The sequence below is a fragment of the Neolamprologus brichardi genome, chromosome 11, assembly GCF_056152115.1.
Source record: "Neolamprologus brichardi isolate AB-2024 chromosome 11, ASM5615211v1, whole genome shotgun sequence".
NCBI lineage: Eukaryota > Metazoa > Chordata > Actinopteri > Cichliformes > Cichlidae > Neolamprologus > Neolamprologus brichardi.
The window spans coordinates 4,541,058-4,602,338 of NC_142114.1; the positions used below are offsets into that span (position 1 = coordinate 4,541,058).

The 61,281-nt window shown below is 39.5% G+C and overlaps 3 protein-coding genes across 3 annotated transcripts; 2 read left to right on the forward strand and 1 right to left on the reverse strand.

The window, feature by feature from the left end:
- The first annotated feature begins 29,467 nt into the window (after window positions 1–29,467).
- Window positions 29,468–40,700, forward strand: colec10 (collectin sub-family member 10 (C-type lectin)). The gene is made up of 8 exons (XM_006795875.3): window positions 29,468–29,494; window positions 29,631–29,841; window positions 31,713–31,784; window positions 35,275–35,346; window positions 37,163–37,216; window positions 39,066–39,161; window positions 39,470–39,681; window positions 39,906–40,700. Exons 2-8 carry the CDS (start codon window positions 29,742–29,744, stop codon window positions 40,131–40,133), a joined length of 834 nt encoding a protein of 277 aa, XP_006795938.2. The 5' UTR covers window positions 29,468–29,494; window positions 29,631–29,741; the 3' UTR covers window positions 40,134–40,700.
- Window positions 40,701–46,251: 5,551 nt separating this feature from the next.
- Window positions 46,252–59,925, forward strand: mal2 (mal, T cell differentiation protein 2). The gene is made up of 4 exons (XM_006795873.3): window positions 46,252–46,564; window positions 47,600–47,770; window positions 49,486–49,665; window positions 58,508–59,925. The coding sequence occupies exons 1-4, from the start codon at window positions 46,424–46,426 to the stop codon at window positions 58,577–58,579; spliced, it is 564 nt and encodes a 187-aa protein (XP_006795936.1). The 5' UTR covers window positions 46,252–46,423; the 3' UTR covers window positions 58,580–59,925.
- Window positions 51,998–54,848, reverse strand: LOC148100441 (uncharacterized). The gene has a single exon (XM_087847687.1). It carries the CDS (start codon window positions 54,721–54,723, stop codon window positions 52,402–52,404), a length of 2,322 nt encoding a protein of 773 aa, XP_087703813.1. The 5' UTR covers window positions 54,724–54,848; the 3' UTR covers window positions 51,998–52,401.
- Window positions 59,926–61,281: the final 1,356 nt, after the last annotated feature.

A 61,281-nucleotide genomic window follows, 5' to 3' on the forward strand; every position in this document is an offset into this window, starting at 1 on the left:
TTCTTATCGCTTTAGAAATATAGTAAAATGTATTATGTCACATTTTGAACTGAAATGTTTGGATTACTGTAATTCATTGTTCACTTGTCAAAGCAAAAACTTCTTAGAACATCTTTAGGTTGTACAGAAGTCTTCCAAGTACTCACATGTTACACCATTGCTGACCCAACCGCAATGGCTCTCTGTTGAATACAGAGTCCATTTTAATATTCCAGTTTTGACTTTGAGCTCTTCATGGACAAGCCCCAGCTTACATCAGTGCACTTTTACATCCATGCCCTAGCAGATCTGTGAGCTACTGGCCGAGCATCGTACAAGGCTGAACAATTAAGGAGACAGAGATTTTGCAACAGTGTCCCCCAGACTCTGGAAGTTTCTCACTCTGAGCTTGAGATCTGTGGACGATCTCTTTCAGAAAAAACAACTAAAAATGTATCTTTTTGGACTTGCATTTGGTCAATGCTTTTTAACACTCTGGTATTTTGTTCTGAAGCACTTGTAGATGTTTATCTTGAAAGGTGCAATAGAAATAACATTTATAAAATAATTTACTTGCTTTACTTAATGAAGTTACAAATCCTACTTCTAATTTCTGTCCCTGATGACCTTGTTGGCTTGTTGGGGGCATTTCTTGGTCACAATTTTTGTAATAATGAAATCAAAAGGATCATGTGTTTGCCACAAAAACAATGTGTTAGGTTTTGTTTATCTTTAGTATAAATATCTGTATCATCCCATTGTAATTTACCTATAAGGGTGTAAAATATACAGCTGTGGCCAAAAGTTGACATACACTCATCAGTCTTAATGACTTAAAAGAACAAGAATTGGCCAAACGAGTTTCAATTTATTTGAAAAGCTTTTGTTCTTGGCAGAATTGGTAGAATTAATTTAAACTCTTTGTATTTCCTAAAATAAATTTTAAGCATAGTCCACAAAGTTTTAAGGTTGAGGTTGGGGCTTTGGGAAAGATATTCCATAATATTAATGTTAGCTTGCTTTATTCATTCCCAAACAAGTTTTGATATGTGTTTGAGATCATTGTCCCATTGAAATACCCAATTGTGTCCAAGTTTCAACTGTTTATCTACTGATTTGAGGTGAGGTTGAAAAATTTGGAGATGGTCCCTCTTCTTCATTATTACATCCACTTTGTGCAATGTCCAGGTATTGCTTCCAGCAAAACAGCCCCAGTGCATGATGCTACCACCACCATACTTGTTTTAAGGTTTTAAAACCTTACCTTTACTTCTCCAAACAGCAGTTGCAAATTTCAGTTAAAGCTGAAGGTGTCTATTTTGGGGATGGGACTGATCTGCACCCTCTCAGTCCATGGTGATATAAAGCTACAGTCATGTAGGTGTTGATCCAGATAATGTCAGGCTTGTGCCATGGTGGTTCATGTATTGTTCCTGAACTTCTTAACCAATTTGCTCTCATCTAAGAGTGACAGTTTAGTCTTTCTCTTTACAAATGGTGATGCATCTAAACAACTTAAATTGATATCAGTGGAACCTGCAGGTTTTTTTTAGAAATGGCAAATTAAGCTTCTGGTATACCCTGATGAAAATTGACCAAAGCCTTAATGAAAACTTGTGGACTATCCTTAAAAGCTGGTTTACTGTCAACAAATCAGTTAATTTAAATTAACTACCAAATCTGCCAGGTCGAGTGGTCAAGTATCCAACTAGGATTATGCCAGAAACTTGCTGATATATAAATAATAAAAATTGATTACATCATAAGTATTCATGTTCATGAATAATATTATTTATTATTCATTATTATTAATATATTTGAGCCTGTATGTATACTTTTGACGCTGTGTGGATAGGTCAAAACTTTTTAACTTGTGTGTCCAACTCTTGTTTTAAAAGTTAATAAAGATTTATACCGTGCAAAAGTAACAGTTAAAACTAAACTTACCATGACATTCATGCCCACAATGAGTGCATGTAAACTTTAGACCACAACTATCAGGTAATTAAGCTGCAATTTGTAGTTTAGTTAAACCTCCCAATTAAAGCTGCCCCAAAGAACATCCAGTAACAGGATAATTGTTGTTTGCCATCTCACAGCTGTTGTGAAATTGTGTGAGTGAGTCTAAATGATTAAAAGGTACAAAATGTGACTGTTTCATGTAATCAAACCACGGTTTTATGCCGTGACATGCTTTGACACACCTTGAACTGACTGTCTCGTGTTACACCCGAGCCTATTATCCTTTCCAGCTAGTGCTACATCATCTGAGTCAGTGTTGTTCTCTGAAGACACAGTTGTTGTCATATTTACAGTCAGCATTAAAGACTGAAAATAAGTAGAAAATAGTTTTCTCATCACATTTTCCCAGTAGCTTTTTGTAAAGAGTGCATTTATCTAATTGTGTTGATAGGCAAAGTGAGTTTTTTGATGCCAATTCAGGCAGGCAAAGGCACTCTTTTACCTAAATTCAATGGAATTAATGGATGCTGACTCAGAGCACTCGTGCCTGAATTCTCAAGCAGACATCATGCACTCTTGCCAGCTTGTCCTCAAAGTGAAAGCTAATACATAAATACATTCTGGTAAATACAGAGAATGTAAACACTTTGATCTGAAAGGCCATGGTCTAAATGTAATTTAACTGTAGCAATAACAATTACAACTTGACGTAATAGCTTATATAATAGCAGATAAACAGAATTATAACCACAGGAAAGCTAATTATTGCACTGTTAAAATAGCTTTACTTAAAAAGATACATAATAAGTCAAAGAGAGGGACAGTTCAATGTTAGGGCAACAAGAAGACTCTTCTCATAGCTGTCAAAGTGATATGGCAACTAAACTTCCATAAGGAAAATAACTACCTTGTCACGGTCTGAGTGGGGTGAGTGAGGTGGACCCAAGAGCAGACACAAGTGAGGAGACGGTACTCGATCTCAAACTGAAGACAAGCCTTTATTTGACTGACAACCAGAGTGCAAACAAAAGACACAACAAGAACAGAGGCGAGTGCTAAACCAAAACCTAAACTGGAAAATATTAGATATGTCTATGAGAAACGACTATGGAAAAATAACTACGACGACTATGAACAAGACTTTGTGCAGGTGCATGAAGAAACTATGAAAAACATGAATTAGCAAACATGAACATGACCTGCACAAAATCCTGAAAAAACACTTAAGCTGACATGAAGGATGGAACACAGGAAGACAGAGGACTTAATATACACATGAGGTGATCAGGGGAAGTGAAACCAAAGCAATGAACATTGAACACAAGACCCCATCAAAGTAAAACAGGAACCCTAAATAAGACGCACACATTACGCGAGCTAGACAACATGAGCTACGCAGAGAGGACACATGACAGATAAGTCTCATTAACCTCAAAGGGTGAATTAACACAGCGATGAGACACAAGGGGAACCCGATAAACCATGAAATATAACTGCAAACTAGGTATGACAGAATGAAACTAGATAAGCTGAAAAGGAACTAGAGTACAGATGAATAACAAAACATCATGAAACTCAGAAACACTGGGTGACCCGTGTATGTATTTTCATGGTAGCTGCATGAATAAAAAATAAACACACTGCATACAACCATGTGGTTAACTCACCTTGCGTTAAAACTTTCACACTACTTAAACATGTGTCTTCAGGCACATGTAGTTCACAAAGTGATTCACAGCAGTATAATTTATGTTACTGTCCTCTCAATAGTTAAAAGTTTGGGTGGCACCAAAGCTGTATCCATCCTTCCATTTATCTTCAACCTGCATTGTTTTGGTTGCCCATCAAGCTCATGGATACCCACAGACCCAACTTTAGCCACAGCAGATAGACAGTGAGCTGCAGCAGCATGCTTTCACTAAAGTGGGAGAACTCTCAGTCTACTGTAGCCTGACAGAGAGCATCAGCATGTGAAATCTCTAATAAGCATATTTATATATCCTGCCAGGCTTTAACGGGGCCATTGCTGCTTTGACAAACACACGAGTCACCAGTGAAACATCTCATGGAGTTTATGAAGTGAAAGGGAGTGGTAAGCCTTCCTACTGAAACCAAAATGATCAAAGCGATGCAGTTTAACACAGCCTACAGTGTCTATGTTAGGGTGTGGTTTTTCAGTGTGTGAAAACCCAAAGTGACCAGGTGCAATGATTCACTGGTAAAAACACGCTGATGTGTGAGTGTCTTATCCACTTCTTCTATGAACCAAACCAGGCAGGATATCCATGGTGTATGACTAGACTGAGACACCACATATTTACTACGTGAATCATGAGTTTCTCTGTGGCTGAGCGTTTTCACACTGTGATGTTAACAGATGCCTGTTCTTGTTGTATTTCACAGATGTCCTTAAATTAGTAGCAGACCCAACAGATCTTGAGTAAGTTCTGTTTAGTTTTTCTAATGCACTTTGCCAAGCATCTACATTTACCTGCTCATGTCCTGAAAGGAAGCATTTGTTGACATTTAGGGAAATACACTTGTTTGTTCTCTTTCTGATGTAAACCAGAAAACCGACATCAGTATCTTATCTCTGTGCAGCATTGTACAGAGATAGAGACGGGCAAAGATGAGTCAGTCGAGCTGAGCGTAAGGGCTGAAAGTTGAGTGAGTTGGCCTCGTTCTGTCAGAAACACCACTAATTGAATCTCAATGAATCTTAATGGCATCATTTTGTGCCATTAAATAAACAGCATAAATATGCCTTAAAACTTGTGGTTTTAAGTTGAGTTACAGGATTTTTCTTTATTTTTTGGCGCGCAACACTCGGGTGCATCAACTTCCAGGAACCCGGCTTCCTCTGTGATGCCAGGACATAGCGTAGGCACTGCACAGAAGGGCTGGGTGGACAGAGAAACTCTTATTTGTCGAGAAATTGTTATACCATGTAACCCACAAATATATATATAGATACAGAAATATAGATATACAGATTTTTTTGTGTTGTTTCCGTACAGTCTTTAAGCAAAATGCTATTTGGCTCAAGCTTAGTGTTTATTAGAAAGAGGGCCGTGCACTTGTTACATCATCTGACTTTCTAAAGAGAAGGAAATAAATGTTAAACTATTCAGTTAAAGTTGGATAGGCTTGAATTGCTAGAACAATCCCACCCATATCAGCACATTTTACAGTGAAAAAAAGGTTTTCTAAAACTGCCTGTTGATAAATTGTACAGGGCACCACAGCTGCTCCAACAAAGTCTGACCCTTCTTTCTCTAGTATGGCAGCTTTTGACTCAGCGGTTAAGGATGCGTCAAGGACCGCAACTGTAATTTGATTTAATTGCTGGTCAGAGAAGAGACTGCTGCATGTTTCAGGCAACGGTCAGCACAGATTCACAGACTTTCACTACACTTGCAGGGAAATGCATGAATAATTATTTAAACGGTAAATCTGATCTTTTAAAAATAGAAAATAAAACCCTACACTAACATAAGGGAAATGGCATGTATGTTTGTTGGATGATCTAACTTGAGTGGTGCTCTTTACCATCTCGTGTCAACAGTGGAAGCCAAACATATGTATGCAAATGAATAAAATTATACAAAATAGAAGTGCAAGGACGCCTGGAAACATGCAAAAGGTTTCTACTTATCAAGAAGTCAGTGGGCTGACAATGACAGACTGCAAGCCAGCTCTCTAGAGTTGGTTGTACAGCTCATCAATGTGCCTTTGTAGTTTCGCTGCAGTTTGAATGTGGAAGTTTCCCTTTTTCTTGCAAAGTTATTTTTTATTGTGAGAGAATCTGATAAAGTTTTGAGTGATTTAAATGGAAAGAAGCCTAAAAATAGACACCTTTATAGAAAGGCTTGTTCCTTCGCTTTGATCACTTTAATGAATTTTTAATCAACATTTGACACACCACATGCTCCTAATCTGAAATGACTGAAGTTATTTTGTCTAAAGTGGCCATTGTTTCCTTTTCTTGATAAGAAATAAGCTTTGTGGGGGGGCGTAAATACAAACAGGGGACATTCCCTGCTTTTTTGCAACCTGCCACACTACAAAGAGTTGTGTTGAGCCAAACCTCGACCATCAGCCAGCTGCACCGAGCCTCTGAAGGCAACATCAGAGAGCAAAATGTGGTCGCTGGTGGCTAACCAGTAACCATATTATGAGCTGAGCTCCTAAGTCTCTTTCTAAACCTTCTGGAGGTTCAAAGCAACAGTGAGGTTTGGGGAGAAGGCCACTTCGTCATGCTCCCATTCAGATTGGTGAGTATTGTGGTCCGGCATGAGTGGATCGGTCAAATCAGCTCCATAGTTTATCAATGAACATCTGGAAAGTGGATCTGCGTGTGGACGAAGGTTCAAATGGGCAATGATGGTCTTAAATCACCTATCAGCGCTTGTGTTTTGCGGCACGAATCGGTGAATAACTGCCTTTGATCTGAACTTCTGAGCTCTGTCTGACAAGCAGTGGTCAGAATGATGTAAAGATATACAAGCGTTGAGGAAGTATGCAAGGCTATTCCCAGAGCAACCAAAAACAATCATGTAACACCTACGGTTCAAAGCACCTATTTGACAGATTGCGTGCTCGGTTAGAAAGCTACACTGGGGGAAGTGAGAGAAAGGTGTTTATTGTGTGCGATAAGAGCTGTCAGCTATGTACTCATGCGCTGTCACTTTCAAGCAAAAGAAAAAAACAACCCAGTGCAAAGACATGACTACTATCCTCCTCTCCTTGTGACTCTTATTTAATGTAAGGCTGGTCTTTAAAGATCAGGAATTCTTTGAAACTCCTCCCTGAGCCTTTCATGTGAGTTTCCATCTGACCGCCACTGCCCTTTCTTTAATTTAAACTCTTCTTCTCAAGCCAACGCTGTAATAATCATATAATCATCTTGTTAGACTTCTCATTGTTAATGCAGTTTCTGGTAAATGTAGGACCCACACATCCTGGAACATGTGATGCCAGGCCCTCTGTGCAGAGATCCCCGTATTCAAGACTCTTAAGGGCCATTTCTGTGTTTGTGGGGGTTTTTCTGAAAATGTTATGCTCTCTGCGTGTGTTTGTGTGCATGCACATAGGCTGCACTATGTTTGTGTAGCTGTGACGTGGGTTTGGGTATTTGCTGTAGAGTCCCTCTTAAAAATATGGTTTAGATGTCCCTGATTCCTGCCACTAGCTAATGTCCCTCCTGGTTTGGTTTGTAGTAACTGACCCTATTCCTTTGAGGGCAGTGTAATTTTATTGATGTAGCTAAAGAAAAGAGAAATATCCTCTTAATTTACTCCAGTGTCCATGTGTATTCTTGGAAGTCAGACAGTTGATGTGGCGTCATGATCCGTAATAGTAAAATAGTAAAATGGTGTATTAACCTGCTGGGAGAAAAAAACTGTTTTGTGTGATTTGGAGGTTAAAAAACACTACACAACTACAAAAACAGATATTTATCCTCTAAACATAAGGGAAAACAAGTTCTTAGGATTAGATAACAGTAGTGCGGTGCATCCAGAAAACTGACCAGAGAAAGTGGAAAAGTGGAGGGAAATCACGCTCCAAAGCGTGTGTGACACACCCCACCCAATATGCACGCTGACTGTGGAGCTGACCAGGTCGCTTGCGAAAGAGGTGTAGCCAAAACCCCCTTTTGTTTTTCTGGCTTTCCCCTCTGTTTTTTACTGAGGCGTATTAAAGCTACGGCCTTTCTGTGGTCACACAATGTTCCAGTTTCCTCCTCTTCACTCTTAGGTCCTCCTCTCTCCTCATCTCACTGTCTTTACTCTGCCATCACATCAAGAAGCAAGTCAAATTAGACGCCTGAAGTCGGACCTCGTACTACCGCTCCAATTTCACTGGGAGAGGAGTGTGGTTGTTTTCAGCCAGATGGTTACGAGAAATTTAGAGGATATATAAGTTCATGCTGACCTTTATGTAAGGATAGGGCTACACATATTTAAAGGTGTGTGTACTGGTTACACGATGAGGCTTTGCCTTGATCACTGGATGAACAAGTGCTTTGAGAATGTAAGAATGCAAAGAAAATTTTGAGGGTGGAGGGTTAGGGTTACTTCAGTGCTTTTTTTAACTATTGTGTTGGAGGAGCTACAGAAGAACCTATCCATCTAAAGATCAAACATTCGTAGTTTGATTTTTAGGACATTTTTGTTAATGTTGCTGCTTTGCACAGCCGAACAGATGATAAACAGTATCGGCTTTTCAGAAGCTGTGTTTTCTGCCACACAAGCACTTAAACTGTGGCAGCACTTTTAAAGGCCAACAGGAAACTGTAGCAATATGGGACGCAGCTCTATTGAGCCGCAGACATGAAAACACTAAACTGTGCTTTTCAGCAGTAATTTATTACAGAAAAGGCACTTTTTGACACTTTATTTTCTGTTTTTTTAGATAATTTGCACCTTCTTACTTGCAACTGTGGTTTATAAATTCCATCTGAAATTAACCTCACATCTTTTTAGAAGTTTAAGCGCTTACCACACCCAGGATTAAGTACATTTCAGCCAAAACGACAAAAAAGCATACAACATGACAATTAGCTAAAGCAATCCCAGCCCTTGTGATTTAAATGGCGTGAAACACAGAGTCATAATGTTATACGAAGCTTTGCATGTCAGACAAGGAAAAAAACCAACAGATTTATTGAAGTTGCAAATTTTAAGTATATGAAATGTGACAGATGGATTCAGCAGGCCTACTGTTCGTCTGTCTCACGCAGCGTTTCAGCATATGCCAGTTGTGCGTCTGAATATGTGTGCTTGGCTGTGACAGGGGAGTTTCCAGGCTCCACAGACCCTGATGAATAGGTCACTGTGTGTCCGTACATGTGTGTGTTTGTGTGGTCAGCTGTAACGTTTGCACACTCGTTTTCTCATCAACGCAAAAGCACTCAGAGTCAGAACGCTGATCCTTTTTCTCATCGCTAAGCCCTCCAACAAAACACACAAACACGCACTTCGGGCCCTGTGCTGGACATCGCTCTGTTTGAATGCCCACACTCATACAAGTGAATGATGCAATTCACCAGAATTATTATTTCACCTGCCAGACGTCCCTTTTCCTGTCATGCCCATGGATCATCATCAGCCGTTTGGTGACTCACATCAACCGACAAGTGGCAATCTCCTCAGCCTCCAGACACGCGACCATGACTAAAGATCAGCGAGGTTCCAAGCTACTGTGGCTACCCAGAAGCCCTTAAACCCCAGTCAAGTATGATTTATTGGGGCTAAATATCACCACAGCTAGTTCTGTCCCAAAAGGGTTGGTCCTTGTTCTAAATGAAGACCATGAAAGTGTGCGAGGCTGGATTTTTATCCTACCACTGATGACTGAAACCAGTTCTGATGCCCTGCGAGGCTATATTAGAACCAGTAGTGCAGCCAGAGTTGATTTATCCACTATAGTTCACGGCACATGGATGTAGTCACTTAACTGTCTCCTTTACGTTTGATGGGTTTTTGTTGCAAGCTCACTTCATACGCTGTTTACGGGAAAAGGTCCGCGATTTTCGCAACACTTTAACCATTCCACTCAATCTTCTGTCTTTAACACAAGCTATCACTCATGCAGATTACAGAGGAAAAAGTGGATTCAACTAAACAGCACCATGTGATGGGATCAAAGCAGCCACAGCATCCTCCAAATCCTCCAGACCATATTATTTTTAAAAACATAACATATTTATCTATTCAATTACAATACCTCATATTGGGGCTAGAAACACACTTTTTTTAAAAAAGAAACTGGACCAGAAGCACAAACTGGATGACCTCTTGGCCACTCTATCTCCAGCACGCTTTACACTGTACTTTTCGGTTGGTCCACACCCATCTCTGAGTCTCACACTCAGTTTTTCATAACTGTAACATTTCCTGACTGTATATTCCACTGTTGCTGTGTTATCATGTTGACACAATCTGTCCGCAGACATACAGACTTATAAACACCTGTCAAAATACTCAAAACGTCCTTTGTAGTAGTTCCTGCAGACACACACACACACACACACACACACACACACACACAATACAAATACAGTAGTCTCACAGACTGGTAAACATGTAGCTCAGTTTTGGCTGGTAAACATGCAGGACTGAGGTGAGGTTTTCCCAAATATTGAATATTGTTAAGGCAATAATGCTCCTCTATAATAAGCACCAATGAGTTTGTTGAAAAATGATAGAAAAAGTCTAACTTTAACAAATATAGATGCAAAAAAGCTGCAGTATAATTGCAGTTTATGCACACTTCCTTCATGTCCGGTCCAAGGCTCTGTTTGTTCCTGAGCATCCCAGGTGCATCTTTAGTGACCTTTTTGGTCTGTTTTGACCACGCAATGTTTCCTCCCTGTCTCTTTCTTCCAGACAGCCTCGGCATAGCACTGCCAGTGCTCTGTCTGCTTTTCTCATCAGAACCAGCAGGAGCAGAACACAGTCGCTCTCTGTCCTCCTGCTTTTACTTATGCGCTCTGCTTATTTTTCTAACAGGACAGTGACAGATTTAGCCCATTAGACAAGAAGTAAAGGAAACCGACAGGCAGGAGAAGCTAAAAAAGGTGTCCTTGTACTAAAGCTTAGAGATGTCGAAAGAAAAAAACAAAGAACAAATCGGGGGAAAAGAATGCAGTTATTGTAGCTTCTGTTCCTGTAATTTGTCCATCTCCCGAGAACCAGCATGATCTTTTGTCAGTGCAAATGGGCTGAGTAACCACTATGCAGTGTGTGTGTGTGTGTGTGTGTGTGTGTGTGTGTGTGTGTGTGTATCTTTGTGAGGACCAAAATATGGAATGCTACCATAATTGTGGGGACCAGCAGTCCCTTATGGGGACAAAATGCCCGTCCGCACAAGTTTGAAGGCATTTTAGAGACTCAAAATGTGGTTTTAGGGTTAGGGTTACAATTTGGATATTGTTAGGTTTTATAGGCATTTATTTTTGATGGTTAGGGTTAGGGTAAGCGGCTAGGGAAAGCTTTATGTCAATTAAATGTCCTCACTTAGATATGAAAGCAAGCGTGTGTGTGTCTGCGTATGTGTGTAAGTGTGTGTGTGTGCATTGCTGGAGCCATGGTGATGATGTCAGTGGGCACCAGTCAGATTCAAAACAAAGATGAAATGAGAAGTAATTTTACTTGGGATTGGAGGACAATAAAGAGACAGTAATGCATAAGACAAATGCAGGAAAAATCTAGAACAAGCACTAACTTGGTTCAGTTTAAAGATTAGCGTAATATGCTGCGATGAAATGCTGCAAGAGTTTGTATGAATCATGGATAATAAAGATCTATGGAACCCAACAGCTAACTGTAAAGAGGTCAGAAAGAATGGTCATATCCACACAGACATGATCATTACATTCCTGGGATTAGATGTGGTGTTTATACATGATTTTTTAAAATACTCTAGCTTAAATAATTAAAGTATTTCAGATTGTTTTTTAATGGTTGGTCAAACTAACAGGGTTTCAAGAGCTTATGAAGACATTACAAAACGCTTGGAAAATGCCATCAACACATTCATTTTACCTCAAGTAAACAAGCTGAAGCACACTGCTGCACAGTCTGTTATAATATAACCTAAATGTTCAGTTATGTTGGTTTTTCGGCTCAAGAACAGCGCAATTTTGGCCTCATGTTTCAGACTGGGTAGATTTTCCTTCAGGTGGAGAGGATTTTCAGCACAGCCCGCGAAAAAGATTTATATACAAAAATCACATTACCACATGTTGTGGTCAAAAGTACCTCAAGATGTTTCACTGTCAAACAGCATACGCCTATGTGTAAAATATGGACATAAAACTCTTTTCAAAACTTTGGAGTTTTTAAGCCTCTGCAGACTTTTTAATGGGTTTTTTGTTTATGAGAAACTCATCACTATAATTATAAGAAACAAGAGTAGTTTCTGATTTTCCTACCCGAATGTGTTGCCAGTAGGCAGTTTTAATGATTTTTAAGGGTAAGAGTGAATATTCCAGAGGTGCAAATTTGTCCAGGATACAAAAAAACAGCAGGCTGATCCCAAACCCAAAGCTTTCTGCACAAATGAGCATTTATATGATGGCTGCAGTGTTCCACAAAATCAATCATCTGTTGCGATCCACCAGTTGTCTTTCCTGCCCTGCCCCTCCCTTCCTGCTATTTGCTGTATCATATGTTCCATCATATACCCGGGGGAGACAGAATGTACGCAATTTTCATCTGCAAGTGACAGCCTGTCATCGCTGGATGGGTGGAGGGGAAGGAGGGGATAAGGAGGATGGAAACAGGGAAAGGAAAAGAGTGGGAATTAACTGATATTCAGTGAAAGAGGTGTCACCTCTGTTTAGGTGCAGATGTCGTGTCCAAGTATGTTTCCACCATTCAGAGATGGAATAGAAAAAAATGGTACAAATGGACAGTTAGACATAATTAAAGTCATCAGGTCTAAGATGACTTTGAGATTTACAATTTAAAGGAGTCCTCAGAATCCTCAGGAAAAAATTGCTGTTACAGGTACAGTGTTTAAAATATCACAGAGGAAAATGCTGCTGTTTTTGCCACTGTTAGCTGCTGTTAGCCTCTGTTAGCCACCCTTAGCCTCTGTTAGCTGCCGTTAGCCCAAGCTAACTGGCATTAGTAATACTTTCTTTAAAGTGGACCTAACTTTGTTGAACTTGGGTGCTAAGAGAATAAACTCTCATACAATGTGAGAATGTAATCAAGATGTTTATAAGTGGGAAAGTATGATTTTTAGGCCACTTGAGCCTAACATTAGCTAGTATGTTAGCTTATAACCAGCTGGTGTTGTTGTTTAGCTGGCTTGCAGGCAGCATTACAGACATTCTGCTGGCAATAAGTAACTATGAAAATATTGAGAATAAATAAGTATGTTTATGCACATTTTTTGTTAGAGTCCTGACTTTAATTCAGGAGGATGAAGTAGGAATCAAGGAGGGGATTCCAGTGCAAGAGCAGGAGAAAGACATGATAAGAACAAGATTGTGAAAATATGTATTTGCACTTTTAAATTAAAAGTAACTTATATGGCTAGATAGATATGAAACGCAATGAATCCCAATGGCCACCTTCATCTCAGCCACTGTATTCAAGATAGCAGGGCAACACTAGTTCCACAAACCAGTACCAACTCCTATATATTTTTAGTGGATTAGTAGTTTTTTAAGAAGCATTAGAAGACATACATGTAATTACACACCAATAATTGTATATTTATAAGTATAACATTATATTTCTATTAAATAAACTAAAACTGATGAATTTACTGATAATAGAGAGCAGACAAGCACAGGGCGCTGTGTTCCCACAGATGTCTATACAACCTGCTGACACTTCACAACTAGAACAGTTACTCCACTTCTAGCTGTCAAAGCGAATTCAAGTTTAAAGGATTTTTGCCTTGGCTTCATTTCTCAGAATAACAAACTTTGTCCATCTTTTTTTTTACTATCTTAGGTTGCTGGCAAGTAGGGCTGTGGGTTCCAGAAAGAGCTCATGTTAGCAGTGCTGCGGTCACAAACTTTGACAACTCAGAAGGCACAGATGAGCACAGGCTAGTCTGCATAAAAGAATCTTAAATCCGGGCCAGCAGGATGATGGAAATAAGACAACAGAGAGCACAGATGAGATGAGGACATCACAATAATTACCCAAGCAGCCTTGTGTTGACGAGCCAAACCCATCAAATCCTCTGGGGAAACGTTGATTCACCAGTATGACCCTGAGCCAGAGAAAGGAATGACAAAGTAACACCCTCAGATGAAGCACCAGGCAACTCACAATGACACCTTAGGAAACTACCAGACAGATCATAGTTAAATGGGGTTTCTCAAAGATGTAAGATGTAAAATCCTTCCCCAAAAGTCATTATCCCATCACAGCTCTGGACTGATCACACACAGCAGTGGGACTACGGCTCACTTGACACTGCACAATGAAGAGCTGCATAAGTATCCTTTTATTCAGCCTTTTCCAAATTAAAAGCATGTCAATGTAAATATGGAAACGTTTTTCGCACACTGTGTTGAAACTAATTGCCCATTTTAAATGTGTCAGCTGAAACATTCAGATCAGTCAGTGTTTTGTTGTTGTTGTTTGTTTAATGTGACAACTGTTGGTCATATTTAAAGGAATGTAATGGAACGACTCACAGGTTAAGCCTCAAAGGGGATTTTATCTGATTTTCATGGCCTCTTGGAAAGAATGGATGTAATAAGAGGGAAAATATTAACATCTGGAAGGCTGATGATAACAAGACAGAGAGAGATCGAGTTAATGCACTATGAACAACGTCTTGCAGTTCAGATGAGTCTCGTGAATGAGGAATGATGATGGGAAAAAAATGTGGAATCACTTTTAATTTCCTGTCATATGAAAACAGAATTAGAACAAGTTTCCTCAAGGATGGGGAAGGTTTTAGTCCTGATCTGATGAGAAATACTTCAACTCAAAAGTAAACATTTATTTTACAGTAGCAAGAAATTCCTTTTCATGTTTGGCACTGTACCCCACCGTTAGAGATGAGAAAAGAATTTCAGGTCGCACGCTCGCTGTATGCTTTCACTCATATTGAGAGTCAAACTGCAGCTGTTTCTGTTTTTGTCGGCTCCGGATAATCCCTGTGATGCTGAGAATATTTTTTCCCTCTCAGTTCGCGTCAGTAAAGACTGAACTAGAGTTTTTGTCATGAGGCTCACTTTGTTAAGCAACGGGAATCGGGCCATGGAAAGAGACAAGGAAAAACCGAGTTAATAAATGCTCATAGCATGATGCTTTCCTCTAACCAGTTTTGTTAAGGCCCAGCTATCTTTTTAACATTCCTTTAATTCAGGTTTCAGAACTCATGTGTGTTTTGCATATAGGGGAACATATCCTTTAAATCCTGTTTGGTTCTAAACATGTGCATCATTCCTTAATAATATGACACAGTGTGAGTTAGTGTCCATTTAGGCTTGTTGCTTTCTTCTTCTGACACGTGTAACACTTTTTCTCTGTTTCATGTCATTTTTTTTCTTTCTGCCACAAAGAGAAGGTTTTCCCTCTTTGCCAGAGGAGAAACAAGGCTGAAGGAAAGAAAAGAAAAAGGAGGAACGATTTAGCAAAAGATCAAAACCTGAAGGGAACCATAAGTAGATAAATATTACTGTGGATTTTTTAAAAATATTTTGTTTCCAAATACAACAGGCAAGAAAATCCTTCAAACCAAAACTAAAGTGAGCAGCTCCCTTCCGACAGGTGAGTACCAGTCAAATTCGCTTTCTTGCAGACAAATGAGGGTTTGAGTCTGGAATAGCCGATTCAAGGACCATTACATCACTTCATAAACAACCAAAATATTGATCACTCAAAGTATAATATTTATGCTTTGGTATTTATCGTCTGAGAATGGTAATCCGTCCAGTGCAGACACATTTCTGTATCTTATATAATCTTAATAGGAGTTCAACCATTAAAAATAACTGACAGCGCACAAGAGAGGTGAAGAAACGATTGCAGGCATGGTGGACCGGGTAGAGATAGGTATCAGTGGACAGCAGCAAAAGTGAAATAAAGGGTTTACGTGATGGTTGTGAGACCTGCTGAGATGTTTGGTTTGGAGACGGTGGTACTGATGAAGAGATAGGAGGCCGAGCTGAAAGCGGGAGAGTTGAAGAAACTGAGATTTTCACTGCAAGTGAGCAGGATGGAAAAAATGAGAAAAGAGTATATCAGAGGGACAGGTCAGGGTGAGAATTTTAGAGACAAAGTTAGAGAATACAAGGCTGAGATGGTTTGGAGGAGGGATAGTGGATATACTGGACAAAGGATGTTGAGGTTGGAGCTGGCAAGCAGGTGGAAAAGAGGAAGACCACAGAAGACCTTAATGGATGTAGTGAAGGAAGATGTGTAGAGGTTTAGTGTGGGAGAAGGACAGGGTGAGATGGAGACAGATCATCAGAGGTGGAGAACATTTAGCAGAAATGTTCACTTGTACTTAGTGATGGACTGATGAGTTTGAATGGCTAAAATGTGACCTCAGAGAATGAGTCAAAACTCATTAACTGAATATATCAAAAATGCCTTGAACAAATTTCTTCAAACGTAGTGGAAATGTTCACTTGGACTTGGGGATGAACTGAAAGGTCAGACATCGAGGTCATAGTGAATTCTAGGAGGAATGCCGTAAGAGAATGTCACTACATGTTCTCACGCCAAGCTTTTCTCAAAGCCAAGAATTCATGCTCTGGCTGTGATAACGTTTCACACGTCTTGTTGGAAGAGATGTGTGAAATGTCTTGTTGGAAAAACTGATGTCATTATGGGGAGGTGCAGTGGTTAGCAAAACAGCCTCACGGCAAGAAGGTCCTGGGTTCAAATCCATCAGCAGTTTGGGGTTTTTCTGCGAACAATCTTTCTGCGTGGGTTTTCTCTGGGTAGTCTGGCTTCCTTCCACAGTCTGTGTCTATGTGTTAGCCCTGTGATAGATTCCTGAACTGTTCAGGGTGAGCCCCCACCTCTCACTTTTTCACAGCTACAATTACAACCCTGAACTGGATGAGTGGAAGTAATTTTACATATAATTTTATATAATTAGGACAGGATGGGTATAAACTGCACATTAACTGGTTTGCAGAGGTCCAAATTTAATTATTTACTCCTTTGATTTAATGTAAATAATGATTTGGACACATGCACACATGTGCAATAAATGTCATGGACTGCGGTGGCAGAGCATGGAGTGCAGGTAGGAATGTGGGCCCAAACGCAGGACTTTGATGAAGAACAGTGAGGCTTTAATTACAGTGAATGAAAAACACAATAATGTCCAGCACTCCCGTGACGATTCCTACATGAATCTCACACAGTGCAAATATTCCTGAAGGTGAAAAGATGGCCACTCCAAAACCCCAATTCCAACCCGTGACTTCTCTCTGTGGTAAGGCGCTCTGCTCCCAACTCCTGGTGACACAAACACACACACGAGTCAGCAGGTGATCCACAACTGATAGCGAGGTCTTTACTCATTCAAACGGGATACTCGATACTCAATCGACGCGTGTACTTAATGGCTTTGACACAAAAAATCCCACGCTGCCTAGAACTCAGCCACTCTCTTAAATAGGTTGCTCCTGATCAGAGTAATCCGCTACAGCTGGCTGCAGGTGACAAGCGGCCGGTGTGGCTGCCTCCAGTGCAGGAACACTTCCGGGTCGTAAACCCTCTCGCGACCAAAACAAAACAAAACACATACAGGGAGATGGAGTAACAGGAGAGACAACAAAACACAAAAAATACATGAGACCTGGGTCCCAGGCCATGACAATAAAGGGTTTATTTCAATCAAACAGTACTTTTTTGCACAAGATTATCAACCTTTTTTTGTCTTGTCTGTAATGACACTGACACCACTCATGACAGTAACATTAGCTGTGATTCTCACTAATTGCATCAATTTCTTAAAAATAAAACATGTTTCAGCCACACACGCACAAGAATTTGCTTCTCCACCCTTCCTCTTGTTACAGCTTAAACGTTCACTCTTTGGGGTGATTTATAGGGTGAATATGAGAAGAAAGAGTGGAATAGGTCTTTCCTGCAAACTGTCACCGACATGAATCCACATTTCACACGGCCTTTTAAACCGCACATAACAGTCTCAAACCACACATCATAATCTCAGGCCACACATCATGGCGAGATCTGTAACGCTGCTCACTCCGCCAGCACAGATTTAAGTCATTTAGATTCAGATTCAACATAGCTTGTTGTTTTCCTGTATTTGCACAGCAGTGATGAGAAAGAGTCTGTGCTGTGTGTACATGGAAATAAAACATTATGGCTTATGAAGCAGCTTTGAATCCAGGCGCATAGTATCAAATCCACGCTAAAGACACACAATTACATCCCATTGCTTTTACACACACACGCACATACACGCACGGGACAAGCTGTGCCTAAAGCAACACTACAGGCTCCAACCTCAGTCTTCAAAAGCAGCTTCAGCCTTCTGTTGTCATTCCATAAGTCATCCGCTACAAATGAAATTTTCTGTGTCACTGATTTATGCTGTGAAGAAAAAGCTATAAAAGTGAAGATCTACGTTTGAGTCCAAGGACTTCTAGTACTCTCTTTTAGAAAAAAAAAAAAAGAAATCCAGAAGGGATTACTGATCTTTCAGAGGTGTTTTTCACACTTGCATCTTGACATTTTAAAGCCTTGTCTTCTGAGAGAAAATGTGTTTTGTTGCTGTTAGAATCTTTTGATAATGGTGCCATAACGTCCAGTTCCAGTGGAGATGGACAAGCGACCCAAACCCCCATTAATCTTGTTATACAAACAGTCATCAATAATATTAAAGGAAAGGGAGACATGAAATCCAGAAGTGCATATTTGTAACGCTAGATTAAACATTTTTGCAATAGATCAGCTCCAGATGGACAACTGTTATTAATTCTCATTAAAGAGAAATTGTTTGACAAGTTAAGAGAAGCATCGAAACAGTGAAATTTAAGGATTGCTGCTTTTACTAGATGGGTGGCTCACACATACGTGGAGTAAGTGCTCACATCTGACATCAGAAACTGATTTAGGGAAGAGAGAATATCTGCAGGCTTTTAGTTACACATCACAGGATGCTTGTCTCTCATTTTTTGCACTTACAATTTGCTGTTTTTACTGCTAAAACATGTCTACAGCTACTTACATGAAAATCTGTGTGCAGAGCTCAACTTTTGTTGTTGTTGTTGTTGTATTATTGCTCCTGCTTCAGTTAAAGATGTTAGTTGTTTCGTGTGTTTTTTACCTCTCTTTGTGTGTGTGTGTCAGACTGTGATGTTGAAATCGGTCATCCAGAGTGACTCCTCCAAAGAGCCAGCGTGAGACAAAGAGGCCAAGCTGCCAGAGAACTGATGCAGAAGATCGGAAAGCTTTTAAACTGCAACCAAACCACTTTCACGATGTGTTCAGGGGAGCGAGGGGAATTCTCCAAAACATTAATTTGTCCACAGTGACATGAAAGTCCTGTTTAAGGTTTTCCGTCATTTTCTGTTTATCCCATCAAACTGTACGTGGGCTGATTTTAACAGACTGTTAAAATGACCAAAATGACTAATTGGCTAAATTCAATAACCAAAAGAACCATAACAGTGTGCTAAACAATAAAAAGACTTTACTGGAAACCAGTGTGGACCTGGTGCAAATGTTTTCTTACACTATATACTTATATTTATAGCAGTTCTCTGGGTTAAATGTCTTGTTTTTGCCAGAGGCCAGAGAAGAATGGACTGACTGCTAAAAGCTAAAAGGAAGGCAACAGTAAGTCACACAGCCTCTCACTACTACCAAAGTATGCTGAAGCGCATCTCTGTACACACAGCATGTCGTACATTGAAGCAGATAGCTTAAAGCAGCAGAAGACCACACCAGGTTTCATTCTTGTCGGCTAAGAACAGGAAACTGAGGCTGCAGTTTGTATAAGCTAATCAAAATACGACAAGACAAGATTGGAAAAATTGGCTGTTCTGATTAGAATTACTGCTGCAACATTTGGATGATATGTTCAGAATAAACAACATGAAAGCATGGATCCATCCTGCCTTATGTCATCAGACAGGGATATTTTCTTGGAATACTTTGGGCCCGTTAGTTGTAACTAAACATTATTTAAACACCACAGCCTTCCTAAGAACTGTTGCTGACCATTTCCATTCCCTTACCACCACAGCGTACCGATCTTCTTCTGCATTCTTTTAGTAAGAATCTAAAAGCTTATCTAAAAGCTCAAATCATCTCAAACTGGTAGAGCACAGTTGAGATTTGGTGGAATGGGAGATGAAATAGATGTCAAAACAACAAATCTGCAGTAACTGTGATACTATCATGTCAGCATGGACCAAAATATCTGAAGAATGTTTCCAGCAGCGTGTTGAATCTGTGCCGTGAAGAGGTGCACAGGCAGGTGTAACTCAATACCAGCGAGTGGTGCCTAATAAACTGGCCACAGAGTGCGTAAATATTATTTCTTTTTATATTAGGCTGCAGTATATGTGTTGCCACACATGATCAGCACATGTTCACACAAGACAAGCTGCTTGAGAAGACAGATACAGTTTGCTCTTTTAATCACCTTATCCAACAGCGGACGAGGTGATTAGCAGCAAAATCCGTCTGTGTCTCTGGCAGTCTGCGTCGTCTGGTGTGTATAGCAGCGCACACAATGTTAAGTAAACATTAGTGGTTAGCAACATCCTAAAAGTGAGACCATGTCCACATTCATGCACATGCTTACATGGAAAATAGATTTCACCCAAACAATATAAATTCAAATAATGACAAGAGTTACAGTTAATTGCAGATCTATAAATGTTACTCGACATGTGAGTCTGTCTAAATTGTCACCTGACATTTTGAAACAAAGAGTGTTTGGCTGAAGACGGAGAAGAAGAAGAGAAGTTTGGCTACTGTTGATTCCCCTGCTGTTCCTAAGCAGAGGCTATTTCCAAACTTGTAGGTGTAGTTCAGACACAGGGGAGGAATTCAGACTTAAGTCAATCGTGGAGAACAGAAAGGATTTTTAATATTAAAGTGCAACCACAGGTCTGGATGAGGTATACTATAAAAACACTGTGACATCCAAAGCGGTGAGGTGGAGTCGTGAGAAATGGTGAGTACTCTAGAGGTGGTTTTCTCAACACCCATCTGACTCATAATATTTAATATTGCCAGCTACTTGAACACGACAATTTGCGGCTTACAGCTCCCTATCTAATCCAGCGTTTCATCGAGAGTGAGATAAAGAGGTTTGCAAAATCAATCTTCGCTCCAAGTATTGTTTTAAATCCCCCAAAGGGGTTTGTAATCTCAGTGAGATCAGAATTTGATTGAAAGCTTTCTAAGTGTCTTATAAGGATAAATGAAGTTGTGTCTGTGTGTGTTGATAGTATTAGACAGCATTGCTACACTGTTTGATGTCAAGGAGGGGAAATGATCTTATATATTTGATTTGTTACTGGAAGAGGTCCTTATGTCGCCAATCACTATGCTGTTGAAATGAACCTTCCCAGAAACAATTATGGAGAATTTGGTGTTATACAGCTATTATTAGCTTTAGAACAGTAAGTAATCTTTCTCAACAAAAGCAAAACAGCAATTATTATAATATGCGCAAAAGTTGTTTAAATCAGTTGTAGAGCGATTAGTAAAAAAACAATAAGTATTTAAGTAAAAATACAGCTGGGGATTTTTAGTGTGAAGTCTAAAGGGGTGAAGTTAAAAATGGTGATGGGTGAGCTTATTATAAATACTGTTGTTTTTATAGTGCTGCTTCACTTCAACACAGTGATGTCCTGTGAATGTCTGACTGACAGCCTGTGTATTTTCCCGGGCTGTGTGTGAGTCTGAGCATTATTAATCTGCCTCATAATAACCTCTTCTTTACAGATAAAAAAAAAAAGATCCCGCGTCAGTGCAGAGCCTGCTTACTCCGGCCTAAACATGGAAGTTGATTTTAGTCTAAAACGTCTGAAAAGAAAATTACCGTACTTTGTGTCCATTTATAGAGTTCAGGGAAGCTGATCAAATTTTCCCCAGGGACTTTCTCCGGGAAGGAATGCAAATGATAACAAATTAAGCCTCGCATCAGGACGCTGTGGCATGGTGATTTTAACAACATACTCACACGTGTACGTCCACAGATACGGTTTCCAAAGAAGACAACACAAAACAAAACATGCATACACACATATTTGAAATTAACTGTGTTTAAACTTCAGCTTCCAGTGTAAGTTCATCTAGCCAGACAGTATGGATCACATACCAGAAGCTACATGTGCACCTATGGAATATATGTAAGGCTGTTCCAATGTTAAAATAATTAGCAAGTGTAGTTTTGCTACTGCTGCAGCTGCTGTTTGGAATTTTCCTTAAGTATAAATGTTTTGTCCAGAGGGTAAAACTGTGTCCAGGAACTTGGTTTGACCAAGTGCCATGGTGTAAAATATTGAAGAGAAATGCAGACACTAACATGGATTCCTAGAGCAAACAAACCTTGTTATGTGGCTGTGACAGAATTTATTTTTAATAAGTTGACAAGTTGGAGAAACAGTTAATTTAATAAGAAAAGTCAAAGCTATATACATGCCCTGGACACTTTATTAGGTTCCCTATGCTAGTACTGGATTGGCCTCAATTCTTCATAGTACGAACTTCAATAAGGTGCTGGAGAAGTCACACAGTTGCTGCAGATTTGTCAGCTGCACATCCATGATGGTGCCACCACATCCCAAAGGTGATCTATTGGATTGCGATCTGGTGACTGTGGAGGCCAGTTGAGGCCAGTGATCTCATTGCCGTTTTCAAAAAACCTGTTGGAGCTGATTTGTGGCGTGGTGCGTTATCCTACTGAAAGCCGCCATCAGGAGATGGGTACACTGTCATCACAAAGGGATGAACGTGGTCAGCAACAATAGTCAGGTAGGCTGTAGCATTTAAATGATGCTTAGTTGGGATAAAGAGGGTCCAAGTGAAAATATCCCCTGATATCATTACACAGTCAACACCAGCCTGAACCACTGATACAAGGTAGGCTAAATCCATGTTTCCATGTTGTTTATGCCAAATTCTGCCCCTAATATCTGTATGTTGAAGCAAAATTCAAGACTTATCAGACCAGGGAATGTTTTACCAATCAGCTGTTGTCACGTTTGGTGAGCATGTGCCTCAGTGTTTGTGTGGCCTCAGTTTCCTGTTTTGAGCTGGCAGGAGTGGTGCTTGGTTTGGCTTCTACTTCTGTTTGCCCATTCTCCCATAAACTCAAGGTATTATCACTCAATATTCACTTTTTTTTTAGATAATTCACTGCAAACCCTCAATTTGAACTTCAGCAGGTTATCTTGACCATGTCTACATGGCTAAATGCACTGAGTGGCTGCCATCTGAATGGGTGATTGGTATTTTTCTCCTGCAGTCCCGAGACATGTATATTCGTTTAGATGCTGATTCTATATTGGCCGTAGTGCATTAACGAGCAGTTGAACGGGTCTATCTGTGAAAGTGGGCACCGAGTACATCGGCACAAAAGACTTCGAATGGTTAACATAATGTGGTGTAAGTGGTTTGTTTTTGTAATTTATAATAAGCAAACATGGAGTATTTTTTCCTCCCCTTCGTTTGAATAGTTGGTTAACATTTTACTACTAAAGGCAAAGCTGACATTTGATATACTGAAGCGAGTCTGTTCAGGACACTGTCATGTGGTTATAAAGGCATTAGCACAAACTAAAACCCAGATTGTGACCTTTGATACTTGATGTGTAACTATTACACTGAATACTTTGTTTCATTTGGTCCTGTCGCACACTGTAGCTATGAAAATGGTGTAGTCATGGTAACTGGTTAAAACCACTTAGGTTAAAGCTAGGATTAGGTTAAGGCGATATAATTTAAATTGAGGTTTAGCAACCAAACAGTTTATTTAAGTGTGGAGTAAGCCACTGGTTATGATCAAATAACACAAACTGTAGCCTTAAAGTGAAAACCCTTCTCAGTATAATACTTCCTGGAAGAGCTGGATATTGAACCGAAGTCTGAAGTCTGAAGACAGACGTAAATACTCATCCATCACCCAAACCACAACGCCATTACTTTCTATCACACTGTTTTCATGTCAAACAAATGTTGAACTCATTTTGTTGAGGGAGTATCCTCTTTTCGTGGAAAGAAGAAGTGTGTGTCTTGGGTTTTGGGTGGCATGGCGGTGCAGTGATTAGCACTGTGCCACAGCAGAAAGATGGCTGTGGGTTCAACTTTGTGCCTTCGTAGGTTTTCTCTGGGTGATTCAGTGTCTTGCCACAGTCCCAAGATATGTGTGTTCAGTTAAGTGATGATCCAGCAAGATAGATGAAGTACTGCATGAATTTGGATTGCAGTGTAAAGTGCTCTAAGCATTCTAAAAAGATGATTTTCCCGTTTTCAACAAATCCCATAATCATGCTTTTTTTTCTACATAAATAGTTTAAGAGATGATGTTTGGTCACAAATTGTATCAATATGTTTGTCATGGTCCTGGGTCGGTGACCCAGCGCTTTCAGTTTATTATCATTTTCTAGTTTATTATGATGATGTTGATTATTATTGTTTGAGTTCTATGTGTTATATTCGGTCTGCCTTTGAGTCTGCGTCTGTGTCTCTGTCTGTCTATCGTGTCACCCCGCCTGATTGTGAAGCTGTCTGTTTAGTTCTGTGTCTTGTTTGGTTCCTCATGTCTGAGTTTCCTGTTTTATTGTGAAGGTCTCTGTCTGATGTGAGTATGTTCAGTTTACATTTCCCCTGTCCCGTCAGCCCTGATTCCTCCCAGCTGTGTTGCCCTCCTGTGTGCCATTTCCTGATTACCTGGTGTGTGTATTTATAGTTAGTGTCTGCCTGTGCTTCTCGTCGCGTCGTCTGTGTTCATTTGTGTCTCTGCTCCTCGCTCCATGTCCTCCTTTTGTATTAGTTTTTCCAGTTTAGGTTTATGTTCTGTTCTGCTCACACCTTGGTTATTTGTGCACTGTAAATAAAACCCACTTGCACCTCCGCCACTGTCTGCTTTTGGATCCTCCTTCCTCACCTCCACACGACTGCCGCCCCAGCCGTGACAATGTTAGAGTAAAACTTTAGATTTGCTACAATTTGGAGAAGACACGAATTGTATCCAGTGTTGGGGAGTAACGGAATACATGTACCGCCGTTACATATTTAAAATACAAAATATGAGTAACTGTATTCCGTTACAGTTACCGTTTAAAAAGGTGGTATTTAGAATACAGTTACTTTGTTGAAATAAATGGATTACACGGCGGTACTTCCCTGTTTCATATTGTCGCGGGTCAGGACTGTTTGGGTTTTGTTTGACAGCTACGTTCTGTTGTTCCAGGTGGCAGCGTTACGGTTTCCATGGTTACAGGGTGACGCTCTCTCTCTGCGTGTTTCCTGGGTGAGAGAGGCCTTTTTGTTGTTGTTGTGCTAAGCTAATAGGCAGAATGCTACAGGTATAGCTCTAAAGAATGTAGCATCATAGGCAGTGTAGTCCGTGCTGCAGGGAGAATGGACTGCCATACACGTTATGTGTCTGTGAGCGAGGGAGGGAGAAAAAGGAAAAGTACGAGCTGTCATCGAGCAGAAACGGGAGCTGGAAGCATGTAAATATAATAATAACCACTGCAGCCAAGAAGAGTGCCTGACAAGCCCAGTTGTAAGTAAGCTATTAAGACTCGACTGTACACCGTGTTCGTGTTTTCCTCCAAAAACAATAAGTTCCGTTGGAGCAGCCGTTCAATGCCTCTCTCTGTCTCTCGCTAGCAAAGTTGACCCAGACAACAAAGTAAAGCTAGTTTTCAGCTACGAGCCCGACACAAACCGATGTATTAGCCAGAGGTCCCTTTACTACGGTTCGGAGCCGCGGACGTTCAGTAATAGTAATAAATCACAGCAATAGTACATTCATGTAGTTGTAAACAGCATGATAATATATTAAGTAATCCAAAGTATTCAGAATACATTTTGGGGCATGTATTCTGTAATCTGTAATGGAATACATTTTAAAAGTAACCTTCCCAACACTGATTGTATCTAGAAGTACTCCACCTACAGGTCAACTGTGAGCTCACCTTTATCCTGTTAGATGCATTAGAATAAATCTATAGGTTTTAACATGACGTTTTCAGGTCAGTTCAAAGAAATATTTTGCCCAGTTTCTAGTACTTTCTAATAGTTTTAAGATATTTGCTTCTGCTATGGAAAGAGTAGGAAATGGCAGGTAGCTCTTGAGCTCACTGGGGAACAAGTGCACAAATAACTTTATATTCAGTGTGCTTTACTGAGCTCCTCACAACTCTTTTCAGAAACTCTCCAAGTGCTTTAGGTTTCTTGGCTGCTGCTTGGCAACTCAAAGCTTTAGCTCCCTCCACAGATTTCCTATAGGACTCAGGTCTGGAGATGGGCCAGGCCACTCCATGGACTTGATGTGTTTCTTCTTTAGCCACTCCTTTCTTGAACTGGCAGTGTGTTTTGCAACATTGTCATCCATGACTCATCTTCAGAGTTCTGACTAAAATGAAGGAGGTTGTCATCCATGATAACACAGTGAATGGCCATGTTAACTGGCTCCTCGGTGTGGTGAAGTCATCCTCTAACTTAAGCAAAACAAACACCTCCATGCTTGACTGTAGAGATGATGTTCATTGGTTCATACTCAGCAATTCTGAATACTCGCACCAACAGGTTTTACCTTCCCACCAAGGTTCTTCTCACCTTTGTCCCCGATATCCCTGTTTTTATTTATTTATTTGTTTTTTTATTATACGAAGAATGATGAATTGATTGATTGCAATCTTTGTGCCTGATAGGCATACAGCCAATCTGTGACAGCCAGAACGCCGGCTGGGTTATAAGGGATCAAATGCTTATTCGACTCAATGACATCGAAATCTGTTTTTCCAGAAATTGAGGTACTAATGTGTTGTTGGCCATGTGCAGACTAAAGTGTCTAGATGGCACAGGAAACCGCCATTACACCCACATAATTAATTATCGATATAATCCCAGTAGTTTGTATGTTATATCTTGTCAATATACAGGTGAGTGTTTTTAAATTTCGACTAACAAACTGAAGGTTTTGACAGCACTACTGATTAACACCAGCGCTCATGGTTGACTACTTGGAAAATGCTGAGACAAATTGAAACATGACTTTAATTCATTCCATGTGAAGACTCAATAACAGTGAAAATGAACTGAGTCACTTCCTCTGAAATGTGACATCATAAAAACAAGTAGATGCACTGCCTTCGGTTGTCACTGTCTGTTGTGTGCTGCTTTCCTGGGAAAAGTGCTTTTTCTATGCCCCAATCTGCAGTAAATACCAGGAAATACATGCAGCTCAGGCCAGTAATGGCACTCATGCTCGGCAGTAAATTAATGTGGTTCAGAGGTTACGTAAATGTTTTATATACTTGGAGTTGCTGTTGACCGATTTGTCAGTGACACACGTGTGGGCAGCGTATGCTACTGCTGCTGCTTTAAAATGCCAATGGTGGTGCCAGTGTTGTAAACGGGGCTGTAAGCAGCAGAGAGAAGAAGGCTGTTTTGTGGTGTGGTTACCATTTTGGAGTCAACCCTCAATCCAGGAGTGTGAATCACATTCTTAATTAGAGAACGTAATCTAAACCACGTGTAAATAATTAGCCTTCGGGGTAGCAGGGCTGTTCTGATGTATACGAGTCTGTATTTTACATCCCATAAGTTGCCTGAAACAGTCCAACAGACAAGTCCACGCAGACTGAAAGGGTAATTAATAAGTGAAGACATAAACACGCACACACAAGAAGAAGTACTGTCTCTTTACTGATGCATTGTCTCATAAGTGTTGTTTTTGAAAGGGCTTCAATGTCTCTCCATCCATTCATTATACATGCACCGCACATCTGCCAAGCACCGAGCAGCAGATGGACAAAGTTAGCAACCATGTTGTGAACATAATGGAACATTTAGCCTTTAAATAGCTAATTATTTCCATTAGGAGCTGATGAGAACTTAAACCTACATAGAAGGGAAAAGTGGAAATTGATCTTTGGCTCATCAGGTAGAGACATAAAAGTAACCTTTCTATACTTTTCTATCTTATTGAGGGGCAGTCAGAAACTAAATGATACCACTGAATCTATTTATCCATTGTTTTATATGCTAACTGCTGCTGTTCGGGGTCACAGGGGGCTAAAGCTATCCCAGCTGTCACTGGGCAACAGTTGGGATACACCCTGGAAATGTGGCTATTCTATCAAGGGGCGTGACCACACATGATTTTCTTTCACAATCCTGGCCTTGGTTGTCTCTTTTGAACTTTCACTGAGCAATCCAACATGCTAGTAAGTTATGGTCAGCGACACCAAAATCCAGAGCCATAAAATAGCTCATTTACCAAAGCGCCCCTCTCTTAACATCATTAAATTCCTTTGCAGAAACGATACAGGGCTGGAAGCTTAAAGCAAACCGTGGCAGAAGCTAAGAGAAACTGATATCAAGCATGTGAGGTCTTAAATATTTTCAAGCGTGTGTGTGTGTGTGGTTTAAACTGCCTTTCAAAGATAACCCAAGAGAAACAAACATCACAATCAACAGCAAAAAAGTGATTAATGACTGTGACTGCTCCAAGAGTGCATCAGGTCCATGTTATTTTCTTTGAAGACTGCAGCTTTTCCAGCAGTTGAAATAATTTGTATTTTTATCGTAGGGCCAATACTGGATACATTTGAAAGATTTTTGTCTCTAAATACAAATAACATTATTTAAAAAAAAGGGCTTCCAACAATAAAATACAAAGCTTTTTCACTTTGAATGCTTTTCAAAGTGACATCTAGCCAATCAGTCCCTCAGGGAACAACAGTCTGATTAAGATGAAGTTTTCTCTTTTGCTCTTTTTTGTTTTTATTCTACTTAAAAGGACCTGAGCACACTGATGCCACTGATGAGTTGTTTGATGAAGGACTAAAGACATTCCAGGAAGCATAATTCTTGAATAAGGAGATCTCCTTTTGTGCCAAGACATGTGGCTTGGACTACGCTCCCCTCCTAATTTGAAATCCCTCTTTGTTCCTTGCTCTGTCTCTTTCCTCTGCGTCTCCTATTAAGACTCATCCTCTAATTATTTGTCTTCTTTGGTACTGTACTGTGTGTTGTCGTCACATAGCAGCAAAATTGTGCAGGATACAAGCGGGCAAGAACCTGCGTGCATGCAGTATTTTCTATGTAAACCGCTCTTGCCAAGTGTTTTCTGGTCTGAAGACTCGGGACAAGAGAAAAAAGCGAGTCTACTCCCTTGTTCATGATAAGAAGGCAGTCTAGTCTCCTGTTTATTATTTCACACTGTGCAGTCGCCATTAGGGCTGAAAGATTTGCATTCATCTTTAATCGATATATCAGGAAAAAAAATCACTTTCCCTGGAACTATTTGTTCTGACTGAAGGTATTTACTTTTACACTTCCAAGAATGTTATTAGCACTTTTATTCATTCAGGACCTCCGCAGTGTTATTGTGAGCTCTGGTTCATCTAATTTCCCTTCAGTAAATTAGAAGCAGTTGTTACTCCCCAGTGCTAGCCGAGCATGATCAGAGATTTTTCTTGTATCAGTGAAAGTAATATCGAAGCAAAGCACAGGTGGCTCTCAGACGTTCCCGTGATTCCACATTCTCTCTCCAAGAATGAAAATATCACACATGTGCCAACCTCTAAGGGAGTGATGGCAAAGTGTTAAACCTCAATCAGAGAAGTGTCCGTTTCATTTTATTCCTAAAAGTTAATTCTGTTTATCTAGGCATAGGGTTTTCAGTCGGAGAAACATTTAATCACGTCCCTTATCTGAGTGACTTTTTCCAGTCTCAGCTGATCAATGGTCATGTCAATTTGCATATTAATGATCGAGAAACGGACTTCCTTGTGTTTTCCTTACCTGGATAATTGAGCATGCATCAAGACATTGTACTTTATTCTTTACAGGGTACCCATGTATCTGTCCAAATGATGGTAAGATTTTTCACATGCAATTAAAAAGTTAAACCACATGCACAGGAATGCAGTACTCTGGTGAGTGTTGTTTGACATTTTGACAATTAACTGATAAGACTGTATAAACAAGTGTGTCTGTGTGTTCTACAAACAGCAGCACTGCTTTCTTCTGTCACTAATGCTACGCTGATCCCTGCTCCTCAACCATCTGCTCCAAAAAGCCAAAAGGTTTGGATTTTCTGCGGCGGTCTGTGATGGTTGGGAGATGTCGCGGCTCTTGGTGCTCTGCGTGCTTGTAGCCATCTTCAGCTACGTTTCTGTTTCTATAGAGGTTTGCACCAGCTCCTTGATACCAGGAGCTAAAGGTAACGCATTGTGGCGCTGTTGTAAATGTGTGTGTTTGCATTTTGACTGGATGTCAGCTCGATTTGTAAATGTTTATCTTTGCATAATGAAGTCTAAAATGTTTTCAACCTAAAATCAACAGTACTCATGTACTTTGTACTCATGTTTGTTCATGATGTTGGAAACGTTGTGTCCCAACATTACAGGAGAGTGTTAGAGTGTGAGAGTGCAACGTTCTGAGGAAATACCCCCTAAATGTTTTATAGTTTAAAGAGCTGATGATAAAGCCACCAAGCATTAAATGTTCTAAAGTTTACTAGCTCACTGTCTGCTACCCCGCGGTCTTTTGGAGGGAATGCCTCCCTGTGTGTGTTTTCCATTTTATGACATCCAGTGGCTTGCTCCCCTGCTGATTGAGACAGACAGACCCTAATAAAACACAAAGTGAAGCTATGCTTTTTTTTTTCTCTTTCTTTTTTTTTGCGCACTGTGCTGGAAAAAAAACGGCCTTTATTGTAAATGGAAGCCAGAGGCCCGTCTCTCAAGGAGCTGGCATGCAGAAACTGAGATTGTTAAGCTAAAAGGCAAAAATTTAAAAGATTCTCTCATTGTGACAATAAAGGCCATTTATTAAGTTGTTGAAGTTTTATTATATCCAAAACAAAGTCTGTTTTACAAAAGCAGCTTCTGAAATAAAGATAAATTATGTTTGTCATGGGCAAAGGGAAGAGGCGTCTGTACCATCAGTTACACTTTCACAGCTTTCCAGAGAAGTTTCCCATTGTTCCATCGTGATATTGTGTATTTAGACAGCTGCCACAAACGCGAACAGATTATTTGTACAAGACTCATCCAGATACTACTCACCACAGAGGCAGTCTCTTGAGTTTGTGTAGACTCACATCTGTGTATTTCGGCGGGTGACAAATGCGCATTTTTCCCAGTTTTAGACCCCTCAAAAATGTCTAACAACTTATTTTAACCTTTTTCAACAAACACAGTTTTATTACATTTACTGGTATGTTGACTTCATCATTCTTATATAGATTTACGGGAATTTTTTTTTTTTTTTTTAGACGTAAAAAAGTAGGACGCTGCAGGCCCAGTTCTTGAGATTAAACGACAATAAACACCGAATTCTGACATTTTTGGGGAAATAACTAATTGCTACTGCGACATGTTAAATAGCAGATGAAAGATCTTCATTTGATTTGACACCTTAATCACACAAACCAGGCCTTTTGCTAATTTTATGCTACATGGTTTCAGTTTAGTAGTCCACAAAATTAAATATTTACGCAGACTGTATCCCTTGACCGTGAAGTGATTTAGCTTGAAAATGTCTACACAGCCGACCGAGCTGAATTATCAGTTTTCCTAAGTACTTCTGCCAGCCTAATAGAAGCAGACTCTAAGCAGTCCTTCTTTCTAAGCCCAGCATTTAACAAGATATAAACTGCTGCCTGCATCAACAACTGAGGCAAAATTACTGTTTTAATAGACATTCAGAAATCTCTTAAGATTTCATGCCAAGAGCCTTTTGATCCATGGTCCCGCCTCAAACATTTCTGCTACACCTCATTTGTGCTTTCAGCTCTAAAAAGGACTTTGTGCCATTAATGCTTTTAAAGCACCGATGCCTTTAAAAATTATACTGGCTCGCCGAAGACTTATTAAAACAGACTTATTTCTTCTTTATAAACATCCAAAGAGGATTCAGTCCATCTCCTTGTGATGATTAGAAACACTCTGCTACACTTACATTGAAACTTACGCACAATCATTCACCAAAGCTCTTTGCTGAAGTGGTTTTTGACGTGCTGTTAGCGCTGACAATGGATCGCCACACTGATGGCCTTTTTGTTTACAATCGTTCTTTTCTAAAATCCAGGGGACCAAGGTGAGATTGGAGATGATGGAGATCAGGGGAAACTGGGGAAGAATGGACCACCAGGACTTCCAGGTATCCAGTATCCTTCTAGTCAAAAAAGGCTAAGCTGTAGGACAAAAACACGTAGACCCCGGTAATGTGTATACTCACAAAACATGAAAGACATTTAGAAAAAAAAAAAAGGATTCATACAACTTTTTGTCCACGAGCGCAGTCCTCATTGAGCCAGCAAATAAACTGATGTGTAAAATCAGTGGGGTTCCCCTTTATCACCAGTATAACCCAAATAAAATCTAATTTGCTTTTCTATCAGAGTGCGGTTTAGGATGGTGTAACAGGCAAACATCAGTATAATCACAATGACTCCACATCTGCCTTAATGGCACTCAGACACTCAGTTAACAGGTGCAGGCGACTGCTTCCTTCCTGATATTGTCATTGTAGCTGCTCACCATTCATCTGGTAAGTGTGCGCACAGAGGCAAATGGAGCTGACTGCAGTACTTTTTAGTCATACGCTTGCTAACAAATACAAAAATGTGACTCTTATACTTAGTACAATTTTCCAAGTCTAATAAACGTGACACGATGCTCTTTGAAAAAAATCCATTTGTATTTAAAACCTCTAAAAAAAAAAAAAAAAATCTAATTGGCAGGTTTTCAAATCACATACCGTAAAATAGTTTTTCCAAACTCACTTCTCAGAATTCTTTTTTTTATTATTTTGAATAGATGTAAATGCAAGAAAATCCCCAGCTTCTTCATTAGCATGTTTCCTTTAGGTGTTGCAGTGGGGTAGAACAGCTGAAGGTTAAAAAGAAGAGAAAAAGTGATGAGTGCCATAAGTGTACATCTATATAATCACACCTAGGAAATAAAAAAAAATTAAGTCTGGCTTCACCAGTCTTTTTTTTTTTTTTTTTTAAAGTTAATTTTCCTTGCTTGTCTAATATGAACAAACATAGCTAGTAACAAAACCACCCAGTGTGCAGCTTTTGCATTTCCCTTCAGCTGTGCCACAGACAAACAGCACTGCACTGACATGACATCTGTATATCTGTGGAGGAAGCAGATCTGTAAATTGCTGCTGAAGAAAGCAGGGGCTTTCACAAGGTTTTTTTTTTTCCAGCTGAGCTGATAGGCATACACACAAATACCTGCTCACACATGCTTAAAAAAAAAATACATGAAATGCAGCATCCTGCACATGCCAGAGAGTACAAGACAATAGACAGTTCACACATGTGTAAATATAGATGCAAAAAATCATGATCATATATGTGCACACACCCGGGTTTTATTCTATAACGTCTCACAGAGCTCACACATGTGCACGCTGCACACTAAAAAACACCCTTCTTTTATCAGTGTGTGTGTGGGAGACGAATGCCAGGGCCGCTGGGGTCATTTTCAAAAGTGCAGAAAGCACGTACACGTGAAACTCTTTCAACTTTTCAACTTTGCGGACATTATTCAACTGTATAGCAAAGCCAGTCATTATGGTTTCTATGTGTGTATGCTTACTGTAGGCATGAAAGCAGGTTTCTGTGATGATTCTGTAACTGTAGTATGTCTGCAGCCTGACAGATGACGCATGTATTCCCTGTTTTAATTTAGGCAGTTTTACAGGAAACAGTTGCTTAATATTGGAATGTTAAATGGGAATATGTGACTGCTAATGCTCCGGTGGGCAACAAAAACAGTTTGTTGCTCCAAGCTTATTAACAACAACAAACTGTTGTGCTGGACTACATTTTTTAGCTTGAATCAAAACTGTAACTGAGGTTGAAATCTTTGCATTATAGACCAAAAAAAGTGGAAGAGCATGTCCAGTGCAAGGTTTTTAGAGCCTGTATCAACAGACATATAAATACAGTATGTCTATAACCTAGTGAGTCTAGTATGTCTCTGGTTCGTGTGTGCTGCACAGGGTGGCAGACAAACCATGAGATGACACACACATCTATTTTTGCATTATGTATTGGCTGATGTATCGCTCTGGCTCAAAACTATGGTGTTATATGAGGATCTTAGATCTTGTGCACTTTTAGGTAGCTAGAAGTGCACAACAGAACAACCTTATTTTCATGTTCCATCTCTCTATTAATCTCTATTAAACAGAAATGTCAAAAATGAGACTCCACTTCTGCAATTGTGCAAGCAACATTTAGTCAATACACTGATTTAAGATCATTTTAGAAACCAAATGCATTTTATATTTGTTGTGTTATGGCTACAGCTAGTTGCTTAGTTCAAGGGTGTTTTGAAATAGCTGAAGGCTTTATTTAATTTGCCTTAGGCCCCAAGGCTTCGCCTCCTTTATCCTCCAGCAGCTGGAGATTCCAGACGTTAAACCAGTTGGGGTGGTTGGCCATTAAAAGTGATAGGAAGGACCGTTATCTGAACGTTGAGATAGGCCGTTTAACTGGCAAGCGTAAGCACTGCTAAAACATTATTCACCTGTTGCAGATGGAATAACAAAAGACCACCAGATTAACTTTCTTCGTGTGGCAACAAAACAAACACGTATAAGCACTTCTTGTCATCACTTGTCACTTCAGTGTTGTTGAAGCATTCACTTTGCAAGTGTGCTTCTCGGGCGCTTTCATGCAGAATTTTCCTAATTTAAAAGAAAAAATAAATAAAAATCGCACCCTTGTGTGAGCAAATTTTTCCCAGCGACTTCACACAATCCATAAGAACTCATGCCTTCTGCCAACACTTCTCACAAATCACTGAGTCGAAAGTCAACATGCGCAAGCGGGACATGTGAAATATTAGTGAATAGCTGGTTGTACGTGTGTGTGTGTGGCAAATCCCTCTAATAGTGGCAGGCTTCTCCAATGCGTCACTTAGTATTTTAAACGCCATCAATTTTCAGTTGAATAGTTTCCTGAGGAAACACTCATTCAGGGGCTGGCAGAGAGCCTCGGTCTGCTAGTTTTCCCATGTGCACGCACACACACACACACATACCGGCACACACAAACACACACATGCACACACTGTCTTTTAGTTTAATGTTCTCCATTTAGGATACATTTTTAAGGCACCCTCCAAAATCATGCACACTCCTGAGTTCTTCTAAAGACAAACAAAACAGTAAGCCAGGCAGTGGTAATCAGATTACAGTGTACTTCAATCCATTAAAATCACTTTGTTTTTAGATTAAAAAAATAAAACGTATTCATAAATGATTAAATAAATAACAGTAAAAATGACACTAGAAATACGTGCATTTAACAGACAGTGGATCCGACAGCAGTTTTTGCAGGGAGAATCCTTAAAAGATTGAATGGCGTGGAATAGAGTTGCACAGATTATACAAAAGAAACTAAAATATAATGATACTAACACAAAAAGAAATTGATTATTGAGTTATTAAAAGTGATAATAACTGATTTTTCCAGTTTATGCTGACTTCCAACATGCACACATCCTCTACTTTTCTGGCACATGCAGACTATGTTGGACTGAAACAGCATTTTCAACACTTTTTCCAAATAATATTTCTTTACTCAATCGCAAATACCTCCAAATCTCATCCTTCCTTTCTCCCACAGGAGTGCCGGGGGAGTCGGGCCTTAAAGGAGAACTGGGCCACACAGGAAAGATTGGGCCTACTGGAGACAGAGGTACAACAAAGTCATTTTAATCTAAAGTTCAGGTTTGATATGCAGTTTAACACAGTTTCCTGTCAGTCTCAGTGCTTCTCTAGTCCTGCCTCCTATCTGTCCATCCATCTGCCTGAAACCATACTGTAAAACCTTACTATTGCATTACTCATTCAAGTGTAATATTTACAATAAAATAACAAATAAATAAGAACTAATAAAGTACATCAGGGGGTAATACTTAGTTCCTCAGTTCCCAAAAGCGAGAAAGATTAATGACCTTTCATTTTTCATTTGAGTGTATAAATTTGTTCTCGCTCCAGTGCCATTAAACATTTTGATAGGTAGCTGTGAGGTTTCTGCAGACGCTTAATGACTTTCAAATTGTCTTTAAGAAAAAATACGGCCTCCCGGACGCCCTCCTGAGATTTCACTGCCGCTCGCTCCCTAACAATGGTCTCAACTAAAACCCGCATCACTACACTAACTGGTAGACTTAATCAGTCCCACGACAAACACACAAGGAGAGTTTTTAAAAATTAAATCTGTTCATTATTGAGCTAACTAGACAGTTTCCACTAAAGGCTTGTATTTTTGTCGGTTTCTTTCACGTTTTAAGTTATCGCATCAAAAGATCCTGCAACATGATGTCATGCAGTTGCTCTGCCTGAAGTGGCTAAAACAGTTTCTATTGTAGTTTTTGTTTTTATGAGCAGTCATGTTCCCCTGTCTTTCTAGACATTCAGTTTCTCAGTATTCATTATGATTAATACGCTATTAGGAAAGTGGCTGTGTGTCAGCTATATCAGGCAAAGGAGTGAAGTCACAGCTTTGGATTTCATTGATGCTGAAAGCCCAAAGCTCATAAAACACCTGAAAAAAAAACAAACACTTGTTTTCAGGGACATGCCAACATAACAAGATCACAAGCTCAAATTCAGTTCGTGTTTGCAAGAATGTTGGCCGTGATACAGGAGCACTGAAGAAAGTCAGTTCAGTTTAGTTTCCACATGGAAAATTGGTGTTCATTCATAATATAAAAACATGATGAATGAGCAGACATCGCTTTTATAATTGTAACTCCATGTATATGGGTCCTTATCAGATTGTCTGCAGAGCTTACATCGTTTTTGGCCAAAAGAACAACTATATAAATCTACAGACTGTAAAACTGTGGAGTTACTGAGTTTATATGGAACAAAAAAAGCAACTAACTGCAGCTGGAGGACTGTTTGGGATGAATTCTACTGTATACTCCTCTGAGACACTGGAAAGCCATATCAGGTCACATTTTACCATATTTACCCACTGTGTTTTTCCGTATTTTTTGCAAAGGAGCTCAAACAAGCGCAAATAAATCAAACCCATCAGTATGGCAAAACAACTGGTCAGATTACAGGTACAGTATTTCACTGTTCTGACTGTTCCTCATTCAAAGCTAGGCCATTGTGATGTTTGTACTGCAACCCACTTCCCCAAAATTTGCAACTGCCATTTGGGTTATTTTCCACGATGAAACAACAGTGTGAGTGCAAATTCAGGACAAGATTTACACACAAATAGTAACATTTGACGATATGTCTCAATTAAAAATATATGTGGATGTTAGTGTTATTTGGTATAAATTATCTTGTTGGAATAATTAATTGTGACCTACTGTTGGTCAAACGTTGACCATCTAGAAAGGCGTGCGGCCCTGTTGAGTTTGCAATGTGTGATACAGCCATCTGGTGGTAGAACGTTATAACTACATGACAAGGTCAACAGGAAGCTTCTACGAGGTTGAAATACAGCTAACAACAAAGGGTGCTATTAATGATTTTTGATTCTTCTGCAGGTGACAAGGGTGATAAAGGTGTAGATGGACCAGCTGGTTTAAAAGGGAAACCAGGTAACAGCATGCAGACACTGCCTCTCGTTTTCAGTCATACAGCCATAGCAAAAAAAAAAGCTTTTTGCATGAGTCCTGTGAAAAACTAAGTACATTCCTACTGATCCCAGAGGAATTATTAGAGTAAAAACAGCTAGGTGCTGCTAATCAAAATGCACTTGATTAACTGGTCGTCACTTTTAACAGTGATGTCAGTTTGCTGGTCTGGAGCGCTCAGATGTTTGGTAACACGATGACACCCAGTGGAGGTCAGAGCAAATTCACCCCAGTGTCACACCATGCAATTCTCAGAGACACTGAGCTACATCTCAGCCTCTACAGGTCTTGGTTAGCATGTTAAATGTTAAAGTTCATGATAGTATAATCACAAAAGACTGAACAGGTATGGTTATTTCGGAAGGATTGTCAGGAGAATGTCTCTTCTCTCTAAGCTGCATCTAAACAAATCACAAAACCCGAGCACTGTCCTTTGGATGGACCAGCCCAAAGTGGAGATGTGTAGAGCATATCAGCACAAACACCTCATACCAGCTTTCAAGCACGGTGATGGAGGGGTGATGATTTGGATTTGTTTTGCAGCCACGCGACCACGGCACCTTGCTGTCATTGAACTCATGCCTATGCCAAAGTATTCTGGAGTCAGATGTGAGGCCATCTGTCTGACAGCTAAAGTTTAGCCAAAAATGGGACAGTGATCCCAGGCGCAGCAACAAATCTCAATCAGGATGGCTAAAAAAAAAAAGAATAGAACCAAGGTTCAATGGTCAAAGACCAGACCTCATCTGGGTTGAAATGCTGTGGCAGGACCTGAAGAGAGTTGTATGTAAATGAATACCCCGCCTACACAATGAAAAAGAGTGGGCCAGAATTCCTCCACAGCCATGTGAGAGATGATCAAGTCATGCAGTAACTCCAAGTTATTGCTGCTGAAAGTGGTTGTACAAAATACTGAATCACTGGAAATGAATCAGTAACTTGTTGTAGGTCAAATGATAAAGTCTTACTCATGCAGTTAAACAACCTTGAAAAAGAATGCTGCAGTATTTACTTAAACTGTCATGGTATGGGCCGTTAGACCCAGCGTTTTGTGTTTAATATTAGTATTTTCTGATGTTTTGGGTTAATTCTTGTTTTCTTAGTTCCTAGGATTTGGGGTCTTGTGTTTAGTGTTGTGTTATTCCTACCTGTGTCCTCCTCCGGTGCTCTGTTTGTGTCTCTGTGTTGGTAAAACATTCTGTAAATTTCCTGTTTTACTTTGAAGGTCTGTGGCTCATCTTGCTCATTCGTTTCGGCTGTGTTTTCCTGTGTCATTTCCTGATTACCTTGTGTGCATGTGTATTTGTCGGTTCGTCTGTGTTGGTTATTATTTTAGATCTCCTCATTAGTGTTCCCAGTTTAGGTGTTTAGTAATTTCTCGTGCCGCATTTCCTGTTTTTCACATTGTAAATAAACGCTTACCTGCATCTAGCCGTTTCCTGAATATTGGGTCCTTTTTCTACAAACACCACACGACTGCTACCCTGGCCATGACAAAAACTTTTAGCACACCCATAAGTGGATTTGATCTGGGAAACGGAGTTCAATAAACAACATTTAAACACATTACTAATGAATTCCTTCAAATTCCTTTCTGGGAAAAAAAAAAAACCAAGTATTTCTTTGTGACTCTACTAGATGCTAATGGAGATTAGAATGGAGCAATGCTGTAGAAAAGCATTTAATGATCCTTATTACAATCACCAGTTCTTGTACCAAGAAGCAGGTTTCATATTTACCTAATTTTCTGACATCTTCTGACATTCAGACAAATATTCATCCGAGCTGTCCTAACCCCCATTTGATCTATTAGGTACAATGTGTGACTGTGGGAGGTACAGGAAAGTGGTTGGACAGCTCGATATCAATGTAGGCAAGCTGGGGAATTCAGTCAAGTTTGTGAAGAACGGTAAGTCGCTATGTTTTTAATCTTTTACTAGACACTAGATAATGTCTTACCTTTAAAATTTAATAGAAGGAACTGAGACAGGTTTCTGTGTGAAAGAGCTTGTATCAAGTCTGGCCTCAAAACACCAAATCCTTTCTTCATTCAAGACTTACATTACACAAGTACACTAGTCCCTTCATGTCTGTGCATCATCCTGCCACTTGACTTCTAATTTGGTTTCTGTGTTAAGAAGAAAAAATCAGAACAATGAAAACATGCCTTTAAACTTATATCAGATGACCTTTAACCTTTGAACATGTCCTGTTCAGTGGTTCTAGGCTTGAGAGAAACAGAAGAGAGGTACTACCTGCTGGTGAAGGAGCCCAAGAGGTTTAGAGAGGCTTTAATGAACTGCAAGCTCAAAGGAGGCACCCTGGCCATGCCCAAAAGCACCGACATCAACCGTCTCATGGCAGACTATGTTAGTCAGGCAGGACTGACAAGAGTGTATATAGGAGTGCAGACTCAAACCAAGGGCATGGTAAGTGGTTTTGATTATATTAACTAGGTAGTAATTAGTAAGTCTAATGCTTTTTTGATACTTTTAATGTGGAAAAATAAAAGACGGTTGTGTAAGTGTAAGAAGGACATATTTTAGGCTGTTGTCGGCAGTGTTGGTCAAAAACAGAACAAAATTAGTTAACAAATGATGACAAACTGTTTTGTTTTGTTTTTAATCTCTTCTCTATTTTCTGAATTTTTCAGGACGGGAGCAGTCACATTTATGCAGACTCCACCCCTCTGCAGGGTTTTGCATCTTGGAGCCAAGAGGAGGAGCTACAGCCCAACACAAACTCCAGCTGCGTGGAGCTGCTCAGCACTGGAACGTGGGCTCACGTGGAGTGTGAAGCCACCATGTTTTTCATCTGTGAGTTCCCGAAGAGCAGGAGAAGAAGAGGAGGAAGAGAGGCAGTTGCCTCGTCATCATCTTGACCTTGACCACTCACTGCACATGTCAAGACAAGGATCAGACTCCTGAAAAACACATTTATATTTCACATTTCCTGCAAATATGCAGACAATTTCAGTTTGATTGAGACTACTGTGTTCGCGTATATAAGAACCATTACCACCAACAAATCAGTAAAATTGTTCTAAAATTAACTAAAATTGGGTTTCCTCTTTTAATTTCTTTTTCTTTTACAGTTGTAGTGGCTTTCACTATCCGATAAAATATGGGGCTCACTTTTACAGCAGTTTTTACCTATTCTGTGGCACTGCATCGGTATCATTGAAGGATACGACTGTACTGAAAAATTTATATCAGGGTTCAAGAGGTTGGTTTAAGCAATTAGATTAGAGTAAAATGGTCTTGTGCTTAAGCACACAGGCTTATCGCGCTATTTCACACAGAGAGTTACTCACAACTCCAAAGCAAATTAAAGTTTACTAAACGTCTATAAGAGATTTACAACTGCTGTACCTGTCTGCTCAATTACAAGTGTCCAGAAGTAAAGTACAAAGAATATATGAAGAAAAACTGAGTAAGAAAACATGATTAGAAAGGAATATGCATATTATGGTGCATAAGGGAAACTATATATAAGGGTTTCAGATTATATTGTTCTTATTTAGGATGTATGTTATATATTCTGATGATGTTTTGTGGCATGCGAAACAGTGTAAAGTATTTGTATGCGATCCAAAAATAATAATTGGTTAATTAAAAATCTAATAGCTTGTGTTGCTCTGACAGAAATACTGAAGATCTATGAACATTTATTTTTGAAAAGATGCCATTATGCTGCTTTTTCTGGGTAAAGGCTAACAATGAAAAACTTGTGATACAGCCTTATCATAAAACAGTCGTCTTCAGAATCTTTGAACTGCATCTTCATGAATGGGTTACCCCTGCTTGAACCCTAACAGTTGTTTCAAAATTACAAATACATTTGTACCTTCTTTAGGTATAGTTTGCTGGTCAGCATGGATAGGCTTCAAGTGGTACTAGAAATGGAGCAAACTAAAGCCTGAAACTAACCCACATGAACAGACGGCAAGTGGAAGTGGGTGGATCAAACTGACCTGGCAGATGATGGATTCTGTGGTAGCGGGGAGCTGAATAGTGCTGGATATGGGGACTGTGCTGAGATCTCGGGTAAAACCGGCAAATGAAAGGATCTTTAGTGGCACTGAATTACCATGTTTTTGTGAGAATCAAGGTCCAGTGGATCTTAGGAGTTTATCCTATTGATTTAGCCTACTGATTCCCAAAATGTCAACATGCCTCTGTCAGACAATCATTATTTCAGACATTTTATTTGATTTCACTATAAAAGAACAAAGAAGAAGAATAAAAGACCACACATACAAATACGCATATATTTTTAAAAATATCCCAGTAATTGCAAAAGAAATGAAAAAATAGTTCCAGTGTTTCCAAAAGCAGGAGAAATATCTTGTATCACTCACAGCAGGTGCAGTTGATTATGACCACATTTTTTGAATCAAGTCATTTAGATATAAATTAAAAAGTAAAATTTCTCAACAATGTGTTAGATTAACCGTCACAAACACATGGCTTGCACATGTTCACCTCGTGTTTCACTTTTGATCTACTGTAAGTGCACCTCAAAAATGCTGCAAAACATGGAATACCATATCCTTCAAAAAGACCTATTTTAACATAATTGTCATGGCTAACTGGGGTGAGCCGTGTGGAGCAAATAAATGAGGACCCAAGAGGAGGCACTCGCTGAGATGCGAAGGAGGTTTATTGCAAAATCAAACACAAGGTGAAAATGGCAAAACGGAACTAAAGATAATCTATACTGGGGAAAACTAAACAGCAGGGCTATAGGAGTCTGGGTCAGTTGTAACGGTAACAGTCTGGGTTAATTGTAACAATAATGCAAATGTTACAACTTACACCACAATTACTTTAACTGTTTTCTTTGAATTACAGTATGTCGAGGTCGTGGAAGAGAAAGACTGACCGAGGGGTGCCTCTCAGTATTTTGGAGAGAGCATCAAATGATGTTAGAAATCAGGGAAAGCCCAACAGATATGAAATACCAGGTCTTGTCAGAACTGCACTTCCAGCAGCAGCTACACCAAAGACTATACAAGCTGAATTCCAGTGCTATGGAATTTGGCTATACAATCCAAACATACTTGAGCAAAGTGACTTTGCTCCATCACAGGTCACAGATCGTCCTTCTCCAACTCTCCATACAGACATTTCTCCAGCTGACCAACAGTCCGCTCCTCTTGCGGCTCATCTCACCAGTCCTACAGCTGATGACGTGACCGTTCCTCCAAATCCTCACATCTGCAGTCTTCTAACTGAAGATATGCAAAAGCTGGACCAGGAAAAACCCTTTTAGCGGGAAGAAAAAGGAAACAAACAGCAAGACTCAGTGATACACCAGTCAAGGTGGCCCTTGAAGCAGGCCACAGAAGGAGGAAAATACGTTTCCCAAACAGTGTTGGGAAGGTTACTTTTAAAATGTATTCCATTACAGAATACAGAATACATGCCCCAAAATGTATTCTGTAACGTATTCCGTTACGTTACTCAATGAGAGTAACATATTCTGAATACTTTGGATTACTTAATATATGATCATGCCGTTTACAACTACATGAATGTACTATTGCTGTGATTTATTACTATTACTGAAGGTCCGCGGCTCCGAACCGTAGTAAAGGGACCTCTGGCTAATACGGCGGGTTAGTGTCGGGCTCGTAGCCGAAAACTAGCTTTACTTTGTTGTCTGGGTCAACTTTGCTAGCGAGAGACAGAGAGAGGCGTTGAACGGCTGCTCCAACGGAACTTATTGTTTTTGGAGGAAAACACGAACACGGTGTACAGTCGAGTCTTAATAGCTTACTTACAACTGGGCTCGTCAGGCACTTCTTGGCTGCAGTGGTTATTATTATATTTACATGCTTCCAGCTCCCGTTTTTGCTCGATGACAGCTCGTACTTTTCCTTTTTCTCCCTCCCTCGCTCACAGACACATAACGTGTATGGCAGTCCATTCTCCCTGCAGCACGGACTACACTGCCTATGATGCTACATACTTTAGAGCTATACCTGTAGCATTCTGCCTATTAGCTTAGCACAACAACAACAAAAAGGCCTCTCTCACCCAGGAAACACGCAGAGAGAGAGCGTCACCCTGTAACCATGGCAACCGTAACGCTGCCACCTGGAACAACAGAACGTAGCTGTCAAACAAAACCCAAACAGGCCTGACCCGCCACAATATGAAACAGGGAAGTACTGCCCTGTGATCCATTTATTTCAACAAAGTAACTGTATTCTAAATACCACCTTTTTAAACGGTAACTGTAACGGAATACAGTTACTCATATTTTGTATTTTAAGTACGTAACGGCGGTACATGTATTCCGTTACTCCCCAACACTGTTCCCAAAGAAGAGGCTGTGCCAGAAACAAGGCAAACTTAAAACAATCCAAGCTTTTAACATCGCGAAAGAGAAATCTGAAAATGAAAAACACTGAACAGGACAACACAAATTCCTCAGACGCTGATGAGAATTTCTGTATTATGTGCATGGAAACTTAAATAACTCAAACCCAAAAGAAGCTTGACGTGCCTGACTTGTACACTGTGGGCTCATGAGGACTGCACGCCAGGAGTACCATACGTCTGTCACCACTGTGATTCTGATAGATTAGAAAGTTGACACAAACATGCATAGTTCAGTTGATGAAACTGGTGCACAACTACATTTTTTCAGCTTCATTGTTATGTTCAAAAGTTGGTGCAAGAGTTATAGGTTACAATGTCCACTGAGTCAATGAGGCCAAACTCAAAGAAGGCCAACCAAAATTAATGAAATATTCAGTTGTTTTAAATTCCATAATTTGTCTTGTTGGAATATGTTCAAAAGCTAGATTTCTGCATTCTGTCACACACACATAGCTACATAAATATTTCTTTTCAGAGAAAATAGCTGTACTATTTAATAGCAGAGACATGTAAATACTTTGCATTACATTTTGAATCCACTACCTTAAAAGAGCTCCAAGCTACAGACAAAAATGTCAAAAATGTTACAATTTTCCACGGTCTCCCCTACACTGACATAAGACATGGACCTTCAAAGTAAAACAGGAATCAAGAAAAAATTCACAGAGACGCAGACTTGACACTGAACTAAACCTACACTAAACACGAGGGCACAAAAGCAAACCTAAGAAATAAGCCCTTAACCAGAAAAAACTGAAACATAGATTTATAATATTCAAAACAGGATAACTAAAGAATCAGAACATAAACAATAATACAGAAAAATACCAAAATACAATAAACTGAAAATGCTGGGTCAAAATGACCCAGATCCGTGACAATAATCTGTACACGTCTATCATCGTCATCATTTCGGCGATCATTCCTGATGATGTCACCCTAATATTGAACTTAAGCAACCGCTTATAAACTGTAAACCAATGCCATAAAAAACTCTTAATAATTACTTAATATGTGACTGTATGATGTCATGGCATTTTTATAATATTGTGTGGTGCATCTATTTTAACTGTGTAAAGGGGATTTATGTAGTAAAGAAAAACAACAACAAAGAAAAAAACAATATTTAAATTAACTGTCCCTGCTTTTTTTGTCATTTGTGATTTAAAGAACACCCTTTATATCTTCTTCCACTACTTCTAAAGCAAACAATAGCACCGGCAAATGGTAGATTTATTTTTATGTCTCATTAATTACACATTACATAACTAAGTAAACCTTTACAGATGATTAGTTTTTAAATGCCTTCCCTACTTTCCATATTCGATTACTAAATTTTATTCGGGCCATACTGCTTCTGTGAGTCAAGCTGAAGTGAATAGTGCCTTTTTAGAGGTCATATCAGCGCTGGCTCACATAACACAAATCCTGGCTAATCATTAACAGTGGCTTTTCAAAAGAACCTTTTCTTTTCATCTACAGTTGATAATAACAACCTTGTGAGCCACCAATTTCAACAAATTACTCCTCAACACTCATCTTTTCAGACATACTTACTACAAGCAAGTGTGTGTCGGTTTAGAAATCAGTGCTTTTATCTCTTCGGTTCTTACATCATTGCTTAAACTAATATTTACTTTTAAAGCTTCTTTCCTCCTGCACTATGAAGGTTAACCAGTACCTGCACTACTGCTTCTTAGCCCATATTTCTTTTGTAACACGGATCAGTGAGTGTCTAGTCATGACTCCAGCTATCAGATTTTTGCCTCTCCCTAATACTCTAATAGCTGTGTTGTCTGCTTGCCTGTGACCGTTCACACAGAGGGAGTAAGCGCTCCAACAGAGCGATTCAGCGTTGTGTTAAATTGCTGCCTTCACTTTGCGTTAGATTTATCTAAATCGCAATAAGAGCGTTAACCTTTACCTTCGTTAATAACAGCAGAGATATGTGAAATTGACAATGAGGGTGTGGAGAGCTTAAAAGCCAGATGAACAAACTAAAGAAATAAAGGAGTGACCTATCTATGGTTGTATCATCATCAGGCTACACACCCTTGAGCATTTTATGACCTTTCTGAAAGTCAGTACTAACTTAAATGCAACTAGAAATCGGACATAACAGTAGCTCTTTTACTATTGAGTCAAACCCACTTGTCAGTCTTTTGTATATGAATAAATACATTTACTTGTTCTGGGCAAGAGCTACTGTGTATCCCGTGCCTCACAAAGTAATAATTCAAAGCTAGATCACACGATTATTTGTGTTCTATCTTCTGTTCTTAATATAGCTATTCATAGCGTATACATATCGGTTAGAACTTTACACTTCCCTTTAAAATAAGTGATTTGTTGCCCGGACTGTGAGATTAATTCACTGTTATTATTTTTATTAGTAGTAGTAGTAGTAGTTGTGATAGTAGTAAAAGTAGTAAAATTTTTATTATTATTTTTATTTATTTATTTATTTATTTAGGTCAGCTTGAACCACTGCATGTATAACCCAAATCTTGTTTTCAAAATAAATCAAATAGTCCGTTTTGGAGTTCAGGCGTTCCAGTGAAAGATTGGCTCTGGGCGCACAAGCTTCCGTGATGTCCTTGAACGCAGCGCGGTCTTCCAGGGAGTGGCCCCAGCACCTGTCCGACCTGTTCTGGGGATATACGACGCCTGAGGAATTTCTCTCGCTGTCACTGTCCTTTGTTTAACGGGCTCTTTTTAGTGGGAGACGAGAGGGCGAGAGAGAGAGGGGGAAAGAGAAAGGGGGCAGACAGAAACAGGAGAGATGTCGGAACCAGCCGCCAACCCCGCTGTCAACCCTGCTGTCAACCCCGCTGCCACCTCGTTTCCCACGGCAACTATTACTTTACCGTTGGGACCGGGCGTGTTGAGGACTTATTCCGGAGCCCTCCTCTGTTTAGAAATAGTAAGTGTTGTTTTTATATTTAGAAAGGAGAGAGCGAACAAAAGGTGCACCTGTTGGTTTTATTCGTACATTTATCAGTGACCATGTATGTGTGTGTGCATAGTCACTTTGTCTTTATTAATAATTGATGATTCTTGCAGATAAAGTCCAGTTAGACATTTACTTGTAGATTTTTTTCCCTCCCATTCTCTCCCTTTTTTCTTTCTCAGTGTCGTTGTCAGCGCTACGCACTGTGACTCTTCGTCACGGTGATTCCTTACCAGCAGCTCTGTAACCCTGCTGGTCTTCGAGCGTTATCTCCTTACGAACTATTTATGACTTTAAGACTTTAATAAGTGAGCAGATAACTTCTTGTTTGCATCTGCAGTGCCAGCAGTGAAGTGCATCCTATAACTCGGCAAGGTGACCTCAACTCCACCTTTACATGCGTCCTCTAATTCTAATCTTGGTGGTTATTTTACTAATTGTCTGTCGCAGATACAGCCTTATTAAACGCTCCTTCAGCCTGCCAAATGTTTTCTTGTGACTGATATCAAACTTTGCTAATGCTAAAGGTGTTTCCACTGAATAAAACTTGTCATTATCAACGACAGTCTTTCTCCAGAATGAATTATTGTAGCTATGGCAGTTTGACTTACATTCTGTTGCTGATCGGTATCCAAATGCTCCAAGCAGCAACAACATTTGCATCCTCATAGTCTGCTTTAAAACATGCTGTACCTTGAAAACAATAAAACAGCTTTTGTCAAGAAACAAAACTGACTGTAGCCTCAGGGTGTGTTTCAAAAGAACATTACAATATCATTTAAATCACTTTTAAGAATGCACAGACTGATACAGTAGTATAAAATAATATATTTTGCTGACTCACTGCCCTCATGTTACCTCTAAAGAAAATGGTCTAAGGAATTTGCACACTGTGACGCAAGTAGATGAGATAGTGGCTCATTCAAAGCAGCCTTGCTTATGCAGTGAAAAAAAAAAATAGGCATAACTGCGTCCGTCACTAATGCAGGTTCTTGTGTGTGTCCCCAGTTTTTTGGTGGTCTAGTATGGATCCTGGTGGCTTCGTCCAACGTGCCGGTGCCCCTGCTGCAGGGCTGGGTGATGTTTGTGTCTGTAACCACCTTCGTCTTCTCCTCCGCCTACCTCGCTCTCCTCATCACTGGTTTGGCTGACCGCATCAATACTGACTGGAACTTCTTGGTAAGCTGTTGATAGATTAGTTTGTCAAGCTTCCTGTCTGTCATCTTCCCATCTATACATACAGACATAACTTTTCTTTATCTTCTTCTTTTTCTTTTGGTTGGTCCCTTTTTGGGGTCGCCACAAAAGATCACCTGCCTCCACATCACCCAATTCCTAGCATCCTCTTTTAAACATGCCAACTTGCACATTCATTTTGAGCCCCCTCTATAATGAACTCAAATGACATATTTAAATATTTACCAAGGTTTGGTGTGCGATAAGTAAATCAGAGAGGCTCTGACTCGATCTGGAAAAGCAGCAAAGTCACATATCATAAACTGCTATGAGATAGCAGACAGTGATCTGAAAGAACCTGTAAATAGAATAATTTAGTTTAAAAAGAAAGGCAAGCCAGTGGGTTAAATTTAACCACTGGTTAATGTGTGTTTGTGGCATGTGCACTGGAGATCTGTTTAAGTGGGAAAACTGCAATCCAGTCAGTTTTACTGCATAGACGGTATTTTAGCAAACTGGTGCATTGAAGTTTCTACATATCAAACAAAGACTCCCCTCTTAAAGTTGAGTCAGTAAACCTGTTTAGACAATTGCACATTGTTGTATTACAGTATCACAGCTGTTGTCGGTTTTCCGTTTAGCTGGTTGAGCTAGCTGTTGAGTACAGTCTCCTTTATTGCATCTAAATTAATAGGCTTTGTCAGTGTGACTGCAGGTAAATTGTGTAATGTTCATTCGTTTGTTTTTGTTGTAGATATTCGGTCACATCTGTGAACTGTTCAAATCTTACATTTTAACACACTAGAGAACTTGAAAAATGACACAAGACATTATAGGGCTTTGAATCAATGACAAAAGGCAATGCAATGTTCTCAAATTTATCGTTTATTTACCCTGACTCTCGTAGGATTTATGGATTCCCTTGTTGGGTTATGCATCACTTTATATTGCCCACTGAGATCCACTGAGATAAGATAACTTCTTCATTTTACAATCACTCAATCGCTTTAAAGTGAAATGAGCAAAGTTTCAAGACGTGACTGAAGATGCTACCCAGGACTGGATCAAAATATTGAGCATTCGAATTGAAGTAAAACATATAAATCACAGCAAAGGAATCCCCAAAAAAAGTTTAATTAGTGCAATAACTATGATATAATGTTTAAATATAAGTAAAAATGCCAGAAGTTGTGCCTTGTTCTTGTGTTGTGATTATAAAGGACTCATGTCTGTGTCCAGTCTGCGCTATCAGACAGAGCCACACTGGCCTGAGGCTCTGAGCCCCGCCCCAAAAGCGGCTTGTGGTGTTGTTTGTTTTCATCTGAACAATGAGTGACATGGATGATGAGCTCACACTAAAACACAACAAAGACCTGCCTGTAGACCCACGAGGTTCACCGAGTCGGCGGCACAAACTCTCATTAACCTTCTTTCCACGCACTAGTTTAAATCACTTCTTGCGCCGTCTTGTATGCATCTCTATGTTAATATCATTTGATATATATTCCAAAGTGCAAGAGTCCACAGTGACTAGAACACTGTTGTGCAAGTTGGGCTTTTATTTATTCCCATGTACTGGCATAAGGACCGAGTAATGAAATCTAAGCTATTCAACAATTTTATCAAAAAAAAGAGAAGAAAAAAAGAAAACTCTTGCCTGTAGTTGTTTATCCCTGAAAGCTAAAAGTGCATAATGTGTTTCCTCTTCTTTTTCTCAGGATCTTTTTTACCATTTCATAGCGCTCCTCTTCTACTTTGCCGCCTTTGTGTTGGAGGCAGCAACAACAGCAGCTGCCATCAAGATTCTACCAAACCAAACCGCATGCATATTGAAACCTCGCGGCAATATTTTGACATTCCTGGATGGCAGGCAGTACAGTATTAATGTGGTAGCCACGGTAAGTCCTGTATATGTTGTCACATTCAGTCTCTGATATTGCAAGTGTTGTTGAAAGATTTTAAAAAATGTAATGTTATAATTAGTGCTGTCAATAGATTTAAAAAAATTAACTAATTAATTGCACAATTTTCTGTAATTAATCGCAATTACCTGATCAATAGCCTAATTGCAATTACTTAACTTTATATTTAAGCTTGTAACTGACATTTATGCAACATAATGAAGTAAATGCAGAATAAACACAAAGAATCTTTGAATGTTCACTTTTGGGGAGGACCTTCAAGTTCCTTGAAACGAGAAACCAAAGCTATGTAAAGCGTGTGTTCTCAACGATTTTAATAGGTCTGAGGTTTGTTGCAATCCACTTGGCAATTGTGTCGGTCAATATGTCCGAGGTAGACTTAGGCTACGTTCACACTGCAGGCGAAAGCGCATCAAATCCGATTTTTTTTACCCTATGCGACCCATATCCGATCATGGTATGACAGTGTGAACGCCGCAAATCCGATATTTTCAAATCCAATCTGGGTCACTTTCGTATGTGGTACTGAATCCGATACATATCCGATGTTTTAGAAAGCGACTGCTGTTTGAACGTTCATGTCGCATTAAATCCGTCTTTTACGTCACCAACACAAGACAGACGCCAATTATCAGCTCCAGAGAAGCGCCCGAGAAGACATCACGAACGCTTCCTGGCCATCCAGTGTAGATGTCAGTGAAACTGTTGGGAAGACAAAGTTGGAGAAACGTGAACATTTTATTTGTAATGTATAATCTGCAGATTCTGACAGAAATCTGCAACTATCCTTTGAAGCACCGCTCCTCTAAAACAGCAATAAGGATCATTATTAGGTTATCTACATTATTATGTAAATAACAAAATAACTTAAAGCAAAAATTGGGAAACGTAAAGTCCGAAGTCTTTATATTAAGGGCCATCAGTCAAACAATACTGTTTGCTCTGGGTCTAAACAGAGCGCGTTGTGTGTGACGTCTTCTTTTGCACATGCGGGCCGCAAAAACAGAATCTTATGAGAATTATAAGATTCTGCTAACATTCTGTCCACATTTGATAACCTGCTTAGTGATGTGAAATCATCATCAATGTGTGTGGGCAAAACAGAAGCAACTTTCGATTTCTAACTACAAATCCATTCTTTCTTGTTTCTTTTTGTCTTTATCCCACTCTAAAAGTTGGATGTAACAGTGAGACCAAATTCACAACCCAATAGAAACAGATCCAGGTACATTTACTGCAATATTCAAACTGAATACAGGCTGCTGGCCATTGACATGTAGTATCCTTTTGACTTAAAGTCACCTGGAACTGTAGCTGTGCTGTAAACAAATAATGAAGCACAGTTTGACCAGAATAAGACTTAGAATCTTTAACACACTAAGATAATAAAATACACAAGCTATTTGGCTGGTAACTGGCAATAAGCCAGAGGACTAATGGCCCAGAAGGCCCAAATGAAACTAGTAATGTCCAGACATCTAGCCTATAATACTTAATATTCATTAACCTATTTAAAAAGCACTTTTGCTCTGTTTCAGGTAAAGTGTAAATCTGCACCTCTGATTTGTGTGATTACATTTTCTCTTTGTCTTTTTCTGCTGCAGCAGCCGAAGTCTGATTTATTAATGACAAACCAGTGATAGAAGCATCATGACATCAAGAAAACTGGACAGTTAAAGGATTTTTCTTGTGTTTGATGATCATGTTTGATGATCTGAAATGTTTAAGTGTGACAAACATACAAATAAATAGGAAAATGCTTTTTCACACCATTGTCATATAAAAGACTTACTTCCTTAATTCTGTTCATTGACCCCATTGTGGACCACTAAAATTTTGTATACTATGTAGTATATACCTTATTTACTTTATTTATTAAATTTTGGGTTTGTTTTGTTTTTTTGCACTACATTAGACAACATCAAAATAGCGTTGTCAAAAATGACAATAGCGTTGGCATTTTTGTTATTTGTGTTTTGTAATCTTTATAAAAACCTAAAAAAAACCCACCTCTTAATCTTTGGTATATGGCGAGGCGCTGTGGACATCCAAGTTTGTGATTGTGTAGATTTTTCAAATCAATACCATGGTTGCATCTACTGAAAATCTTACAGATCTAAGAGATCTGTAAGATTTAAGAGAATTAAGTGTAGCTTAAATCTCAGTAACCTTGACTTCAAGGTCAGAGGTAAACTTTTCTGAAAATTGGAGGAGTTTCACATTTATAACACAGGTATGTCTACTAGGAGGCTGAAGGGTAGCACTATATATTTATAAACAATCAAAAACAACAATTTATTTCCAATTTGTATGGAATTTATTTCTGTAAACGTGGTGTTTTAGGTTGGATTAAATGACTGATGTGATGGTAAGGTGTCCGCTGCTCTGCTTTGAATATTGGTAGGCTTTTTTTTTTTTTAATTTTCACAAGAATTACTAGTTCCCCTAGAGTTTTGGCCACCCCAGCAATCAGAAGATTCCCTATGAGCAAGCATTTAGCGACAGTGGGAAGGAAAAACTGCCTTTAAAAAGGAAGAAACCTTCGACAGAACCAGGCTCGGGAAGGGACAGTCATCTGCCGCGACTGGTTGGGGTGGGGGGAGTGAAAATTTTTAAAAAAAAGCCAAAGTGATAATTATTGGAGCAGCTTAATTATAATTTCCAGTGTAATTTGCTGTTAATATCCTTTTCCAACCCCAGTTTGTGTTTTTATCACTTTTGTCCAGGGTGGAAGATGCCATGCTGGAAATTGACTCTGTATGGTTTTTCAGTGTTGATACTTGGGAACCTGTTGGAGAGGCCAGGGTTGAAAAAGGGATGCCGTAGAACCTGAGAGGGTGTTATCCGCTGGTGTGCATCCAAGGCCAACATCTCTTTAATTAGGCTGACAAATAAGCGCTGGCCATTTTCTGGTCCTCGTCTAAACATCATTATTTGTTCGAGGTCATCCAGACGTTTAAGTTTTATGTATCTTGTCTCCAAAGATTCATATCCTGTCTCGTATTTAAATTGTTGGGCGGTCTTAAATGTCCAGCGTTGTTGGTTGTAGTTGTAGTTGTCTTTTGTGAAATAGTCTTCAGTGTACACGCCAGGATCGAGAACATGATCTGGTGGCTGACCCTGAGTCTCTATGATGAATTTCAAAACATCATAATATTTTTTTCCAGGGTAGAGTGGCAGCCCTGTAACAAGCTCAACAGCCACCAGCCCCAGAGACCACATGTCACATGCTTCGTTATAAGGAAGGCCAAGCATAACCTCAGGTGCACTATAACCAACTGTCCCCACACGGTCACCAGGCATCACTGCAGACGCAGGACATGCGAGGCCAAAGTCTATAAGTCTGACTTTGACTGGAGACTCATAGCGATTTACAACCATGATGTTTCCAGGTTTGAGGTCAGCGTGCACTATTCCCAAAGAACCCAGGTGGGACAGAGCATTTGTGAGTTGGCCTAAAATTGGCCTGACTTCGCTTATGGGGAGACGCCGGTTATTCGGGTCCCGTATGTAGTCCCACAGGCATTGATCAAGGAGTTCAAATTTCAGGCAAACCCGCTCTCTGTCAAGGAAAAAGCCGTTCCATTGAACAATGTTGGCGGCATCTGGATCCAACCTTCGCAGCTGCTCCAGGATGAAAATTTCCTTTTTTGCCTGTTGCAGAATATCAGGGCGGCTCTTGTTCACCTTAATAGCCACAGTTTGGTTGGTTTTGGTATCACGGCATTTGGCTACAATACCAAAACCCCCTTCTCCAAGGAAAGCCTCTACCTTGTAGTGGTTTCCCAAAATGCTCCCTTTAAGTATTTCAAGCTCATCTGAGCTGAAGGATGGGCTGGCTGACGTATGGACGAATACTTGCTGAGAAAATTCAACCGAGTTTTGAAAACTGCAGTTGATTTTCTCTGATCTCTTGCATTTCAAGTTTGAAGGGTGCTGAAAGACCACAGGGTTTTGTGGTCTTTCAGCACTCATGTCAATGCAAGGGGAACTCTTAGGGTTGAAAAAGGGATGCCGGAGAACCTCCGATGGTGATATGCGCTGGTTTGCATCCAAGGCCAACATCTGTTTAATTAAGCTTACAAACAAACGTTGGCCATTTTCAGGTCCTCTTCTAAACATCATTACTTGTTCGAGGTCATCGAGACGCGTCAGTTTTATGTATCTTGTCTCCAGGGACTCATATCCTGTCTCGTACTGAAATTGTTGGTCAGTCTTAAATGTCCAGTGCTGTTGGTTGTCGTTGTCTTCAATGAAATAGTCTTCAGTGTACACGCCAGAGTCTAGAACATGATCTGGTGGCTGACCCTGAGTCTCTATGATGAATTTCAAAACATCATAGTCTTCATTTCCAGGGTAGAGTGGCACCCCTGTACCAAGCTCCACAGCTACCAGCCCCAGAGACCACATGTCACTTGCTTCATTGTAAGGAAGGCCAAGCATAACTTCAGGTGAACTATAACCAACCGTCCCCACACGGTCACCAGGCATCACTGCAGATGCAGGACATGCGAGGCCAAAGTCTATAAGTTTGACTTTGATGGGAGACTCATGGCGGTTTACAACCATGATGTTTCCAGGTTTGAGGTCAGCGTGCACTATTCCCACAGAACCCAGGTGGGACAGAGCATTAGTGAGCTGACCTAAAATTGGCCTGACTTCGCTTATGGGGAGACCCTGGTTTTTCCGGTCCCCTATATAGTCCCACAGGCATTGATCAAGGAGTTCGAACTTTAAGCAAACTCGCTCTCCGTCATGGAAAAAGCCGTTCCATTTAACAATGTTGGCGGCATCTGGATCCAATCTTCTCAGTTGCTCCAGAATGAAAATTTCCAGTTTTGCCTGTTGCAGAATATCAGGGCGGCTCTTGTTCACTTTAATAGCCACAGTTTGGTTGGTTTTGGTATCACGGCATTTGGCTACAATACCAAAGCCCCCTTCTCCAAGGAAAGCCTCTACCTTGTAGTGGTTTCCCAAAATGCTCCCTTTAACTATTCCAAGCTCATTTGAGCAGAAGGATGGGTTAGCTGACATGGTGAAATGTGTCGGCTTGGTCAGTGAATTGCTAAGTAACGCGAAATTCTCTCAAAACTCTCCAAAAGGGTTTGCTTACTGTCAGGTCAAGGTCCGTTGAGCAGCAAAGTTTAACAGAGCAAAGCTCCTATTTAAGGGTTTTTTCTCTCAGCAAGATGATGACATCACAAGGGATCAATGCCCTTGTGATGATGACATCACAAGGGCATTCTACTTTGGATCAAAGGCATTCTACTTTGGATCAATGGCATTCTATTTTTTCAGTTGAAACACTGAAAAAAAATAGTGTTTCAACAGGGTAGGCTGGCGCCCTGTGGGAGGCAGAGGTGATAGGGTAAGGATGCAGAGGATAAGAAAAGATCTTATCTGTCAGCTCATCAGCGAGCAGCCGCAGAATCACAGGTGCAGCTTGGCAGGGGATGGAGAGTGAAGACAAAATCAACAATGACTTATGGCAGGGGTGTCAAACTCAAATACACAGTGGGCCAAAATTCAAAACTGGAACAAAGTCATTAATATTTATTGAAAAAAAATCTTCCTCCAGATATAAGGATGAATCTTTTCTTATGGACTCAAATAAGTTTTGCTGGAAAACTGAATATGGAACAAGCAAAGCTTAATACTAAACAATATATATATTCGCTGTATAATACCAGTAGGCCAGCTCTAATAGTAATTTGGTATGGGTTCGCGGGCCAAATGTAATTAGGCTGCGGGCCAAATTTGGCCCGCGGGCCAGAGTTTGACACCTATGCATTAGCCAAAGTGCTAGCAGCATCCCCGACTAACATATGCTTTGCGTCAGGGGCGGATCTAGAGAAATTTTCTTAGGGTGGCATGAGGGTGGCAAAGAAATCCAATGGGGTGGCAAAATCAAAGCCTTTTTTTTTTCTTCAAACACATATGCAGGTGGTTACATATGGTTAAAATAATTCAAATGCAGTAAGTATACACGTTTTTCATATAAATATAGTCTATAACTTAATTATATAAGCCCTCATAATTACACACTTTAGTTACATAAAACATGGGAGTTTTGATCTTATGTACTGTATAGCCTGTATAATAAATAATATGTAGCCCAATAAATATAAAATCCAGAAAGCTACACAACATGGGGCGGTTCATTTGCAAACACAAGTCTAACTTAAATTTCACACTGTTTTTTGGTAGAAAACAATCACATTGTTACATGCTTAAATTAGACAAAATGTCAGAAATCTGCACTGTCATGAACAAAAATTTAAACCTAATTTTTCATGATTTGTTGGATTAACCCACTAAGGTCTGAAATACAACCGGCCGTTTTTGACTCCTTTTGAGTTTACGTTTGTATTTCACCCTCAAATTGTTTCATTTTATTTTTTTCCCCTTGCCTTATTTGGTATCATTCTTTTCAGCTCAACTGAATTTAGTTGTTTTTTTTCACTGACATACTGCATTACTATTACTATTAATAGTACTATTACTGATCTGAAATCACACAAAGAACTTAAAATCCTAGTAGTATTTCTTTACTGTAAAAAAACCCACAGACATGTTGAGTAAATTTTTATAACTTGAAATGCAAATATAAAATGTACATTTTGTAAACATAAACAACAATTTATCTAAAAATGCGGCCAATACATCTGCCTTTTTTTTTTTTTTCATTTTGTACAACCATTTAAAAATATTACTAAAACTAAAATGAGAGAACAATCAGGTGTTGCAATAAGATGCCCCACAAATGACGTGTGCCAATAAAAAAAAAAAAAGTTTGTCCACCAAAAGACAGGAGAACAGCACAGGGATAAACCTGCAGGCCTGACAACAGGAAGTTGTATCACTCCGCTGGTTTTCTACTTAGTGACAGTGTTTATGTTGCAAATGTGCCTTAGTGACATTCATTAGTGCCCTCACTGACACACAAAACAAAACAACGACTACACAACAGAACAACTACACAAGACAACACAACACACTAAACGTCACAAATCTCCCACATCTAAAAACTCTCTCACTCGCTCGCTCGCTCGCTTTGTCTCGCTGCCATAACCGTCACTCCCAAAACTCTCCCCTCTTCCTAAACAACCAAATCCCACGTGTTGACTTTTTTTTTAATTGGTCGACATGGTGCATTTTTCCACCGATAGGAAACATGTGGCTTTATTTCTTTCTTTACTGTTTTCACGCTGTCCTTAGAAAACGCTTAAAACACACACACAAAAACGTGACGACAGTATTTAGAAAAAAGCGTGGCTTATATATAATCATAACTCTGGATTTACTGGCCTGTAATTAAAATGTAAAAACTTTGAAGTCAGAACTTTCAATGTGGGCTGAAATAGAGACTCAGCGTGGCTGCAGCTTGTTGCTGTGTCATCTTACATCAGTCATGTGATTTGGAGGTGCAGCGTGTCCGTGGACCACGGAGGGTTAATAACACTCACCTTCCTTCCATTTCCACAGTGTAACATCCAACCACCTGTGTAAAAAGCGAAATTCCCATGGTGTTGTTCAAAATGTGCTCTGGCACAATTATAACCATCGCTTGCTACTGAAAACAAGAAAAAAGCTGGTCCTGCTATGGGCTGAACCATTTGTTAATGGTGGAGGGGGGGGAACACTATGCAATATATTCAGTTTTAGCATTTACATTCACTGTTGACTGTAACTACGCTCAAACTGTTAATGCTATCTTATTTTAATAAACAACACTGTCATATGCAAAACTGGGGTGGCACTTGGGGTGGCAAGGGATCATTTTAGGGTGGCACTTGCCACCCCATGCCACCCTTCTAGATCTGCCCCTGCTTCGCGTCAATGTGATATTTTAAGCTGGAAGTACTTCGGTGAAAAGAAAATTCCTTCCTGCACAATGTGCATAATACTTTGTGTCGGTCGACTGTTCCGTCTTGTTATTTTTTAATACTTAAATTTCCCATCGAGAGGGCCAGTGTGCGTTTATCATCTTCAGCTGCCCGTCACCACCAGATCAACTGCCCATTTGCGCATGTGCGAAGGTAACTCTACTTGGACAAACTGCCCGAGAAATGCGTTGACAGAAACACTTAAGGGATTTTAAGTCATCCTGCACTCCAGATGCGTTAATTGCGATTAAAAAATTTAATCGTGTTGACCGTGATGACGGATTAATTTGCGTTAATGCGGTAATTTTGACAGCACTAGTTATAATATAGTTGCACGATGGCCAGCAACAGTACATGTGGTTTTACAGAAGGTCCATACATTATAATTACCCCCTGCTGCTTTGGTTTTGGACATAGACTGTATATAAAAGATGAACATTCTTAAGTCAGTCGCTTTCTAATGGCCAGCAGCGGGGAATTCCTCTGGTTTCACAAAGATGCCTGTCTGTATAGAAGTCTGTAGGGAGTGGTCCTCAGCCCCTTTGATCTGCCACCTTATGACCTTGTGGTCCCATTAGGCTTGAAAAGCAGGATAAAGACACTAGCCTATCATCATGCCGTGTTTCCTTGCTCACCATGTCTGGGTTCAAAACCTCAGTACAACAACAGAGAAAATGCTCAGTTTGAGGCTTCTCAACCAGTGAGTGCTGTCATGGAGACTATGTTCACCTTTTACCTTTTACAGCCTGTGGTTTGCATTTAGATTTTTGCATACAGCTCTTGGTAACGTGAAAGCATGTGTCATGTTATATAAAGAGAAAAGACTATCTGTTGTGCCCAGCTATCAGCTGGAACTGCCAGGCTATAATATTTGGCCTGGCAATTCCATAATGGCCATACTGTTGGTTAACCCTCTTTCTTCTCTGTCCCAGATATTTGCCTTTGTGGTGACACTATGCTATGGCTGCAGTATGGTGATGGGCTTCAAGAGGTGGAGGAAGTAACCGCGAAAATGGACACGACTTGATTTTCCAACTTCCTGCTTCGCAACTTCGACGTGTATTAAAACATGAGCCACATTGTGCAGTGCTCCTTAGAGAGCTCTGCTACTGAGTTCGGCAAAGCGCACACTGTTATTTCCTATTACGACGCTCTTGTCAGAAAGTGATCACCACATCAAAGCTACGGTGGAAAAATATAGATGACAAAATTCTCAGCCTCAGACAAAACATCTGGCAAGATGTCTGGATGTTAATGCTCCTGCAGTAATTTATTTTGAGATATCAAAACCATGAGATTCACGTAAATTCATACAGGGCTGATAAAGGTATTTTGAGGACAGGGATAAAGAACAGTACTTATAGGGCTCGTTATCAGCGTATAGATTTGATTTATTAACTGAGAGTTTTGCAACTTTTGATGCTAATCACTCAAAATTGATATGGGAAGATAAGGAAAGCTGTGAGTGGTTATATTGCACAGGACTGTGAAACTAGTGAGGGTCATTAAAATAATTTAAATGATGCTCGAGTTTTGTTTTCCTCCCTGCTACGTTAAGCAAACAGATAATGTCCCAGTTTCTAAATCACTGCTTCACTGGAAGAAACAATTCCCATTTTTCGTTCCATTACAAATATTAGATTAGATTACTTTGATAGCACAATATGTTTCACAGACTACAAACAGCAGGCATATTCTTAATCCCAGTGTCGCTGACATACCTTGGTGCTAAGGCATTGTGAACTCTGATTTTAACACTGCTGTCATGAAATGTTCATGTGGCTTAAAATAAAGGTGGATCTGGTGTTTGAATGTCTTAATATTTTTGATTGAATGTTTTTCAAAATATTGTAACCTACTGCAGACTTAGTCATTAAAACATCTGTTAGTGCTCTCCTGTAGCTGACTTCAGTGACTAACAGATAAATAAAATCAATAATTTAACCTGTTCATTAATTTTTGTTAAAAAGTATATTTTAAATAGAATGTTTTAATATTTGACCTTAATACTTAATTGTGTTGATGCCTTATTAAACCGCTTAAATGAATAACTATCTTACTCGGTACGTGATTTATGATTTGTTTTTGCTGCATGCTTTTGTTTGTGTTAGGTAACTGGAACATGTTAATTTAAAATAGTGTTAAATTAATATGTTTTTGATTGTTTGATATTTTAAATGCATTTTAGATCAACAAATAAAAGTCGTAAATTAAAAAAATAAAACTAACTTGTCTGTCACAGTCAACAGTTTCTTTGTTTTTGGGGTTTTTTAATATTGTAATTAAGAGTTGCCAAAGTCAGAACATTTTAAATTACAGTGCAGGGTTTTATGAACGCACGAGTCTTGTTGCTGGGAGTTGACTCTTTTCAACTTTATGAAACCCTCCAAGTCCTCACTCTGACAGTTGAAGTTCTGACTCCATCTTTTCCATCTATATATTTTAGCAAAATGTTTTTCAGTCTAAAATAATGAGGCTTTATTGTGTTTACAACCTACACAAAAATGTCCCTGCTTGTGTAAAATCCTAATCAGTAGAGCTAATTGTGATGTGATTATTAGCGGATATTTTTATTTTATTTCGTAATATTACATTTCCAGTTCCAGTTACCTTAGATACAAGTATATTTAAAAAGAAATTCAATTCTACATAATAGAACATTATTAAAAGTCATTTAGCCTTACAGGTGTTAACGTTGGGTAAATACAACCTCAGATGAACAAAACATGACATGTCACAGTGTTCCATTAATTATTTAACAAAAACTAAGTCAAAATACAAAAGCAATTTGTAGAGAAAAAAAGCTCCCTTCATCCAATAGCTATTACTGTTCACCTAATAGGTTTCTGTATGACTTTATCAGTCTCTCACATTGTTGTAGAGCAATTTGACCCACTCTGAAATTGCTGGCATATCCACTCTTGGGAACATTGTGGCATCACGTTAACACACATCCAGACCAGTAAACCGACATAACCTTTGCTTTTACAGAGGTTCCCACACTTGCAGCACTTGGCTGTTAGTTGCCTATTAATTCCTATGGAAGCAGTAACAAATTTTTTCTACACACTGCTTCTGCATTTTTAGCTTAGTTTTAGCTGAATAAATAATGACACACTGTAATATGTTGTAATATGTGTTTTTGTTCATCAGAGGCTGCATTTGCCTAATTGTAAGATCTGGTAAGGATCAGATGACTTTTATTATGACCTGATATGCAAAACATTATAACTGAAAGGGTGTACTTTCCTTTGCAAGTCATTGTCCTGTATCTGTTTGAGATGAATTATTTCACAGGGCTTACTGGATCTTACAAAGTGTTGCTATAGTATATTTTTTATAATACATAGTTATACATATTTGATTTCACTGTTAATCTACTACTACAGTATGCATATATAAGTAATCTATGTTTCAAAATGTATCAGCTTTTGTGTTGAGAATGATTATGAACTTTTCAAGATGTATTGAATAAAAAGTATGAGTGCGAGTAAACTGCAATTTCTGCATGGAAATACAGCATATTCAGCATATTTCCCTCCTGGATTAATAAAGTCCCTTGCGGTGATTTTATCTTGTGATTTTTATTTCGACCACTAGATGTCGTGCTTTGCTAATAAAACTTGTGATTTGTTGCGTCACTTTTCCAAATTAACATATCCTAAACTATATTCAGTTTAAATAGCAAAACATCTGCACCAATAAG

What these genes read in the sequence shown, in the direction of transcription:
- colec10 (XM_006795875.3), top strand. Translation starts at nt 29,742, where the DNA reads ATGTCGCGGCTCTTGGTGCTCTGCGTGCTTGTAGCCATCTTCAGCTAC. An exon ending in TGGGCCTACTGGAGACAGAG is followed by an intron (nt 35,347 to 37,162) that starts GTACAACAAAGT and finishes ATTCTTCTGCAG; the next exon opens with GTGACAAGGGTGATAAAGGT. An exon ending in TGGTTTAAAAGGGAAACCAG is followed by an intron (nt 37,217 to 39,065) that starts GTAACAGCATGC and finishes TTGATCTATTAG; the next exon opens with GTACAATGTGTGACTGTGGG.
- mal2 (XM_006795873.3), top strand. Translation starts at nt 46,424, where the DNA reads ATGTCGGAACCAGCCGCCAACCCCGCTGTCAACCCTGCTGTCAACCCC. An exon ending in ATACTGACTGGAACTTCTTG is followed by an intron (nt 47,771 to 49,485) that starts GTAAGCTGTTGA and finishes TCTTTTTCTCAG; the next exon opens with GATCTTTTTTACCATTTCAT. An exon ending in GTATTAATGTGGTAGCCACG is followed by an intron (nt 49,666 to 58,507) that starts GTAAGTCCTGTA and finishes TCTCTGTCCCAG; the next exon opens with ATATTTGCCTTTGTGGTGAC.
- LOC148100441 (XM_087847687.1), bottom strand. Translation starts at nt 54,723, where the DNA reads ATGTCAGCTAACCCATCCTTCTGCTCAAATGAGCTTGGAATAGTTAAA.